Below are 70,003 nucleotides of genomic sequence, written 5' to 3'. Positions count from 1 at the left end.
ATCCTTTGAAATGGTGGACAATAAGGCCAAAGTCCACACCTCAAACTAATTTTCTCCTGGCATCGGTTCACCCATGCTAGTCGCTAATGTCTCCCGGGGGGGGGGGGCTCTTGTATTGATTGAAGGATAAGAGCAGCAAATTGCAAATTTCATTCATTGAAGTTTAAAAAAAAACGTACAACAATCAAATATGAATAAAAAAAAAAGATTTCCTCATAGAACGTTCTCGATTAAATGGTGGTTAGTGTTATTTAGTCACATCCTGTTAAAGCATGACTATTAAAGCTTGCGGTCAATCTTTGGATTCTGTGGGAAAAGTCCACAATTGTACAATCTGTGCCCTCTTTACTAATCCCCTCAGGAAACATAAAAAGAAGAAAGACACGATGATGCACGAGTGACATTTTAAGATGATCCCAGCTGTCTATCCATCCATCCATTTTCTGTACCGCTTAGTCCCCACCGGGGTCGCGGGCGTGCTGGAGCCTATCCCAGCCGTCATCGGGCAGTAGGCGGGGGACACCCTGAACCGGTTGCCAGCCAATCGCAGGGCACACAGAGACAAACAACCATTTGCACTCGCACTCACACCTAGGGACAATTTGGAGTGTCCAATCAGCCTACCAAGCATGTTTTTGGGATGTGGGAGGAAACCGGAGTGCCCGGAGAAAACCCACGCGGGCCCGGGGAGAACATGCAAACTCCACACAGGGAGGGCTGGAGGTGGAATCGAACCCGCACCCTCCTAACTGTGAGGCGGACGTGCTACCCAAGTGCGCCACCGAGCCGCCCCCCCAGCTGTCTATTTAATTCTTTATTGTAGAACTTCTCCCTTAAGTTTGTCCATTACAAGCAGCTTACTTGCATTGATGTTCCTCTTATTATAGGGAAAATCCTTCATTATATTTAAAAAAGAAAAAATCTTAGCTAGAACTTCTGGCTTGGAATGAGGTCTGGAAAAAATAAAAAAGTAGTGGTCAGTGCTGACCACATTGGCTTCAGCAGCTGTTGGCCTGTGCTACACTGTGGCTTTAAGCAAACACGGTCGTGCACGTGCACATATACAGTACGTTTGTATGGCGGGTCAGGGCGGGCCTGCTTCTACAAATCTGTGGTTTTGGAGGGTTCATAGACCCGCTGTGGCTTGACCTACAGCCGCCCCCTCCCCACTCCGTTTGGGTCACAGCTCAAAGCAGCGTTTTGTCTACCGCTCCGATACTAGTCGGTTTTGTAAGTCCGACACTTGTTCTGGACTCACTTTGTCACCCTGTTCATTTCTCCTTTCCACATTTTCCTCTCGTCTACCTCCGGTGTCTCATTTTCGTGCTCTATTGTTGGAAGCGAGTGAGTTTACAGCGGCGCCGGTCAGCCCCAAAGACACAAGAAGGGGTCGACGCAGTCGCAGCCGTGCGTGACAGATACAATAACCCCTACAGCGGAAGCACCCATGTGCTAAATTGCTGCCACAAATGTTCTTCCATCAGGTCACCGCATGACCATGAGAGCCATTCAGCTATTTCAAACGATGACGGACTTTCTTTTCCCGTTACATCATTGTTGTCGACCGGTGTCCGTCAAACTTTAAGGTAAACGTTGATGAATGGTGCGGTATTGCATCCTCACGGAATAGCAGAGTATAAAAAAAAAATGAAACTACCGTAATTTTCGGACTATAAGTCGCGTTTTTTTTTCATAGTTTGGGTGGGGGGGGCGACTTATACTCAGGAGCGACTTGTATACATATATATGTTTGTTTTCACTTTTTTGGGCATTTTATGGCTGGTGCGATTTATACTCCGGTGCGATTTATAGTCCGAAAATTACGGTAATACCGCATTGCGTGGATTGAAACAGTCACTGTTTCCAGTAAACATTGATTCACATGGAGTGACAACACACATCTAGTCGATTATTAATAAATAATTATGTGGGAACTTGAATGATGGCCACTGTTTAATGACTAGTAGAGACATAAATTCAACTGCCAGCATAAAGTACCTCCGGAGTATTTTCCAAAACTCTATTTGGAGATGAATGAGAAAGACAAGCCAGTGGGTATTGTGCCATTTATCTGGAAAAACATTTTATTACGCAGGGTTAAAAAGTTTCAGTGGAGACAATTGCATGCAGAGAAACTGCAAAGCGGTACCAAAAAAAAAAAAAAAATCTCCTCGCCGAGATGTTGAATAAAAGTGCATGAATTTCCACAGACTAATAAACGTCGCTACGACTGAGCGGAGGAAGATGTAAACACATCTGCTAACTGTTGTGGGTGGCCGCTCGGATTCCCGCAGCCAAAACAGAGCAGCTGTACAATAGAAGACCTTTGGAGTCGAGGTTTCCCTTTTTCCGCGCCAATACTGACTTTGCATATCCATCCATGCAATAACAGACTGATAAGGAGTGACGCTGTGACACTTACGGCCTTGATAAGGTCGCGTTAGCAGACAATCATTAACAGAAGAGTTACCACGTCAATTGGACTGATCACATGACCCACTTCTGTGTTTTATGACCCTGTGACGACAAAAGAACAAATTCTGATTCAGTCTCACACAAACTACCGTATTTTCCGCCCTATAAGGCGCACCTAAAAACCTAAGTTTTTCCCAAAAACCAACAGTGCGCCTTATAGTCCAGTGCGCCTTATATGTGGACCAAATTCCTAAATTCAAACTGGCCCAAAGCATTGTGTCATGAAATCAATCATAAGTGGCCCGCTGAAGACTATGAATCATGACTCAAAAAGACTACGGATCATTCTTTTATGATTATAAAGTAATTTGTTCCGTCTGAAGTTGAAATAGAAAAGATAAAATGGAGAATGATTTGATTTGGATTAAAAATCTGACATGATGCATTAATGGTGCGCCTTATAGTCCGGTGCGCCTTATATAAGGATAAAGTTTTAAAATGGGCCATTCATTGAAGGTGCGCCTTATAGTCCGGTGCGCCTTATAGGCCGGAAAATACGGTAATTAAATTGCCACAATTCCAGAATCCGCCTTTTTTTTTTACGGTTCCACTTCAGACAGCTCCACGAGATAAAACGGAAAATATGAGCCTGCTTCCATTCTCCAGGGAAAATGTTCGACAAGAATTTGAAGTATGTCTGTGGGAGTTTTTGCCCCGTCCGTCCAGCGATTGTGAGGTCAGAGGTCAGTGGTGTTGGATGAAAGTGCCAACAATATTAGTTCTCGTTCATCCCAAAGACGTCAGTCATGCGTGGTCATGCTTTGATAGCCGGAACGGCCCCAAAGCAAAATAGTGTACTGTGATGGGCAGAACCAATCATTTCTGTTTGGTGGAATTACTCGACTGTAAAAGCCAGAAGTGTATATATCAAAGTGTCAACATTAGTCACGAACAAATGAGCAAAGGTGAGCAGGCTTTCTAAACCGTTTAATTGAAACAAAGTTCCTGTGAAGCGACAGCGGTTTGTTAAAGCAGTCTCGGATTCTGCAGCTATTCATTATATTTCTTAACAGCTCAGAGTTGTGTGTGATCTAATTCACACCTCACCCATAATTCTGTCTGTGAATGTGATATGAGAAAAGATGTATGGCACTGCCGCTGCTTCCATTGCATGGAATATATTAAAATGCTTGTCCAAAAAAAAAAATTGATATCACAGTTCTGGGGACTCTCAAATTAATTTTGTTAATATCCACAAGGAAAAGAGAATCAAACCATCTAAATAAGGATGTATTTCCATAGCTGGAGCAATTCCCATTTATTTAAAAGTAATTATTTCAATTGGACGAGACACAGACAAAATATGAAGCAGCTTGAGTGATGCGACGACAAAGTCAACGGCGACAGACTTCTCAGATCTCCTTGCCTCAGCTTTTTTTTTTTTTAAAGAAATGTTGCCTTTTCCAAAAGCCGCCTTGACGTCCTTTAAAAAAGCTTATCAGCATCCAGAAAGCGCCGCCGCCGGCTTTGAGGCTCATTTGGTCTCGCTCCATAGTCGGCATTAAAAGAAATGTATTGAATAATGAATCTCCTCTGCTCCGCACATGAGTAAATTCACTCAGCCGTCAACCCAAAACAGACCCTTAAGGTAGCCGAGCTGGGGCTGGAAGAGATTCAAATGAGATGTTCTCATGTCACACACTCAAGGAAATCTGACGTCTTCATGTTGATGAGCAAAAAAATATTAGGCTGCCCATTTCGTCCACTGCTCTAGGGTTGCATCGCTAATGTGTGTTGCCACGCTGCCTACTACGAGTACACGCAAATAACAAATAAGAACTCAGCATGCCGACGATACATTATTCATATTCCGTAGCGTCTGAAGGTTCCACATGAGTGGTCACGGTTGGATCTATCTAGGACCACTTTTTGGACTAAACAACATACTGCTGAGTCGACAGTAAGGATGATTTGAGTCCTGTGTTGATAATAAGAGAGACCCTGAGTAAAAGGATGCTTGCCCCAAGGCTTAAAGAGGAGACCATTGAATGAGAACAAAAGTACTGACTCAGTCCTACTTTATCAAAAGGACACACACTGGCCTCGCACCACGCGTGCATGCAAACACACACACACACGCACAGACTGCAGAGTAAACTTAACACATACTTGTCTGGATTTTTGTCTGTGCTCTTGCCGGCGACAATGTAAATAATTAGCTAATATTTCAGCCCGTGCAATCCTGAAGAGTTTGCACCGTAGCCTAAATACATAAATCCTCCTTAAGTGCGTTCATAGATGGCGAGCTAGGTAGCTGCGAGAAAATACTCGCCGGAGACTCTCCGAAACCGCAGACGAGCTTCCTTTTACACTCACATGCACGCACACGCACATTGGAATAATCTCTGGAGAATTTGACCTTTTACCTCAATAGTAAGGGAACACATGTAGCGAATTACCACTGACTAAAAAGGCACCCCCTCCAAAAAAGAAATTCCCATGACATGCAGGAAGTGATTTATTAATTTCAATTTTTTTATTCATTTATTTTTTATTTACCGTAATTTTCGGACTATAAGTCGCACCGGAGTATAAGTCGCACCAGCCATAAAATGCCTAAAAAAGTGAAAAAAAACCCATATATATGTATATAAGTTGCTCCTGAGTATAAGTCGCCCCCCCCCCACCCAAACTATGAAAAACAAATGCGACTTATATATTTTTTCTTCATCGGACTGGAAGGTCAATCGCGTACATTCTTTCGGATATTCAGAGTCTGGGCAGCAAAATGAATGTTCAGGCAAGCAGGTGGTAACGCAGAGAGGATGAACGCACCTCTGGAGACCCAGCGGGCAGAATATCAAGTAGAAAGTGTTTTGACAAATACAATTAGTGGGAACAGGAACAACGTTGTGGCGAGTGGTCACAAAATGATGTACCGTATTAATGTGAGAGCTGAACAAAGGCTGTTTGTACGTGGCTTTTGCTATCAATCGGAAGTCGTGTGAAATTCAAAAAATGATTCCTAAAATCGTTAGCAGCAATTAGCATGGCGCCTTTAAACGGATTACCTGGAGGCTTTTTTAATTTGTTTTGCTTGGATGACAGGGAAGTGTTAAGACACACATCGGGGAATTCACACACACGCGAGTCATTTTGGAACGAGGAAACCGACAGAAACGAGTAAGTGGCCACGTATAAAGTGGACGAACCAGATGGGGAAAGAAATGCCACCAAATATCAAACCGCAGTGGAAATGACTCATACGTTCAAAAATGTTTCCATCTGTGATGTCATCAAGTCTCGCAGACTCTCTGGAAAAAAAAAAAAAAGCTTTCCATGAGAATCTTTTTTTTTTTACTTCTATGCAATATTAAGCTTGTTTATGTGTGGGGGCTTTTAGACTGTGGGAGCGTGATGATGAGGAAACAGAATGAACTCGGGAAGAGTACGAGTGTTAATTTATAATATCCAGCGTCACCACCAGAGGCTACACTTTGTCCCCAAGTCTGAAATGAGCATGGAATCCTTCTGCAAGGCATTCAACTCATGAATAAGTAACATGAAAGTCAAACAAGCTGCCGAGGCAACTGGGAAAACCGCGATAAACCAAAACGACGACTTCCTTCCTCTTGTAGGGCCATCACGCCGTACCCGGGGCTCTCCCTCTCCCCATCCGAACCCATCCTTGTTTATTTTGACTTATCCATTCATCCGTGAAGTGTGATGGAATCTGCCAAACGGGGAGCCCGGTTCGGTGTCGGTCATTGTGATTTGCGCTGGGCCCCAAAGACAAAAGGGGAAATGGACGCTTCAGAAGTGGAGAGGGCTCAAACGTGAGGGAATGACAGTGAGCCCAAATGGCCAGGGCCGCCATGTCAACAAGGCACGAGTGTTTCCTCAGGAAGAGCGTAAACTTGAGCACAAAAGGAGCCCATTGCAACGTTTACGCCCGGAGAGTGGAAGTCAAACTGAGTCATAAAGCACCAAAAACCAGACAGGGGTGAGGGGGGGGGGGGGGGGGGGAAGAGCCCTGCCAGGCAGCCAGATCTGTTCCAACAAAACACTCTTTCTCTACTTCAAGCCTTGGCCCCTTAAACAGCGCATTCTTCAGTGACATAATGCTTTTTTTAAAGCATTCAACTCAACTTCAACTCAAAACCTGCCCCCCCCCCCCCCCTTGCGTCGAAGTTACCTTGACTCAGATTACCCTCTGCCCAATTACTATTTGAATATGAATAGCGGCAAACACTTTTCACTCTTGAGGTGCTGAGGAAGGAAGGCGGAAGGTCGAGAGTGACGTCAAGGATCCATTGATGTCTGTCGGTAAATATATACCAAAAGGCCTCCCGACGCCATAAAAGCGGCTACTTTGCGAGGTCGCAAAAAAAAAAAAAAAACACCCCCGCCTCTCATTTCCCCACTTTTGCTGACAATTGCGTTTTTTTTTGGAGGTAACTGACATTGCGTTCTGATCAGGATTGGTTCAAGGTCATGTTCAAAGAAAAAAATTGGCGACCTGACGAAACGCCGATGAACCCGCTGGTCGCAAATATTCGCCCCCTCAGTTGGATAGCGGCCTAAAGGAGATTTTAGAAGTCGTGCCTGCGGCGAGCCACATTGGATATAGGCCATCTTTTCTGCACACTGCCCCTCTTTGATGAGATAACTCTGGTCAGGTGCTCCACAGTGGCACTCACTCAGGATAGCCCGACAAACCCCTGGGAGCAGCGGTGACCCCTGACTTTCTCTCACGAACTCATCTCACCTCGCACGCAATGAGCCCGAGAGTTCAGCCCGAAAAGAGACACAATGTAGGTACACATACCACTGGGGAAACTAAATATGTATAAATATAAAATCTATTGACCGCCCCCAAATCCCAACTCCGCCAGTGAAGGTAGGGGGGGCAGTATAAAGTCTCAAGTTTCACAGACTAGTTGGAGCAGAGTTCACATCCACCCGAAAATTGGTTCCCATTCTTAAATCCCGCCCTCCCCCACCCCCCGCCCCCCGACATGGCCGCAGCCACCTTTGAGCCCAGAGGCGGCTTGGCTGCACTGGTAATCCCCCAATGAATGTGGGTCACCGAGTGGGGCTTTGCCTTCCTCGCTTAGCAAGGGGACAGACAGCGGGGTCATGACCCCAGCCATCCAGGGTGCGCTCACGCACACACACATATGCAAGACAAAGACCCAAACACAGGGATGTGCACACACACCGATAGAAAACACCCCACAGAAAACCAAAACAACACAAGCCACTCATACAGGGACTGAAAATGTAAACAAAAGATTTGAACACAAACACGGTCGCTGTCCGGTGGTCTATTTATGACGTAATTCCACAGAGGGCAAATAAATATCGGTTGCCGTTGCATGTTGATTCTATTTGATGATGTCATTTGACGTTTAATTACTACATATGATCCCCGAGGGCAATGATTCTAGTGGCAAAACGAGTTTTGACAAATTGGCAGACTTACTTGGAACTAGAGTGTATCAAACTGCCCGACCTAGAAATTCCACTTTGACCCTACTGAACGTCTAAATGTGTTGCTGCACCGTTTGTCTTCCAATAACAGTTGATTAAAGAGTAAAATGTGCATTCCGCTGAGTGTTAGCATTAAACTAACGGACGCTATTACACACTCCCAAATATCAAAGAGTCCTAATTAGGTTGCCTGCGACACGCTCAAACTAATTATACGGTGCATCATTAACATTCTTGGTCGCAAGGTGATGTGTTATCTAACGGAGACCAGGCAATCATGAAATATTCATGATTTATTAATCTGACAACAGGGGGGGAAAAAATAAACATAGCAGAGCGACGCCCTTTCGTGCCATGCAGAAAGCAAGCAACACGATTGGACATTCATGTGGCTGCAATATTCTCACTAAAAAAAAAAAAAACCCGTTGCTTCCTTGGCTTTCCTCTCACCCCGTCGCCAAAATGTCAAACCTCGCCTCGTCATTCGGAAACGGCAAGCACGCGAACGTGGCCCAATCAAACCCGCTCCTCCATTGTTGTGACAAAGATGGGGAAAGGGAGAAAGAAACGCCGCGAGAGACTGATGGAGAGTACGGCGGTGAAACGAGCGGCACCAAAAGCACTTTGGAAAGGAATTCCCCCGAGCCGGAACATTTTTGCTGATGAAACCGCTGTAATAAAACAAGCAGTGTTCAGTTTGTGTTCCTGTCGTTGCCACCTAATGGGAACAAATTCAATGCGCTATTTTCCGGGGCCAAGCTTTTCTCATTGCCATGTGCTGCCAACGTATCAGTCGTATCTCACTTGCTTCCGCAGCCTTTTAAATTTCCTCTTGACATTTCCAAACGTCTCCTTTTCATCCACTTTCCGTGTTCCCCCCCCCGTGCGACCTTGGCGGTTTTAAAAGCGGATATGAGCGGACGGGAGATTTCTGATCGTTTCGATTGTGATGAAAATGGTTTTTGCTTTCACCAAATACTACTTTCCACTTTTCAAACCTTGTCCTTCCTGACATTCGAAACACCCACCAGCATGTTTCCAAGTGTATTATCACACTTTTCACTTAAATGTAGCCCGGCTTTCTTTAGATAGCAATTGGGGGCGATAAGGCCTTTGCCGGTCCCATTTACAGTCATTAAAATGGCACCGTTGCTACATCCGTAGCCATTTAATTAGTGCGACTAACAAATCTTTCACTTTTAGGGCACTTTACCCAGAGCATTCCCAAAACAGCTGTGTACAAAGGACTGGTAATTAATGTCGGCCCGAGAAGTAAGCACACATGCCTTTGTATGAAGAATAATGAACACGTGTAGACACGTAATTACGGTCCAACCCTCGAGACATTTGAAAAGGGAAGGTTTGAAGTGAATCACCGTTACTCCAGCCGGACGATTTTAATACGGCAGATGCGAGTGGCATCAGACATGACGCGTCATCCGATTTTTCAAATCGCCGGCTTTCCCGCAGACCCGGAATGTTTCCACGGTGAGCCGCCCGTCGTTAATGGACTCTTTCCTCGCCGTCTGTGCTCCTTCACGAGCCGCCTGTTTAACCGGTCGCTGGTGAGAATCGGATCGCCGACTCGATCATCAAGCTTATTTTATGAACCCCGTGTTTACCTGATGAAGCGCCCGATTGCATCCCTCCGTCTTTGTGTCGGCGATGGGGATCACGCCGCAGTCGAATATATAGGCAGAAATATATATAGTCGGAACTCTGTCATCAACAACTACCGGCTGTTTGGACACGTGCGTGCATTCCCGAGTGTGCAAAGCGCGGCATCGTCTCGGTGAGGCATTGGCCTCCTCACCCGCATCCTGTTGGATGCGCTAAATCCAATTTAACTAAGAGGGCTGTGTCAGGGTTTCTCCAACGAGTGGGCTGACAACCAAATGAGTTTACATGACATCAAAACGGAACAATTCAATCGAAACAGGGAATAGGCAGGATTGGTAAAAGTATCGGGCTGTCACTGTTAAATATGTACATATTTTTATTCTACCGATGAATCAGATGAAATTGTTTGCATTAAAAAATATTTGTTAAAAATACCCCTGATTACTGTTTAGCAAACAATTATTTGTGTTGATTTGGTATTATCTAGTGATAAAAAAAACAAAAACAAATAAGTAACAGCTGAGCAAGATCACAACAAGAAGGGTGGACGGTCAGTGTTTGCCAAAGTAAAAGCAGATGTTTGCAAATGTCTTTTTTGGATTCAACGCAAAAGATGAATCAGTGCGGGACTTGAGAGAAATCGGAAGATTTGGACGGTTAAAAACGGGCTGTAAACGATGACTTCAAACACGAGGCGATCGGTTTGATAATTGATTAGTCGGCTAATTTGGATACTAAATTGAACATCCATTTGTCAGTGACATAAAGCTCAAGGATATGCGAGGGAAAATATTACATCTGGAGTGACAATTACTCGCTCGTGTGGTTTGGAGCTCTTCTTTATGCATGGCAAGTCAGGCTGCGAAGAGGTTTCAGAGGTCAGAGTTCAGATCTATACCGCATTCCTTCAAGCGACACGCATCCATGTACCTCAATGTAACGCAACCATATGGAAAGAGCAATAAAAAACTTTTATCTGAGAATTTGATCAAAATCTTCACTCAGATATGGGGCGGCCACCGGGGCGGCCACCCCGTAGCACCGCCCCTGGCACACTAACTTTTATTGGGTGACACTTCTTCCCAAACGATTATAATGATGATTTCGGTGTCCTGTAGACTTTCCAAACTTCCCTGCTTGTCTGGAGCATGACTCAACTCTTTCTCACATGTCTGGACATGATTTTTTTTTTCTTCCTGCTGACTTGCCATACAAAAAAAAAAAAACCCAGAGATTATACATTAGCACCATCAAAACGGTCCCACCACTTTTCATGTTTACACAACACGTGCGATATCGTTATGATGCGCCGCAAAGGAGTTTCCTCGGAACCACGCCGGGGGTATTGCGCAACACTGCAATAACCGCTTTGGCTCTTGCGGCGATTCAGAAGCTTCGACTTAGTTTCAGAGTGTGTGTGTACAGGTGGAGGTGCACGACCACAAGGCACAACAAGTGCTGTTATCGCATGCCTGAGTTTATCCAGGCTTTAAAGGGCGGAGGATCCCCAGGTTGATAAATGAAGATCAAACTGAGGTCTCGCAGGGAAGGGGGGAGCTTGACAGCGCAGCTCCTCCTGCAATGTACACCTCCCTGTTACTATCTCAGCCTTCTGCATCCAAAACTCAACAGCTGCAGGGAATCGCCCGGACCTCCAAAATTAGGGGTGCTCCACTGACCCCGGGGCCCCGACTGGAAAAGATGACGTTATCTCGGTAAAAGGGAAAGAATTACAACTGATTTATTTGCTCTAAATACCGTCATGAGCCAACCCGACCTGTTAACACGCACCGCAGACAAGTTCAACCACAGAGGGATGCTGATTCGGAGCTTCGGGTAGAAAGGGGGCGTGAGGGGCTAATTAAGTTCTTTTACGGCGTTTCATATTTGAGGGGAAATGAGGTGTTATTACCTATAGCAGGTGAGAATTATAACGCCCCCCCCTCCTCTCATTACAATGTGATTTTTTTTCAATGAATGTCAGATTTATTGATTGAGACGCTAATGTCTAGCGACACTTGGCAGGAAAATTTAATCAGTCGGCTTTATGTGTCCTTAAACATTTATTCGATGCTGATTTAGAAGGCGGCATTACTTTTTAATATTTGTTTCTGTTAATATTTTAATTTTTTGGTTTTTAAGTTTGATGTGCATTAGAAATTTTACCATGCATGCATTGTCAATTAAAGCTACTTTGAAAAAATATATACAAAATATTTCATTTTATTTATTAATTGATTTGATTTATTGTGGTAGCATTTCTACTAGCACAAAAATAATCAAGAAATTTTCACTTGTGTCTCTGATTAAATATGTAATTTTTTGACTATATGGCACACAAATGAGTCTCTACCTGTCATACTCTGCGTTGTCCTTGTCACATCGTGCGTCCTTGTGCTTCTGCCAGTCTTTGCCGTGCTTGCAGGTGGTGAGCAGCACCACATCCTCTGCATTGTGGATGTGATATAAGGCATTCCTGGTGTCCGAACCGATACCGGTCAGGTAGCGCTTCCCCTTGAAGACAAGCATGTACTTTCGAAAAGGTGGGATAGTGTTATATTTGAGGAAGCCCCGTTCCCCGCCAGTCCTCGGGTGCTCCTTGGGGTAAAGAGGGATGGAAACGTCAAATCTGTGTCTGAAGTTCTCCGAGTTGATACTGGCCTTGGCCAGCATGGCCTGGCCGATGTCGAAGCCCAGGTCTTCCGTATAGTCCGGCCACGTCCCGGAATATAAGTTAAATATAAGATGGTTCCTGCCATCGTTCCACAAAGGCAAGCTCTGGATCTTGGTCTTTAGATTGTGGACGTAATGTGGAGACAGCTGATCCCTGTCAAGGGTGTCCAAGCTCAGCACAAACAAACACGCCTGACCTGGGTCTGAGGTGTAAAACCTGGAGCCCTCGATGGTGGTCAGAATGCTCTGGTAACTCTCCGAGATCTTCTCCCCTTTCTGCTGCGGGTAAACGTAAACTTTGAATCCATTCTTTTTGCACGGAGAAAAGTCAAAGCATGACTCCATTCGGCAGCGTTTGCCTTTGGAAACACTGCTGTTCACGTCCCGGCCATGCCTCACAAGCGCGTGCACGTTGTACTCCTCGGTGTCAGTCTGATCCCATGGATCAAGGTTGGAGAATGGGTGTAAACGGTCCGAGAAGTGAGGCCATGGGTGATCGGGTCGGTACCCATGACGTCTGCTATCATTCCGGTGCCTGCTCGGCGTCTGAAGCGGAACAGTTCCGAGGTAGAGAAGCGCCAGGCAAGCACCGACCGAAAGCAGGATCAGGTAGCGTTTTTTGGCCTGCATGTGTCCAGGGAACAGATGCGACTTGCTTGGGAATAAAAACAGCAAAGTAGCCCCAAGTTAGGCTCTCAGCAATCCCGCTTACACGGCTCCATCGTCCGGCTGCCTCCTCCAAGGATCCCCAACCCCTCTTCTGCGTAATCGGTTCCCAAATCCAGAGATTGATCCAGCGCATGTGGGCGATTTTAAAAGTGGGTTGCCTTTCTCTCGCGTGTGAGGACTTCCAGCATGTCGAAGGCTCTTGGGTGCACCGAAAAAGACGAGTGCCGCCCGAACCCCGTGGGTCGCGAGCTCTTGCACGGCGCTTCGCCCCACTCTCATTCAGAGCTTTTCAGATGCAAAAGTCCCCGTCTGGGAAGTGGCTCCCTCCGGGCAAACAGCAGCAGGGGGTCCCCCCCGGGTTCCCTCCGTGCAAAGCTTGTCCGTTTAACTCGATTTAAGCAGGAGAAGGTGGAAGCATAGTCGGCGTTGCAGCTTGCGCTCCGTCCCGAACGGCTCAGCGTGATTCGAAGCGGTCTTCTCCTTCCTCTCCGATCACTCCATGCTTCTCCGGGAATGCAGCCGAGAGAAGAGGAGACGCGTCTGGAGAAGAGCAGTTCAGCATAACCTGACGAATCCTGGCATTGCTCTTCTTATCTCCAACAAGCTCCACACGTCGGCCGAGATGCGCTGATAGAATATCGAGCGCATCGGCTCTAAGTTCTCCGCTCGATCACCTCGCTCTGCACGGATGCACGGAAAGGTTCCAAGACGAAGAGAACCGATGGAAATCCTCAGTCCAAGTGACCAATTTCCGACTGCTCAGTTGTTACGTTTGTTAGTCGCTAACATTCCAATCGCGACACGACTGCAACTGTCGTGACGTCGCCTCCACGCGCATCCCGCCCGCTGATTGGTTCAGCGTAAAGCGGAAAAGGCGGGACTTGGAGTCATGCACCCATTCATAACCGGAGTGCTCCGTATGTGCAAATCATCTAATTGGAAAAGCTTGGAGGTTATTTGGAGAGGTGCCAGGGGGCATCCATGCATGACACCCTCCAAGTTGCAACTCCGGCGTTAGGTCTGCACTTTTGACCAGATTTCACGTTTGTTTCTTTTTTCTCTCTTGCTACTTCCTCATTTACAGTACAGTGAATACTACTGTACTGCAATACTACTAGTTTCTCATTCAAGCCGTTTTGGGTGTCTGTTTATTATTATTTGGGTTATAAATTGCAGTGGTGCAGAACTGCACTGAACCATAATGTGAGACATTTTTGGTTATTCATTTAGCCACACAAGAGAGTCCAATTATTATTCACGCCTTACCGCTGCAAAGGATAACCGCAATTAACAAATGTATTTATTTTGTGTCATTATTACCTCGCTGACTGTGTCAGGCGGAATTAAGTATCTTGTTAAAGGCAATTTTTACATTGCCTGCGTTGCCCTAATACAAGCGGCGTTGTGTTATTTTCCCGCGGAGCACTTAAAAGTATTTCCAAGAAATGGATTTCAATTTTCCATCCCTTCCACGAACACTCAAAGCCCAGTCCTAAAATGTCAAGGCAGAGGCGACCCTTACGACAAATAAATTAATAGCAAGAGTGCTTCTGGCTGAGTGTCATCATGCTTCATAAAGCCACATAATCCTCCACGCAGCTATTTGGTGGCACAATGCTCAGACAGGGTGAAGAGGCCATCCCCGTTTTTTTTATCGGCCAATTAGCTCAGAAGAGGGGCACTAATTAGCGAGGTTGGCTGGGAGGCGAGCCAGGATCCCGTGACTGGCCGGTGCTCATCATTGGAATATGTTGGTGACCAAAAGGTCTGGGTGCTATCCTAAAGGGAGACTTTTTAGTTCTTGGCTGCCTTTTTTGCTCCACTCATCCAAACGGAAGTCCACAAAGAATTTCAGTTGGATTGAAAAGGCACTTTGATTTAAAAAGTGTTGAAATATTGTGCAAGTTTAACAAGAAAAGTGAAATACATCCGTTAAATAGAATTCATGGAAATTCAGTTATCTGCCTTGGCACCTGAGGGCGAAGAATATTTCAGGCAAGGGAGGGTACATGCCCTCGCGGTCCCCCTTCTAGCGCCACCACTGACTGTACCACCTAATAAGAGCGGAACTAAATAACTCTTTTCAGGGAATATCAATAAAGTGTTTAATTAATGTGTCTATTACGGGAATTCAACATGAAATTCATCCCTTACGTGAACAAAGGGCAATATCGAAAAGGCACCACAACCTTCTTGGAGCAATTTATGTCTCAATGGGATTATTCATTAGCTATGTGGTAGAGTGAAAACTGGGAGTCATGCCAGTAAGCTATTTAAGCCTTCATCCTATTCGCATCCCAGGAAAAAAACAAAAAAAACCTTTGCGATCCCATGTTGCTCTCATATCGCTAGTTGGAGATTTGAGGTTGAGTCCACACGACCATCTGTGATATCTTATGAAGTGGATCTCCTTAAATAGCTCAAAAAGTAGCCTATGCTGATGACTGGTGTAAAAATAAAATTAGATATTTGCATTTGATACTTAGGAGATATCACCTTGAGATCATCTAGACTGGTAATCAGTCATTTGACGGTATTAAGCTAATCAATACTGCTTCCTATCTCAACCGCTTACATTTAACATTCTGCAACGATCAATAATGATACTCAGTAATGAGGATTGAAGGCTCCAGTAAATCTATTAATAAATGACAAGTACACAGCTATAAATAAACTAAACTGTAGCTTAGCAACCATTTATGGATAGTTCAGCTCATCTGTTAGGGGTATTTATTTTTTTTGGTAAATCAATAAATGTCTGTTATTGCTACTGCTATTTAGAGTATTTAGACTTATTTACTATTTTAAAAAATTTTACAAATGATATCGTCAAATATGGTTCTAGTAGCATCTAGAAATATTGCAGAAATTCACTATGGTCTAAAATCGACGCGGCATATTTAGCATGTTTTCATCACGGTGTTCTCCCGAAACACTTTTTCTTGACGATTCTGAAAATCGTTTAGGCCTTGTTCAAAAGCACCCCCATACTGAATCCCATTGAGCTATAGTGACCTTTTCCCGCACCTGCTTTTCAATGCCCCGAGCCTTCCGAGTACATTATTCAGTCATTCCCGAAATAGAAAAAGGTCGACAGCGTAATGCTTGCAAAGATCCCTTGAAAAATATCGGCGAACGGATTAGGAAGATTTCTGTACTTATTACTTGCGTCGGAAACCATTTGAATAAAACGATAAGACCGACTGCTATCTGTATCTGATAACGGGATATATTTAGCGTGAGGAAAATGTAACAGCACGAAAACGACAATACGCCGTTTTGAAAAGAGCATCCGCAATGTGACGTGAAGAAGAGGTGTTGAAAACTTTGCATATTCAAGTCGCGGTAAACACATTCCCGAGACTGGAAACTAATCTGATGGTTCAACGGGTTTCAGGCAAGGGGAAGACAAAACAGTCTTTGACAGTGCTCAGTCTGCTCTGATTGGTTTCCGATAAACTACCCGATGGGTGATGTCACAAAAACAGACCGTGAGAGATTGTTGGCGTGCAGGCTAACTACTAGTCGGCCATCTTGAAAGCCATATTTATATTGTCCAAGTTTTAAGCCTCCGTATGTCATCACCTTGCAAAACTGACAATGTCTAATAGCACCGTGACAAATGGTTGAGAAGTTTTGCAACAAAAAAAAAAAAAAGTGACAAATGTAGCTGTGACAAGTGAATGGCAGTCAACCTGGACCTTCCGTTCTCAGACTGCCAGTCTGGCGGATTGCTTCAGGTTACGGAATACTAAATGGTTCAATCTCGGCTATCCATACAAAGTGCTGCTCAACTCTGCCAGTTGATCTCCCCATTCTTTATTTATTTGAACTGACCTTTTAGCTCCTGAGCTGAAATGGCTACAGGCAAATGGAGCTGGCTTTAAATGTTTGGAGGAGTGGGAGAGAAGGAGGGAGGGAGGCCGTGGTTGGTTGCCTTGAATGAAACGCTGCGATTTTAACCCCGGAATCCTTCCGGGATGTGCCAGCTGGCAGCCGGCAGCAAATGAAGCGTTTTAGGTAAGGCGTCGTGATCGTTTTTTGTCCTCATTAAAACAGAAAGCCTCTGACCACCTCATTAGTATGCAAGTGCAATTTATTGGAAGTAGATTTCGATGTAGGAGATTCGGCTGATACGTAGGAGGCCACCCAAGCCAAGCGGAGACTAATGTATCTTGTCGTTTTGCCTTCGCAAGGGTTCTTGAAATGCAATATTGCATATGTAAGGGGAATTACGGTGGTGTGCAATCATTTAGTTTGATTTATGATAAAAAATTTTTTTCAAATTGCTGATACTGGAATATTCCATTCCATCATGATGATGGTTGCTGTCAAACCGGTCACCTATCAGATGCATCTTAGGGCGTTTTAGAAAGAGTCACAAAAATGTGGTTAAACCTGAGGAGGGGAATTTTCGACAAAATGTTTCCATTATGAATTACGGGACGAAATGACGCTTCATTGTGTCTTGTCATGTACGCGACCGCACGAAACGTCGCTCTATTGTGTCTTGACATACACACCCATAAACCGCTACTGGTCAATTTCCAGTTTGCACGAACCGAGAGGTTCTGCTGAGTTTGCTTTTGATTTTTTTTTTTTTTTTAACTTTGTTATTCTAATCTATTTTATGTTCCAATAAACACACCATCCGGCAGACTTTCTGCTGAATGCGCCAATCACTTTCAATTGTCATCCTCACTTGAGAGCTGCGCCAGGGTCATTTAATCTACCGAGCTGATCAAATCAGCAGCATTCAAAAGGAGCTCATGCTGCTATCATGAATTCCAAAAGTGCTGATGATGTCGTGAGACTAGAGTGGGCTCAGATTTTGCATCCATTCACAAATCCCTTCGTTCCCACTCGGACTATTCCGCACGGTAATCCACTTCATTTACAATTACGTATGCGAGCCTGCTCTCGTACGGATTGACGGCTATGGAGGAACATGGATGGCGGCACCTATAGCCTATATATTATCTTTCTAGCATAAATGAACAAGGCCAAATTTAGCAACACCAGCGTCAACACATGCATATATTTCTACATAAAGTACCAAGACCCACGGCAATCGTCTGAATTTGCATTCGGTATGATGAACACAATATGCAGGGGTGGAAATCATCTGTGCACAGGGAATTTGAATGTCTTACCTCCCCTGCAGTGTCCAATCTCGGGCGATTTGAACTCTAACCCATTGTCCACTCTTGCGACCTGTTCCCAACACCCCCCCCCCACATTGCATTCATAGAAAGCTGCCGGCTATTTGGAATTGCAGGGGAGCGTTATTGGCAGCGATGGGAGGTCGCCAAATATGAGCGACTCATTTTTCTTCTCTCTGAAAGTAAGAATGTTAGCGTGTGGTTCTATTGAAGGGACCGCGGGCGTAATTTTCCAAGACTTGACCATGTAGACTGAAATATATATGTAACGAGAAAAAAAAGTCAATGAAAACCAAACCTGATGAGAAATACAGATTTCACAACCCCGAAAAACAGAGAAATGTCTACAAAAAAAAAATGGAGAGAACTATATATCAGCAAAATAAATCGTTTGTGAGCAGTAAAAATATAAATGTATTAAGACAAAAATATATAAATAAGTCAATATAGATAATATTTACAATTTCTATATACCGTATTTTCCGCCCTATAAGGCGCACCTAAAAACCTAAAATTTTCTCAAAAACCAACAGTGCGCCTTATAGTCCGGTGCGCCTTATATATGGACCAAATTCCTAAATTCAAACTGTCCCGAAGTATTGTGTCATGAAATCAATCATAAGTGGCCCGCTGAAGACTATGAATCATTATTTTATGATTATAAAGTAATTTGTTTCGTCTGAAGTTGAAATAAAAAAGATAAAATGGAGAATGATTTGATTTGGATTAAAAATCTGACATCAAAGTCAAGTCAAAGTCAAAGTCAGCTTTATTGTCAATCTCTCCACGTCACAACACACAAAGAGACCGAAATTACGTTTTTCTCTATCCCTAACGGTGACGAGACACATAACACGATAGACATACAAGTACGCGACACAATATAAAAACAAGAAGGCAAAAAATTCAAACAATCAATAGTAAGAGTGATGAATAAATAATAAATAAACAGATAACACAATAAATAAGAGGAGCAAAACGGAGCCAGCAAGCATAGCGCAAAAGTAAAAAACATCATAAACAAAAAGGCACAAACAATAAATAATAAGAGTAATAATAAATAATAAATAAACAGATAACACAACAAATAAGTGATGCATTAATGGTGCGCCTTATAGTCCGGTGCGCCTTATATAAGGATAAAGTTTTAAAATGGGCCATTCATTGAAGGTGCGCCTTATAGTCCGGTGCGCCTTATAGGCCGGAAAATACGGTAATTTATAATAATCATTTATAATATTATAATAAATACAATAAATAAATCATAAAAACTTTCTGCACTATTGAACAAAAAACAATCTGAGATAAGCAGCAATTAACATTTCTGGCCATGTCGTGCGAAGATGCCGAGATCACGGGCGTCACTCAATCAGTCCACACCCAAGGTGTGAACATTTTTCCAGCTCGCCCTTTAGAGGAGTACACCTTGACATTTTTCCACAAAGAGAATACTCAATCAACTACCGAGTCACGTCACGGCTCAATGACAAACTGAATATTTTTAGTTCGCTTCTCCATTCAGCCCATTGAAAAAATGCATGGAAGACATTGGGCGTATTGTTTCGAGTACATAACTGAATGACTAATAGCTATTGAACAGACAACAAAAAACAACACGTTTGTTTTTGTTTTGATCAAATTGTGAATTTTATCTTCAATTCCATCCCCGCAATGGAAAAGAACGGATCGATGGTTTGACAGCTGAGAAGGATGCGGGCAAAGGGTTAGACTGACATGTGGGGACATGTTTTGAGTTCTGCCTTAACTTGACAGTGCGAGGTTAATTATGGATGGCCCTCTTAGTGTTGGCGAGGACTCAACGCTAAGTCGAAGAGACGACCGAGGCCTCGCCTGCCCCTTGGCTATGCTTCTCTTATGTTTTATTACTGCGGGTGGCGCAGTTCCACACTTAGGATTTGAAACAACTTCACTGAAGTTAACAACAGTCTCCGTTAATATTGAAAGCTACTTTCCTGAAAGTTATCCCCCGGAAATGTCTGGAGGTTCTCGGTCTTACTTTGTATTGTTTTGTTCCCGCAACGGTTGTCGGGGAACTTAGACACTTGGTGGTTTTACAGATTGACGTTTCGTTGACTTTAATTGTACGTCGGAAAACACGTCGCGTGCTTACGTGATCATACAGTAAAGGGCCTTTGGAATTTTCCCACAATGACCCGGTGGGAACGAACGTGTTTTACAAACACCCGGTTTCGAGTCAATTGCGGAGATTAAGGGTTGCAGAAAAGTACGTTGTTATTGTTGCAATTACAACAAGTCAGACGTTGGCATTTTAAAGTGAGTTACTTCCTCATCTGACTCATCTGCACTTCTGATTTATGAGAAATTAGTTTCGTCGTGCAGGTTCGGATGTGAGCGAATAGTCAAAGTCAAAGTCAAAGTTAGCTTTATTGTCAATCTCTCCACGTCACAACACACAAAGAGACCGAAATTACGTTTTTCTCTATCCCACGGTGACGAGACACATAACACGATAGACATACAAGTACGCGACACAATATAAAAACAAGAAGGCAAAAATTCAAACAATCAATAGTAAGAGTGATGAATAAATAATAAATAAACAGATAACACAATAAATAAGAGGAGCAAAACGGAGCCAGCAAGCATAGCGCAAAAGTAAAAAACATCATAAACAAAAAGGCACAAACAATAAATAATAAGAGTAATAATAAATAATAAATAAACAGATAACACAACAAATAAGAGCCAGTGTGCATACAGACAGTACAGATTTTTTTCGCTTTGTCACGAAGAATCCAACCATCTGGTCTCATTCATCATTTTGTCGCTCCGTCTCACCCCGACACTCCTTCATGTTCACCCTAATTTGTGAAGAGGAAAGGATTATTGTACATTAAAATGTAAGTGTAGAGGGAGAAAAAGTAAAAAGGGTAACTGCAGAGTTGGAAATCAAGTTTGATTTCATGTATCTGATGATATATAATACAATCAAGTGACAGAAAATTCACAACACTTTGACAAAGGCCAAGATTGTTGCCACAAAATCTTTTACAATTTATTTCTATTCTATCAGAAATAGTGGTAACATATTTGTGCGACTCTTGTTTGTCATCATTTGGGAGTGTCAAGCTGTTTTTAAAAGAGACAAAAGGATCTACATTCATAAATAGTGCGTGTGAACCCGGACAAACAAGGCGGTGAAACGGTACAAGCCTTGTTAATTACTGCATGTTTGAGAATTAGCTTTTAAAATCTCACACCCGCAATGACGCAGACGCCCATTTCTTACTTTACAAAGAGCTTAAATGTTAATGTTGTGACATCACACGATGAGGTATAGTGACATTACTTCAATCGCACGCTTCAGGAAAGGCAAAAGAAGCTTGTGCTGCTCAGCGAGTAAAAAAAAAAAAAGTATACATTTTGGAATGGTAACGAATTGCCAGTTAGGATAGCCTTAAACTCACCTTTGACCTTAAAAAACACTACAATGGAAAATGTCAGTAACATGCATGAAATGCAAATTTGCCAACAACAAGTAGAAGCTAGTAATTAAAATAATTTCCTGTAAAGTAATTGGTAAAGGTCACATCAATTATCACTTTATGTTTCCATCTCAGCTTTTGTAAAGAGATCAAAGACAGGGACAAAACAAAATGACTTGTCATCCAGGGTGTGGTTGACTTCTACATATTTACTGGGAGGTTAGGTTGCCGTGTCAGCACACAAGCAAATAAGGCGCCATTGTTTTCTTTAGGGAACACTTACACAATTCAATTTAGAAAAAAACAATAAAAAGACAACGACTGCTTTTAGAGAAACAATGTTGCAAAATACAGAATTAGTCATAATTCCAAAACATAATGATAGGGAGTTATGATGCTTAAGCAACTTGGGTGTATTTTTGTCATAGAACTTTATTTTTAATTACGCCGAATGAAGCTTTACAATATCTAGAGCAGCCCAGCTATCTATTCTTGGATATTGATTATTCCATAATAAATTAATCATTTAACTATGGATACTTCGGTGAGTGAAGCTAACAAGCGAGCGAGTAGCTTTTTTTTTTTTCTAACGATCATGAAATCTTGAAATATTGCCAAAGAATATCTGTTGCAGATTGCATTCAGATACGACAAAAAAAGATAACTTGATGTATGCAGGCCTTTCCATTTTACTTCTCATAACTTCTTTGATTCTTCCCAGCATCGAGCTAATAATATTCCTTTTAAATCACAATTGAAGTTACTGCGGATGAAAAAAGGAAATGAAAGGCTCTCAAGTTACTTTTAAAGGGTATGGACTGAAAATCTTTTTGCTCATGAATGCACATGAGAATAAAGAAAATATAGAATCAACACAAAAGAGTAAAGAGGGGAAAAAAGAAACGGCTTACGTTTAAAAGACAAAACTGTAGGCGGATAAATCGCAACCCCGAGGCAGGATGGAAGATTCCCGAAAAGGAAATTACTTTCAAATTCTGCTTTCTTGGATTGAAGAAAAAATCACCCAAAATATTCTGTATCAAAAAACTCATGGATTGGATCTAAATGCTATGATTATATTCTTTTGTTATGTTCCATTGATGCCACTTTAAAAAGGATCCAGAAGATTTTATTTCGAGGAGATATAGACAATAGATGACTAAACGATTCCACTTATTTGAAATTCCAAGAACATTTTGATGTCATGTTCAAAATGCCACCCACAGAGGCTTTTAAAAATGACGCCTAAGTATTGACTTGACAAAGAAATCCGTCTTTTCAGCCTTAAGACAGGCAACATCAGACAGACTATAATGATCTACAGCTTTGATGCTAAAAAGCAAAGCATGACAACATCTTGGATGCCTCATTTTGGACAGTGACACAAGCCCTTGTGTTTCATTATTCATCTTAAAAAGTTTTAATGAGCATGTACTCGCAATTACTTGCTTTTTTTTTTTTTTGTTCCACACGAGGACCAAGTAGAACATTTTGGGTCCATTCCATCATCCTGCTTTTGCTCACAGTAAGTTAAAGTAGATGTCTGCATACTTAAAGTTTGGCAACAGAATGGGGGACTCCAGCACAGCGTAACCTAGATACAGTAAATAGAGCAGTCACTTAAACCTGCATTAAAAAAATGACTTTATTTATACATATATATTAAATAAATACATATATAAATAAATAAATAAATAAATGAACATATATATATATATATATATATATATATATATATATATATATATATATATATATATATATATATATATATATATATATATACACTACCGTTCAAATGTTTGGGGTCACAAAATTGTTTGGGTGACCCCAAACCTTTGAACAGTAGTGCATATATTTATTTAGATAATTATTTATAGATTGTATATATATCTTCTGTGTAAAATATCTTATAATATATATGTATACGTATATTCATAGATTATATATAATCTTATACAAATAAAAAATAGAATTTATAATATATAATTCATGATATTTTATTATAATAATATTTACAGTACCGTTCAAAAGTTTGGGGTCACCCAAACAATTTTGTGACCCCAAACTTTTGAACGGTAGTGTATATATATAAAGTATAAATATATGGTATAAAGTATATAAAGTATATATATATATATATTTTTTTTTTGTTCATTTTCACAAAGAGCAGTACATACTGTTCATACAATGCCAGAGAGTTATTCACAGTGAAGGCGTGGGTGGTTGTGTAAAAAATGAATGCGCTCTTTCTACACTATGTATGAATGCCATTGTGTGCGAGCGCGCATGATCAAGAGAGCAAGGCCTGAAATGTGGACGTAACCTCGTGGCCCAGCTGTTCTATCACTCCATATTCAGTCGAGTTTAATATTCATGCTAAGCTGTCAAAACATATCAAGGCGATAACACGCATTGATGTTATAATAGTACATTTTCCCACCTTAGATATGGTGGCGGTAATGTTCTTGAGCTTGGATGCGTCCATCTCCTCCTATCTCCCACTTGTGCTGGAAATAGGTTGATGACTTGTTTCCGAGGTTCTGTTTATCTTGTTTAGCACAGCTGTAATATTTCAACCCATAACTACTGAGACTCCTCATCCGAAACATCATTTATAAACATGTTTTTCGACGTTGCATTTGAAGGAATATGACGTGCACCAGCATCTATCGATTCCAAAATAAGCCCGACGCTATACTGCTTGACATTAAAATAGCTTATTTGCTTTTTGATATGACAGTGATAATCTGTCAAAAAAATGAAATACCCCAGTTGCAAAGATAATTCGAGTAGGCCGCTCAGTAGAACCACAGGCTCTGTCTATATTCACCTCCCATTTTTGAGAATCCTTGTCCTTATTAGGGTCACGGTTGAAGTGGAGCCTATCCCATCTGACTTGGGTTGAGCGGCCGCTTGCAAGTACCCGACCAGGTACATGCTGTTCTTGTTTTATGCTCATTATTTACCAAGAGCACAAGAACAAAAGCGTGTTCTTAGCTCATGCACATTTGATTAATTCCAGGAGGGTGAAGGATATTTTGGATCTTTGATAAAAGCCAAGGCGGCTTTAATTTACGGAGCGTATTTCATGTACAACGTGCCGAACAGATTTATTAGTACATGTCCACTTGTACAGATTTCAAAGATATTTGCAAAAAAAAAAAGCTTTAGCATATGGAAAACTGTGATGACTATATCAATCAAACAAGAAAAATATGTCTGCACATGGTTATTGCCAAGAATATGAAAGCACTCCAGAATTGATGACAGGAAGGGAACAATACATATAGACAAGGCCTCCGGTTGATCCGGGAATTTCTTTTGTTATGTTTCTTATTGAAACAAACCAGGAAGAGGAATGTGCAATAATAACACCGCATCTCAATTTATTATTGAAAGCACCTGTGGCTAAAGCTAAACTCTGGTAGGGTTGCTACTTTCTGGATCTGGATGTATTTTAAACATACCTGGGTGACTTGATAGAAAAATGATAATTAAAAAAAATACAAATAAAATAATGGGTGAGTCAGATTAGAAAGTTATTCGACTCCCCAAAAATCTGATTTGGAAAAAAAATGAAACTACATCGCAAAACTCCGGTATTTTAATGGGTGTGTCGACTTTTGCTATCTACCGAAATCACTCACTGTTGTCACTGTTAAATCACTGTTAGTTTTTCATAACGATTATAATCCAATTTTTCAAACGATTGTTGCCTCAAGGATGGAAAAAAAAAATCACGGTCACTGTGACCTCATCTTTTTTCGACCGCTTGACAATTTGCAAACATTGACATGGATACCGAGAAGAAACGATTACATGCTAGTGCGCAAGGCTCAAGGTCACAATGACCGGTTGCAGTGAAAAAGATGGAAATTGTACTTTTCACAGTGTATTACGTCTTCAAAATGAAAAAATCTGTGGTGGTGTGGACATGTTTGGGAAAATGCTGCTGTGCACTTGAGTTGCGGGTCTCGCTTGGTATTATGTCCCAGCTGTCACAGCGGAGAACGTGTGCCAAACTTTGACACCACAGAGCACAGAGGATGCCAGATGGAACCAGCAGCTCCAAGATGATAGAAATTCACAAAGACACTCGCACACATGACCCACAAAGTCTTTCATTGACACGCACTTGGCAGGTTTGCTAGACTGGAGCTGAACACCAAGTGTCAACAACATCACGCTGACCCAACATACGGGAATCTGTTGCATCCCTCTGAGAAGACGGCCACCAAACGAGGCCTTCTAAAGTCCTCAAGCATTGCTATCAGAAAAAAAAACAAAAAACTCTGTGTGATACATTCATGAATTTCTGAGGATTTTGATTCCATTTTTTTTTCTCACAGATCCTTATCCTAACAAAAGAATGGACCTTAAAGAGAACTTCGTTTCCTGGTATGGGTTCACGAGTTCTGCCTGACTGTTGCGAAGATTAATGTCATCTGACATTGTTGCCTGGAACTGATGTGGTTTTGTTGTGGCATGAGAATGGATAAAATTCCGGTTTCTCAACTGATAAAGACAATCTCTCATCTCTGGGGCCTCTGTGCTCAGGCGCAAACGCCCAAGTATGCATACGTGATCTAAAGACAGATACAAAAGTGACACACATAGTCAGAAAACACCCACGCAGAAGCACTTGCAAAAAGCAAATCAAATCTACCAATAGCAATGATAATAAGGAATATATTATAATGATTATTTGTATATTATATTCATATAATAAAAATTGATATATTAATATTCTGAAAACACACAGGTGGAAGTACCGTAATTTTCGGACTATAAGTCGCACCGGAGTATAAGTCGCACCGGCCATAAAATGCCCAAAAAAGTGAAAAGAAAACCTATATATGTATATAAGTCGCTCTTGAGTATAAGTCGCCCCCCCACCCAAACCATGAAAAAAACGCGACTTATAGTCCGAAAATTACGGTATTTACAAAAATAAATCTACTTCCTGTGACTTGATCAACAAAACACTCATAATAATAATCATTGAAAAATGCCTGAAGACTCCAGGTCAATGATTTCCCTTGCTTCTTTGATGTTTCAAGGTTCAACACATGTTTTCCAGTCTTGAGATTGATGTTAATCATTTGCCAGTATGTTGGAAATACCCGAAACTCAAACGTTGCCCATGCAGTGAACGAAGCGTTTCCAAATGAATATCGACTCATCCTTGGGTGGAAAGTGAGGAGGCCATCAAAAAACATGGACTTTAAACTCTTGAGAAACGACAAGTGCCGTGTTTGACTGCCCTTCGTCTGTGAGCAACGTAAAACAAGATTAATCAATTTCCCCCAAAGGCTGCGGGTTACATCACTTCTCCTGCTCTGTCGTTTCTTTTTTTTCTTTCTTCCCCAACATGGGATCAATCCAGATTAAAGTCGTAAACGCAGTCACTCAGAGCTGACACATCAAGGCCCAGCAGAGTGAAATGTTTCTGCTATTTTGGCTCTTTCAGAACTGGCTGCATGCAGAGAAACTCCTCATTAGAAGGCAAGTGTGACAGAACCCCCTCACATCACCCCCCCTACTCCACAAGAACCCAACCAAACAGAGGGGAGGCAGGGAGAGGAGGAGCACAGAGGCAGATGGTGGCAAAAAAAAAATCTCAGGAGCTAGCACAGGCAGAAGGAATGCTGGAGGTGGAGTGAAAGGAGAGATGGAGAGAGAGGAAAACACACCAGTGGACGTCATTAGCCTCGGACCAAAGTCTTTTTAACGAGCACGCTCGCAGCACCTCGCCATTGTCCGGGTTGCCTGCTGGCTTTGAGCCTCCAGTTTCTGCTATATCATGCTTGAACATAGCTAGCGGCTGAGATTTATTTTCCATCCTATGGAGGACCTCCAGTTTCTTTGAATTGTCGCAAGGAAAATATTATTGCTTTGAACCGCCGCTATAATTAATTAACACATCAACATTACGGTTACTAATACGCAGCGGTCTCGCTTGCTTGCGGTCAATGTCGAGCTTGTCTAATTGAACCGGCACCGTTGGAGACGTGGCCATCATTACCCAGCAGCGTGGTGCAAACCCATTTGGAGGTCAGAGTCCACTAATTGGCAGGCCTTTAGGAAAACCTCAAAATGACATATTTGCAGGGTGTGAAACCACTTATGAATTCAAACTAGTCAAAACGTCTTTTTTATACTTGATGCGTGAGGGCAAGCACTCCAGAGACATGACGACGTAATCGTCATGACGATTCGGTATTTTTCCACATCTCCAGTGACTCGTATTGTATTGCAACTATAGCAACCTGCAGCGGTTCAAGAGGTCGCCATAAAAGAAAGTCAGAGAGATGGATGAGCATTATCCTCTGCAGTGCTGACACTGGTTGTGGCAAAGCTGGCAAGATTAAACCCCAAAGAAAAGTATCTGCTGAAGATGAGCAGTTGGCAGAAAGAAGAGGGGAGACCGACTGGGGAGTTCACAGGCGGGTAGATGTCAGCTTCATCTAGACAGAATCAACACGCAGTCGAGAAGCCCCCCCCCCGATAAGACGGCTTAAGTTCCTCGGTTGGAGAAGACGATCTCCTGATGCCCACTTTCAAGTTATGTGGAGATAACTGTATGTACATATATATATATATATATAAAAAAATAAAAAAAGTCGGAGTGCACTGACGCCTCCAGACGCAGATGCCGACACATGTCGAGATAACGATACACGCAGAGACACTGACACGCAAAGCCCACCGAGATATGAGCGGATGCTTGCCAAAATAAGTAACATCCACCGCCTCGGAGAGGAGGAGGAGAAAAAAAAAAAAGACAGGGAGTCTTCCTAACAGACATATTGAAGGGATCACTGAGATGTGGGATGAAAGGGAGAGAACTCAGATGAAAGACAAATAGTGGGACAAAAAAATGCAACGAGATCACTAACCGAAGGATAAAAGTATGCGAAAATGGCAAAGGCTCAGAGTCGCTATAAACAAGAGGAGGATGCGTCAACATTGTTTTTGGGTGAGAGTAGGAACACAAAGGACCACACCAGATCATCTTTGTTCCGCTTCATACATGTTTAATTCATACAGAAAGTCCTGGTAGCTAGCGGATGATGGAAGTGTTGGATGTGTGACGTGCGGATGAGAGAAGGACTGGCTACTTTAATTGGTTCACCTTCCGCAGCAGGGAAGATACACTGTGATTTTTTATTTTTTTTTTCCAATTAAAATCAGGAAAAAAAATATCTGAAAGTTATTATGCGGTAAAATGGCAATGGGCAATCAGAGCCAAACACAATTAAAAGTACAGTACAATCATGAAAAAAACAAAAAATACAAATGAACACATATTTCATTTTTTTTTTTTTTAAATAATTATTTTTTTTTAATTTAATTTGATCCTTCTTTTGGCCCTTTTATTATACAGCATGTGCAGAGTTGCCGTATTTAAAAATAATTAAAAATAATTAAATAATTATTAAATAATTCAAATTAATTCCAATTGACCAGAACTGTATAAAACTCTAAACCAATCTTTCCCCGGCTATCTTTTTTTTCTCCCCTATCCGGAATTCTAAATTCAAGACGGAGCAGTCAATCATTCCATAACACTGATTTGTTCAAATGCACCTGTCTGAGCGATCATATTGATCTACATTCCTGTCAGAGATAATTTTGATCTTATAAATTTTCTTTTATTATATAGACAGTGATAGTATGCTCAGGCATCTTCAACATAGTTCATACAACATGATTTCAGTTGGACCGGTTGAGCGTGGCGGATGGACCGGCGACGTCATGCCATGCATGGATCAATCGAGATAAAACATGTTTTCGGGTGAAAGGCAAAAAATAGGATCGTGTTGCTGACATCGAATTGAGTTCAGCTTTGGTTTTTTTTTTTGAAACAGGTACAACCATTGAGGTTCAATTTGGCCTCAAAAATCCCCAATACCATTTTCTTTTAATAAAAAAAAAAAAGACAACTCTGTCAAATCATGAAATAGAAAAAAAAAGACGTCCGACTCAGCCCATTTGCATGAAATTCTAAAAAGTGACAAATGCTTTGTAATCCATCCACAAACACGTCCGTACACATACCTTGAGGATTTTGTAATCCTAGCGGAGGCCCGATCAATATTGTTCAATCATCTAGCAGGTCTTCGCCGTGTTAGTTTGCAGCTGCTATATCCCGACAATGAATGACCGCACGCACACGGACCGACCTGTCCACAAACGGAATATTTCAATTGCTCTCACGGCCCTCCACTTTTAACATCCCATTGACACTTTTGATCCGGGAGGAAGAAATGTTGACACAGGCGGCGGCTTGGTTAGCTGTCATTGCTATTATTATGATTAGAATATAAACATCAATATTTGTGATTGCTATTTAGAACTTGTTACATTGCTTGCTACGGATAATGAATGTACAGTCACGCGCACGCAAGACACACAGACGGACAGACGTGTGCTTTTTCGGGTTAGTAAACAAGAGAGGCTATAATTTAACAGTGAGCGGCCGTCGTTCACGTCCACATTACGGATAATTCCTCGATGGAAACACGACAACAGAGACATTTCGATGACAGACGCAGCTGTCAGGGCTTGTTTTTCCCATCCGTTGCTATTTTCAATATAGCGCACCTAAAAATAGTTTTTGGGAGAAGCTGACAAAACAATAAATAAAAGCAGAGCCATACAGAGATGTGTCAAGAGGAAAAAGGAAGATGTCTTTCTCGCTCTTCGTTAAGATTGCCAGTCAGAGCATCCCTCGGTTCAGCTTCTGTCGTAACTTAGTCGCTGAAAGTTGTTGAGCTGGGGGATTTTGGGGACACCTCGGGGGTTTTCCTTCTCATGCTCCAGCGTGATCGGACTTGTTTTGTGCTTTGATTATTTTTTTTGTTTTGATTAATTCGTTCCAATCTTTTCTGTACACATTGTTCTGATTTTTCTTTTATTTCTATATTATAAATACTGCAAGATGGACATCGCCAAACGACTACAGCATCGACGGTCCGCACATGGATGAGCTTGTCCCTGTTGCGCTTATTAGGCTATAATTAGAGGAAGAATGGAGGATTTATGAACAGTAATTGCCTTGCCACATCCCCAAAGCGCTAAGTTGGATTAGGACCAGCCTTCCCATGAGGGAACATAAACCTTCAAGTGCTACTGTGAAGTTTGAGTGACATTTCCAAGTAGTGGCTTTAAGGTGTTACTGTAAAATAGCCTTTTGGGATGAATTACAGCCACACACAATCCGTAAAGTAGCGTATTGCCGAAAATGAAAATATATTTCTGATGGAAACTATTGGTCAGACTCCAGAATGCCGCCATTGTTTGGTTTCCGAGGAAAGATCGGGTTGGAACTTGCGGGGAGGATTTTCAGGAGTGGCTGGGAAGAATGTATGAGTCCCTAATCTTCTCATGGATAAATTGACACAGAGCGCTGTGCAAAGTCCAAGAAGAGGTCCGAGGATCACACAGGTCGTCTGCTTTTAGGCTTGCCAAGTCGTTTGCGTCCCTCTGAGTGCACCGTTGGCTTATGGTGAAAGTGGGGCGCATTCCAGGGATCCTGCAGAAGGAAAAAAATAAAATAAGTAAAAAGGGGAGGGGGTGACAACTATCACAGGAAGAGCAACGGAGAAACTGAGACGATAGAGAAAATTTGGAATTTGAGATCAAACAGGCAAAAAAAAAAGAAGGGGCTTGAGATAACAAGCATGGGCACAGTGAGGCATAAAAATGGATCACGAGGATGGAATTAGAACACTAAAAGAGAGAGCGGAGAGATAAGAGAAACGGCATGAAAGAGAGAAAGAGGCCGTGCACATAATTATAAAAGAAAGCACGAAATAAATCAACGCGGCGAGCATCTTTGTGCTTCCAGGCGTCCGCCGCAATGAGACACAGCGGCGTCCGTAAAAACACACACATGCTTCTTGTCGAGTCTTTCAAATGTAAAAATGGGAGAATAAGTGGGAGAAATGAAGCGGGCCGAGATAGATGACATTATTTCAAACTCAGTCAGCGCGTGCGATGACAACAAACAGATGCGTGCTAGTCATTCTCTTAACAACACAAAAGTATCTGCTGCAAAATGGATATAAATAAACTATTCTTGCTGATTTGACTGCATTTATTATACTGCTCAAATCAAAATCTGCCAAAGGACTGATGGATATTTATTAGAATGGAGGATTTCTTCTCCTCAGTATTTTTCACTGCACTCGGACTCGCATTTGCCCTTCCCGCACAATTTGACAGACCACCGTTTATGCTGTCGGCATGTCTACTTCAATAATAGCATCCTCTTTTGTTGCAATGGCACACAATCCCATCTGTGATATGGCAACAACACTTGGACAAACTACACTGTAAGAAAAACAAAACAAAAAAACATGCGGATTCAATCTCGGAGCTTGTTTGTGAAAATATTATTTTCCCCGGAAGCTACACTACACCACTGCTTAATAAAAAAAACATTTTTTTTTTATGAACTAAAAAGAAATACAATTATTCTATTATACATTTTTTAATGAATAATACAGCAGTCTAAATGAACAAGCTAAAATTAGATCCAATGCATAAATTATAGTTTCATTTGCAGTTGTGAGCGGAGGAAAAGGTTTAAATGTTAGCAGTCGGTACTAGCATTGGAAAAGTGCCCCAAGCCTTTTTTGTCTACAGCTTCATTTCGAGGAAGGTTTGCTTTGTCAGCTATAGAGTGAAGAGGCCACACATTTACACGCTTCTCCAAACAGTAAGTCGTGTGATGTGAATCTTAATTTTGTCATTTCTTTGCATTTTCATTCACACACACAACCCCCAAGTCCTCCCGCCGACAAATCACGCAATATTTGAAAGATTATTGCTGTTGTAAAACGAATAAAAGCTGACATTTTCACAACCATTGTTATACAGCAATGTAGGAAAAAAAAAGGGCACATCATTTAGCTTTTATGATACTAACGTGTAAATTTCCCTGTTGCTGTATAACCCAATTATTTGACACAATAACCATAATATGTTAAATAAATGAGACTAACAAATACTTTCCTGACATGCTTCACTTTAAGGTGATCCCCCAAACATGCACACAACATATTTAAAGCTTTTAGCCCAGTCCCATTTCTTAACACTATTATGTAATCCAGCTCTCTGTCCTTCGGGGTTTAACAGAACCAAAATTGGAACATTAAAAAGAATGGCATTATTGAGCATGGTATATTTCTGAATATTTCAATTTGCATCATTGAACTGAAACTCTGATTACAAAAATAAAAGTAAAACCCATTAAAAATATTTTCTTATTTGTGTTTGGGTGGACCAAAATGACCTCCTGTTATGTGCCAATACAATGTTTCCCCTTCAGGATTTCTTGAAAGGTCTGTTATTGTCGGTATAGTCCCCAAAGAGTGCTCGGGATAAGCAAAATAGTCGGAAACCCAAAACAGAAGGTTTTAACATATGAAAGGCAAAGGGAGGAATGGAAATAAAATAAATAAAGAAATAAAAGATGAAATTGTGGGATGAGGAGAGAGAGACGGAGAGACTTAACCAGGCACATGGCTGCATTCCCCAAGTGGCTTCTGTTCTGTCTTGTTGGCTCTTTGCAGCTCCAGCTCTCTGGATTACCGCATTTACACTTGCGCTTAAAAATAGCTCCCGTGATCATTTATTTAGCTTAAGTGTGCCAGCCGCTATTGTGTACGGCTACATATACGTACAAAATCAAAATCTCTTTTACTATCTGTTCCGAATTTGTGATATACTTGCATTCTCTCTCCTCCTAACTCGAAAATTCGCTCATATTCCTTAGAAGTGTGCGTACAATTAATTGCATTCGTATCAACAGCAAATATATTACTTTGGTTAAAGGGTGCCATTAGTAGAGGTCCATCCCTATTTATTGGAATTTATTTTAATTTGTGAAAAATATTTACATAACCTATTTTGAGTCCCCGACATGAATTCCCACCACGCTGCCGTGTGATTGGACGATTGGATTGTGCTCAAGGTCAGGTGACCAGATGTATTTAATAAATGGAGGTGAATAGCGTTACAGCAACACTTGTGTTTCAAGGGCAAGCTTTTAAGCCAAGTAAGGGAAATAAAACAATCTGGCGATATTCATTTTGCCCTTTGGATACATCCGTCGAGTGTCTTTTAAGCATACTTGAAGGAGACGATTTGGAACGAGACATGATCGTACTTCAACGTAAGCTCTGAGAGGCCTTCAGAGAGACAAAAAAAAAGGCTCGGCTACCGATTTGAAGAAGGAGAAGAGAATCAGTAGCTGAGGTTAAAAGGGGGTCATCGCTCTGTGTAGGATACGGGGAATCAAATGTGATGACTCCACAGTCTGTCGGGCTGCAGGGATAAAGAAGATAGGAAGAGATCCATACAAGGAAGTGACTGGAAAATTCCCAGTCTACTTTTCGGTTGGACTTTTGTCTCACTCGCTGCTGGCCCCCGGCGACCTCACATGGCGCCAAGCCTCGGAAAGCCCATCTACTATTATTTCCTATTGCTGCAGCCATAATGGGATCGTATTGTCTCCGCTCACATTTCTGCTCGCCTTTCGATGGTGAAAAGGCGGCACTGCGTGTTATTTCTTCCTCCTCGTTTTCACACTTTCAAATTATTCAATACGCGGAGAGACGCCCATGCAGTGGTAATTGATTTATGAGCCATACCTAAATTATCTATGATCGGGAGAAGGTAGTCTTTGCGGTAGAGCACGGCTCTTTCAAATAGCTTTGAGGATTAGCGCAGACGATAGGAACAAATTAATAATGATTAAATTCGAGCTGGAAGCAGAACAAATTAGCCTTTAAAAAAAACAAAAATGGTTCTGCCAAGTCGCTTTAAAATATTTTGTGTGTTTTGGAATGATGATGATAAAAAAGAAGTTTTTGCTCTATTAAGAACTTTTGGAAGCACTAATTTGTCGTTGAGTGTCTTTAGAATTCAGGGAGTTTAAATCCAATGTGCTTGTCTGGTAATTAAATAAGAGATAAAGCCGACAATTAGCGGCGCCGGTGCGTATCAAGCTGGTCGTACTTGTTAAAGAGTTTGTTAAAGTGTGACATTGAGTATTTTTATGAGTGGGCAAATGCATCTGTGCAAACATTTGTCAAGACACATTTCAGTGTTGCTTCTTAAGGCGTTATGAGATTTCCTGCAAAAATATTTGCATTTCAAACAAATTTATAAATCAAATGACGATCTATCTAATATATTTTTAATAATTTTACTTTTCTGTTCCATTCAAAAGTGCTGATTCACTTCCTCCCAAAGTCACCACTCGTGATTGATTGTGTATTCCGTACATGCCCCCGCCAACTCGGTGGCGTCAAACGTATATTAACCAGCTGCGGGTCGGCATACGTGACCGGGTTCCTCCTTTCCCACGAGGATCAAACCTGCCGTTGTTACATGGCACCGCCCTTGAGCTCGACACTTTCACCTCGGCACTGTTAAGTATGCGTTGCACCGTGTGTTCAATGTACGTCAGGTCAGGTCCCGGTGAGTACAGAAGAGGGCCCCTGGACGGGTGGAGGAGCCAGGCCATGAATATTAATCGGATTTGGGGAGGGACTCCAGGGTTGGCTGTGAAGTATTACCTTGGGGGATTTCGACGATACACATTCATTAAGCATCAATGCTCGTAAGGCCGAGACAGGGCGCCATGTTCCTGCATACCCTCTGGCATGGACACAGTTTTTTTTTTTTCGTGTCGAGATTACACAACCACTGGGCTGCAACAGCAAACTGCACAGCGTACCTTCACGCTGCTGTGGTAAATATTCTCACTGGCATCTACCTGTAGTTTTATAATAGGGCTGGGTCAACAGACATCGGGAAATCAGGGGGAGGCTAATGGAATCAATTTGTTGATCTGCTTCACTGCGGGAAAATCACGACTGTTGTTTTAAAGCGGCGGCGTCAGGGACTGCTTAAATAAATATGAATAAATATCATGCCTTTCTGAGATTGTGTAATAGACGGAAAGGCGGTATACCTCACTTTTTATTTTCCTTTTTTTGCGTTACAAAAATCTTCCTGTAACTATAATGGCCGAGTGTATTTTAAGTTCATCTCAATTTGCTCGATTATTGTCGTACACTTTATCACTTTTCTTAAAAACGTCAAATGTAATGACTAGAACAGGGTTTGTCAACCAGTGGTCCGCGGCCCTTTAGCGGTCCCTGTCGGTATTGGGAGTGGTCCGCAAAATTAGAAATGGAAACTAATGGTGACATTTTCAAAAATAAAATTGATTTTTTAATTTAAACTTCATTTATTTTCCATCCAAATTATGTCAAATGTAGCTGAGATACCTAGATAAATAGCTTATATACACTACCGTTCAAAAGTTTGGGGTCACAAAATTGTTTGGGTGACCCCAAACTTTTGAACGGTAGTGTATATATTTATTTAGATAATCATTTATAGATTATATATATAATCTTCTGTGTAAAAAATCTTATAATATATATCTATACTTATATTCATAGATTATATATAATCTTATACAAATATAAGATATAATTTATAATATTTAATCCATAATATTTTATTATAATAATATTTACACTACCGTTCAAAAGTTTGGGGTCACCCAAACAATTTTGTGACCCCAAACTTTTGAACGGTAGTGTAGGTCTATCCTTAAATAATATTCCGCCAAAGCAGTGGTCCCCGGGTTGCTTGTTGGTAAAGTCAGAGTTAATTAACAACTCGCCTTTGTCGTGCCGCAGTTTCCATACATCAAGTTCAACATTTCACGTTTCTTATGCAAACAGGACCAAAGCATTTGCAATGCAACGCAATGCTAAATCAAGATGAGTGTCTTAGCCAAGTGAAAGTGAAAACTGGGAACATTTGCACAAATGATGAATAATTGTCCAAGAGCCTGCAAGCTAGCCCCACAAATAAACCTGTCACCTGTTTTCACCGCCTACTCGACACTGAGTAATTGCACTGAAGCGGACGTTATGTTATGTTACTGGATGGCAGAGTTACTTACCTCCTATATTTATGTCCGCAAACTTTTTCATAGGAATTTCAGGATGGCTTTACATCTGGGGATGTTTTTTTTTTTTCGGCGTAAACAAGTAAGCAAACCTGAACAGCAGATCGTTTTAGGACCATCGAATAAAAGCTCATTGCGAGTATGGATGATACAAGGTGGAAGTAGGAGAAGCTCTGGGGAGACAACAACATCAGGACAGATGGAAGGTGAAGAGAAAGGAAGGGACGGACGGGCGCGAAACAAAGTAGTGGAATACAAAGCCTTTAAAACGAACAATGGACAAACATTTGGAAAAACAGCTTGGCTTGAGTAACCAGATGGCTTGAGTAACAATGAAAATGGATAGAACAACATAAATCAAGAAACATCCTGAAAGAATAAATTCCCGGTATGGTTGCCGTTTGAAATAAACCCTGAATTGTTTACAAACGATCTTTGATTGATGCTTAGCAGTAGAAATATAGAACACATTTTGTTAGACAAATATTTATATATGAAATATATCACATTTATATTAAATATATTCAATATTCAAATATTTATATTTTGACAAATAAAATACGCAGCAAAGCGCCTCGACGCCTTTTTAGTGAAATCACTTGTCTAGTCGAGTGAGCGCACGGCACTCCAACAAGATCTACTTGACCTTTTCTGTTCGTAAAAACAATCGTGTACTAAATTCAGCACCATTAAACCAAAGCGTTTCATTGTTCATTACCGGCGGAGGAGAAAATGAATTTGTCTTCATGGATCACTAGTTGCAAAGCAAGCAGGTTGTACACAAACCAATTGGGCCACTTAGTGTGACAACCCAACAAGCGCCAATCAAAAAGCAAAAGGCCATCGTTGTCACACTGCACAACATGGCCGTCGCCGCTGACTCGTGTTTGCCAGAGGGAGACAGTTGACGGACAAATAAGAATTACAGCTCTGGTCTCTTTATCTTACCGTTTGACTTACTACTACACTCGTGTGATTGATGGCTGAATGCAGGCCTTGCTGTGTAGGAGATGAAGAGACACGAGCTGCAATGTCGAACAAAAGGCAAACGCAAAAGCAGAACCAAGACAAGAAGAATCGGAAAGATAGTGAATAGACATTGTTAGTCGTCGGAAGGGATGAGCTACCGTTTGTTCCCGAGAAACGTTGCCGATGCAATTTCGAAACGTTGTCATTTTCAATCCTGTTGCGTACTGCTGAATTTGAATAATTACGGCTCACAACTTTGAGGTTGACCCAGTTCCCCGGCAGCTTTACTCGCCACCCTTAAAAGCCAAAATCACTATTTGGATACCGGGCTGATTTGTTTTTTCATGAGTCACGTTAAACAAAATATGTCTGAACACTTCTTCGCTTCCCATTTTTTGCCAGAAAGGTAATTTTCTGTTTGAGTCTTATGTCGCAATCACAAGTCCTTGGAGCCAACTCTTAATTACAGAAGCAGCCACTTCAGGAAATTTGAAAGCAACTAAGGTGTTTACATCATCAAAAAGCAGCTGTGCTCGGAGGAGAAGAGTGCTGACTCCACGCAATTTCAAATTTGAACATTTGCCGTATGAAAGTTTTGTGAATTCTATTTGGAAAGTCACATTTCAGTGGATCTGACCTTAGCCAGTGACATTTGCGTGGCTCATCCACAGGAGCTTGATTTTATGTTCACTTTTTAATAAATCCATAGCGATGTAATCAAAATACCGTGCTCATAACACACTTGGGAGACACACTTGCAGACCGAGTTGACTAAGTTGCCTAGCAACGGCAATGTGTGCGTGGCGCATCGAATATAAAAGAAAACATAAAAATCCCCTCCAACTCCAAAAAAAAAGAAAGATTTGGAATTGGCTGCAAGTCACTTTTTTCTTTGCACACACGTGCAGACGTGTCGGCCGTTGTTTTCACCAGTTTTCCAATTTTCCATCAGGCCGAGCACTATCAGTAGTGTTGTATGCTGTGGACCCGTTCGATCAGTCTCAGGGAATAGAGTGTGCCTGCAGCTCCGTGCATGGCCAGCGCTTCTTCTCCCAGGGGCCACTTCCCCTTAATTGAAACTCAACTGAAACACAAGCCTGCAAAGTACAGAGGCTCCTGCGACACTGTTATCTGGGACCTCACGAGTGACGGGCAGCAGCCTCTGCCTTGGGGAAAAAAGAAAAAAAAAAAAAGACCATCCCTCGGGCCTGGGCACACAATGGCACAATTCCACGTAGCCACACAAAAATGGAACCGAGTCATGATCTGGACCGTGACTGAAAGTAGATGGCGGCTCAATGGAATAATAATGATAGAAATTAAAGTCAGGAGGATGTATTGCCACAGGACAATGCAAAAATAATCGGATGATAAGATGGCTGGAGGTAAACGGAAAGTCAAGTATGGACAAATGAAATGAATGAGATTGCTGGCTTAAAGTGGGTTAAGGCTGCAGGCTATGCGCTAATCACTGTTTAAGTCTGTTAACCGTGGAGGCATAGCAAAGCGATTCCTTACACAAAATGGATAATGAAATAAAATTGAGCCGCTGCCAATAAATGATTGTGATAGACCTTCCGCTTCAAAATGTGCATGTATTGCCAACAACAAAGGAGTGTAATATTAGACACACTAGAATAAGGATGATAGGGGATGGAGAAAGCTTAGCAATTTAGTTTGATACACTGTATTATGCTGATACCTCCAATAAAGCTGGCGACTGATTAAAAAACATCTATTAGGCAATGATTAAAAAAAAAAAAATGTAAGCAAGGGGCACCTGTACCTCAAGGCATTGTTGTTTGAATGGGCAAATTATGTTTTTTTTTCGCTGGTACAAAAAATAAATACCGTAATTTTCGGACTATAAGTCGCACCAGCCATAAAATTCCCAAAAAAGTGAAAAAAACCCCAGATATATAAGTCGCCCTGAGTATAAGTCAGTCCCCCCCCCCCCCAACCCGCCCAAACTATGAAAGAAAAATGCGACTTATAGTCCGAAAATTACGGTATATATATATTTTTTTGGACACGGCAAGGTCACATGGCAATTCTGCTGACGAGTTCCTTTCTAACCTTCCTCCCGCTTCCCACCATTAACAAGCAACAGCAGGGCACACGCTTAGCATGCAGCAACACCTGCCTTGCCCACAGTCCTGTTCTTTTTTTTTTTCCTTCCCCCAGCAGCTTCATCGTCAGCATCTCCAAGTGAGCTCGCCGTAATGTTGAAGCCAGACTTAGAGTGAGGCTCTTTGTATTCTGTTAATCCCCCCCCGCCTCCAAGTACAGTTGCAAAGGGTAATGGAGGTTAACAAGAGCTTCACTTACACACACGCTGACTGAGCTCCTGTGAGGCCAGAGGAAAAAGCACTGCGTGCTATGTAGAAGCCTCTCCATGGGCCTGTTCAATTCAATTCGGGACGCTTGTACCTTCTTGATGGATTTATGATGGCACAAGATGCCAAAACAGTCCCTTGTGTATTTTTAAATAATTCATTCCATATGTACAATATACGACATCCTTATATTAGTTTCCATTTATTTATTATTAATTTATTGAGTATGCAGCGGTCACAAAAATAACTCGTGAAGTTTTACTCTGATGAGGAACTAAGGTCTCATTCAATGTTGATGAGGATGTTGCGCTTGATCTACAAAGATTCCAATTGTTTTTTTTTTACAAAGATTCCCTGGCTGGAACAGATTGTGCGCATTGTTGGCAACAGATGTCTACCTATTTGCATATACTAGTTGCAGAACTTTGATTTGTCAGATCAAATTCTGCTTAGTAGAAATTCATATAAAGTTGTGGCAAGTGGATGGCATTGGAATAAAAAAAAAACATTTTACACATCTCGGTAATTTACACCTATGAATCAACCTATTAAGAGATCAAATGAAGGGAAATACACCTTTAAAAAAAAATGGCTGACTAAATTACCTCGGATATGTCTTGATCTGAGACTCTAAGCCTGGATCTTTTCAATAAATCAGAGTTAATACAATGTTGGTGCTTTTTCATCAAATGTTGGCTCAGGCTGGGCATAGCACATCTCTAGAAATAGCAGGAGAACTCCGCTCAATATCTTTGTCACATCCAATTGTAATTGTGCGGGGCAACGGTGGCATCTCTGTTTGGATATTGCTGGCTTAGATTTCCCAAGAGTTTGGAAAAGCGTATAAAAAACTCTCAAAGATTCTGTTGTTCTCAGTGTCACACCTTTTGGGCCGTGGCAAGACGACAAATCTCATCTGTCACTTTAATGGATGGATTTATTGGAAAGCAAGAAAATACCTGACATCTCTATGGAGACCGATTTGAAGTGGAAACATTACAAACTGTTTTGATTTCTGGCATTCCACCAATGATTACATGAGCAAAAAAAAAAAAATCCTCCTTCTGGATTGTCATGGTTACGCACAACAGGACCTATCAGATGGGATATTTAAAAACAAAAACAATTCCTCTCAGCATTGTGCCGGCCAAATATTTCCATTTACTGCACCAAAGAATCATTTTTGCAACACTTCTCTTCCTCCTCGCAAATATTTCCTTCTGCTCCTCTGCATCACTTTCTCCTTCCTCCTCACTTTATCGGACATAAATTTCAACACAAGAGGGACCATCATTAGCCGCTAGTCTTTAGCAGATCGACTCGGCAGTGCAAAGGCGGTGAATGGTAATATCCGATCCCACTCCAGTCATTAGGCGAGCATTAAAACTGACACGGCAGATTTTCATTCTGAAGAACAATAAACCTTTGTCTGAATCTCACCTTTTAATAACCTAGCAAATTAGGACTGAGAGAATCATAATCAGCTCCTCGCTCCAACTGCTTAATTACAACGCCATAGGATGACGCTGACGACACACAAGAAAGGAAATGAAGTGGAGATGGGCTTCAGCCGCTCTGTTTGAAGTCAGCCGGAATAACGGCATTAATATAAAACACAGAGAATCGCAAGGCCGCTGTCTGTCACACGGGATATTTACGCGTTTCCACAAATTAAATCCTCCTTGCCAATGCAATTTCCGATATTGGTTATCTTTGCTTTTAGCACTATTGATGATCAAAATGACAGGTTTCACTCAAATTGTAAATTGTATCTGATTTATGCCCTATTTATGAGTTTCATTGGCACAACTTGTTAGTCTAAAAAAAAATCATCCAATATAACAGTGCTCCATATAATTTAATTGCAAAGCAGGGGAAAAAAAAAAAAGTAAAGTGACAACTAAGCATAAATAAAGAGATAAAAGATCCCACGGGATCAGGTTAAACGGCAATCTGCTCAACGCTTGTCAAAGTCAAAGGCACTCCAAAGGTGAACTTCATCCGACTCCTTGCGATAATTGGCCAATAAAACGAAACACTAACAAATGTGTTTGCTGGCCCCGAGGGGGTAATGAGATACATGAAAGATTCCCAATATTTTCTGACTGATGATATGATGGCTGCGTAATGAAGACTAATACGTGGCTTATAAATAGCTGGTGGGTGGATTTGGTGTCATACCACCTGCGTAGTAAATGACTGCCATAGCGCAACAGTTGCATCATTAATTCATCAAATATTCTGGACCTATTTTCTTTTGTACTGACATCACTCGACCACATCACAAGCTGTAGCCAAATAAGATGACAGGAGACTAAAGTGGGGGAGAAAAAACAAAAAAAGAGAAAGCCATGTATATATATTTTTCAGTTTTTCCTTATATCAATAAAACTATTGTCATTCAATTAGGCCTCCACTGTCTCTTCATTAACATGGATGTCCGACAACCAGTTTGGCATTCTTCCCTGATCTTCACTGTTAATGTCATGACAGATTTATGAAGAGCGATTCGGCAAGTGAAACCGCAGTAAAGCAATTTCCCCCCGTGAGTGATGGCACACGTTCTACTGCCACAGCGCCACGCACTTTCATTAATTCCTCCTGCCATTTCGCATTGGCACTCTTCCCTCCATGGGAAAGAAGCACTAGCACTTAGGTGCATTAGTTTGAAACTTCATCATTTTCTCTTTTCCGATTCACACAAGTGCGACTGAGTAAAAGAGTATATAAAGGATTTTGCCTTGTGGTAGGAAATACGAGGCGTCTCTCATTAGGCGCATCGGTGGTTGCCGGCGTAGTTACAAGGCCAGGCCATCCTCAGGTCGGACTGGAGGATAATCAAAAGATAGGATGACACATGGTGTGTCCCTGAAGGATCGCTGCCCGGCATCAGACTCACAACATGGACTACATACTGATATGGACACAGAAAGACAGCAGAGCAAAATGAACCTGACACCAAATGGATTCCTGGCCCACACACAAAGCCTATTTAAGTTGAGAAAAATAATTTGCAGAACAATAAAGATAACGTTCCAAATCTGCAGCCAAACAACAAGAATATTTTCAGCTATTACAAACACGACACCATCAATCCCCAGCGTCTATTCATCTCAGTTAGTCGAAAAATGCCGTAAAATATTCGAAAGTACATACCCGCTTGCTTTACGGTCTTAAGCACTGTGAGGGATAGTTTCAAGCCAAAGGCATTAAAAGTTCCCCATCAATCATGTCTGCCCTTAAAGTGAAAGATGTTAAAATAATAATGGATGATCAGGTGCGCTGCTGTGCTATTGCTAACTACGCTGCCATAAATCATCAATAGAGCAGCCTGATCCCAAACAGGCATAAAATACATCATATCCTTTTTATGTACCCTATCATTGCACAAGATGCCTTTCCAAAAAAAAAAAAAAAAAAACCCTGCCTAACCTTGGCTTCTTTTTGCTGAGCACTCAATGTCCTCACACCCCTTTTGTGTTGCATGGTACAAAATGCTCTGAGGGGACTGTAAAAAGAATGCATTTTCTTTTGAAGCCCAATATTCATGCTCCAGATCATGTGCACTTCCATTTAGCAAACACATTTCTTACCTAATATTCGACTGATCTGTGCAAATAATACTAAAGTGATCAATTTTCCTTCATAATTAGCCAAACCGACTGAATGAGAAAATCTAATTGTAATTCATTGACGTAATAATCAAACATGTCTATTTTTTTAATTATTTTTGGAAATTGTCAGCTAGACTACATGATAACATCTAAAGATATCCATGAAAATATTCCGTGAAATTAACATGAAACAAGCTGAAAGTCAATAGCTCATTAGCAGTTTCCATCTTTGAGCACGATTAATTCATGTACGGCCTTGAATAATAACGAAGCCAATTACAGCACTGGAGCAAAGGCATGTGATTTTGCACCAGAAGCAACAGCACAGATTACCAAAAAAAAAAAAAGACCCATGAACCATTCTGCCTCCCTGTGAGCACCATTTATCGCTTTTAATAAGAAAACAGACTTAACTGACGGGTTCAAGTGTTTTTTTCGTTCTTATTATGGACCATCTCAACTTCTGGCTATTCAAACGACCCAATATTCTCACATTCTTTTTCCAACCGGTATATCGAGCCCTCACAAGCCCGGCCATCGCCATGACAACCAATTTTCCCTCGACGACTTCCCATTCCATGTAAAGAGCGTTGCAAAAGCTGCTTTATGGAATGATGGCTTGTACAGTAAGTGCGCTTAGGGCCTATTGATCCAGTTTCCTAAGATGGTGAGGAAGTGCTTGGAAACTCCCTGCTGTCTGGCCTCCTGGATGTCCGCCTGTGGTTAGAGACTGCAGCAGACTGAGTGGAACCAGTCCATGGTGCCAGGCAAACTATAGATGGACCACTTAATGCAATCTCATTTGGCCATAACTGAATGAACGCGGCGTGGTTATTTCTTCTGTAGCCACTCTGAATGATTGCAAATTAAGTTGGTCTAGTATCCTTGAGAGAGTCAGTCATATTCAGAGATAGATACAGGTAAAATTATTTTACACATGGTGTGTATAAGAAAAGTGGTGTGTGGGTGGAGAAGAGTTTTTTTTTTCTTTTTTAAATTACTTTTCTTTTCTTTTCATAAATATTTTTTTTATGTTTAGCCAATGAGCTAAATTCTTATTTGCTTTCATGTTTCTTATTGTGTATCCCCATCATGTCCTGTTATTAACAAAAAAAGCAGGACATGTGAATGGGTGCTATTATCCAATTTTTCTTTCATTTCCTAGTAAAAAACATTGTTAAAAATTTGAGTCATCTCTCCGTGTATCTCCTGAAAAGGATTGAAGGCCCAAGTGACTCATTATTTTAAAGTTATGGTGCACTATGGCATCTAAGCAGGGGCACAGTTGATGGTTTTATGAAAAGATATAGACCACATTTATATCTAAGGGACAGGTAAAAAAAAAAAAACACTGATGAAATGATGAAAAAGAATTAATTTGACCTTCCCTTGCGGCAAGAATAAGCAAGGGGAGGAGACATTGGAGAGCGCAGTGAGGACGGACGGACGGATGAAGTCAAGGGAAGCGTAAGGCTGAAGGGCTTTCATAGAGGCGGGCGCTGGTCCTGAAGGGAGAGCTGGGCTAATGAGAGCTCTCGCTTCGCCGCGCCGGCCGGGCGGGCGTCTGATACAAGGGAAAGTCCAAAAGAAGAACAGAAGTCACACTGAAGCGCCTCCAGTTTTTTTATTTGATTTTTTTACTCACTGTATAATCCACTTTAGGGCAAGCATATTGCAAAAAAGATCCATTTTGCCTCAATGATGTCCTTATTCTAAGTCTGTCCTCTAGAGTTTCGTTTCATTTTCAGTTTTTATCGTTCATCTCTAAACGGAATAAATGTAAATGTCAGCAATGACAAAAAAATAACACTATCATTGATTCCCGGACAAAAAAAAACAAAAACACGACAGCTTTTTTTTCTCTCCACTATTCCAGAGTAAAAAACTTGATCTCCTGTTGCGTACGCACGACGTCAATCAATAAAAGGAACACAGAATAACAAATTGGAATAGTCACTTCTTTTTTTAACATTGTTTGGTTTCGATAATAATATTTGCGATGACACTCCATCGTGTTTACTAGCTATAACAGCCGCTGCTTGTCATGAATGAGTTGCTACGTGTGTGGTGAAATTTGTTTGGAGCATGAAATAGGCAAATGTGATTTTTTAAAATTTTTTATTTATTAATACTTAAAAGAATCTGCCCCGAATTTGTCTTTGTCACTGTTAATGAGTCTTTGTTTGAGCAAATGAAGCATAAACATTCTGGCCATGTCTACATGCCCAGATTAGCGTGGCCTATTCTGAAAAGCGCTTTGGTGGTGAAGCGCCGTCAGCTGTGTAATTCAAGTAGCTTTTTTGAGAGCCATGATTTCACAAGCCAGTTAATAGCTTATTTATTAGCACCAGGGTTGAAAACGCCATTACGGTCCCGAGCATGAAATTGAATCCAGAAAAAGTTTTAAATTGGATTTTTTTTTTTTTCACTTGGAAAGAAACGCAACACCAATTTTTCAATTTTTTGCATTTATGTTAATTAAGAGCGATTCCGTGCAGCTATTAAAGCACATTTTTTTTTGTTTTTTAAACGCCACCATAATTCATCATATTTTCGAACATGTCTAAAGTTTGATGTAAATCTATAAGCGGCTTCCATTTCCTCATGACATCTCATCTCAGGTGAAGGAATATGATTGTTTGTTTCAATACTAGATGCAAGGTTAATATAAAGTTGTATAGCTTGTGGGTCTATCTAAGAAAATCAAACAACAACAGAATCAGCAGATGTTTTCTTAGGAGACACGACTTTATTGCTTTTTCTGTTACCTATCGATCCTTGCTATTACAATTTCTTCGCTTTTAGGTTTTTATAATACTGGCACTATTTCTTTTCATTTCCTGAGTGTATCTTGTTGAAAACATTCCTACCCACCCAAATATCAATAATACTAGTTTTTCATTTTCCCCGTTTACGCCAAAAAAAAAAAACTGCTGTTGTTCCTTTGGCCTTCAGATAATTGTGACCTCGCAGATCTCTGTTGTCTTCCAATCGCACTGACACGGGGGACACGAGGAAATCTAATTATTCCCCTCGCGTGGCCCAGTAACCCTTAAAGGTCAATCAGTGTCCGTCTAGCCGGACCTGTCTGGGTACACTGCAGTAATTACAACACCTCATTTCTCTCTCTTTTTCTTTTTGTGCCGCAATGTCATGGTCGATAATGGATGTGTCTCACCTCCTTATCATTGCTACAGAAATATTGGGCTATTTTTTTTGCGCTTTTGTTATTTTCACACTGACATCTAACATACCCTTTTGCATTGGATATATTTACACACCGCTTAATCTTCCACAATTACGTTTCCATAGATACCTTTTGGAAAATAATATAATGTTTAACGTGTGGGGCCAAATTGCCTCGACAGAGATGAAGGACTCGTTGGCAGTTATCGAAAATACCAGATTTTAGTTGCAGCTGCTGGGTTATCTTAACTGATCTTCACATTTAACGATCATCATAAATAATAAAGTGCGGAAACTATGAAGGGAGCTATCAATAGTCATCAAAACTTGTTTGTTTTGTACAATATGGCTAATTTTCGATGCACTGTTGGTCTTGCGTTTATAAAACAACAGTAACATTAATTATTCGTATTTTTTTTTTCAAAATCCAATATGGGTTCCTTTTCTCGCCACCAACCCGTTCTGTCTGACAGACTTTTCATCCCACCTACCTTCCAGTTTTCCCTCCGCTCGATCCTCTCACCCATCTGTCGTCTCACCTCTCTTTTTTTTTTTTTTTTTTTTTTTACATGATGCCTCATCGCCAGCCGCTCCATTGCTATCTATCTCATTTCCCTTCTCTGTAGTTCCAATCCCAAGTGGTTACAAGTCTTTTTGCCTCGAGCAACAGCTCAAGGTGCGGATGCCCTGAGCATTGCTTTCTCTCCAACCTGCTTCAGAGTTCTTGTAAAAAAAAACAAAAAAAAAACAGCCCAAGGGGTGTTTGAAAACCCCAGAAGGATTTCATGAGCTCCCATTACACTTGGGGATCAGCTTTACATACTCCAGTAGCTCTTCAACTCCAAAGAGTGCATATTGTAATTTGACCTGAGGCTAGAAGGTCATTGACCTTGTTCCATATATTCGTATTCACAACGTCCATGTTGTTATTTCACACACTCCACATTTTAGTGAGTAAAATTCCTAGAATTTATTTCCAACCCCGGAGGCTAAGTTTTGTTTTTCAGTGTGCTCAAGGTGATGGTGAAGTCAGCAGGTAATGGAGAGCAGCTCACAAAATTAGAAAGGAAGCGGCCACGGAAATCAAAGAAAGGTTTTCTGCTAAAAGCAATTTGGAAAGTCGGTGGCTTTGTTAACATTTGAATTCAGAAATAATAACAAAGATTGCATTCAAACTTGAGTGTGTAGTCTTTGCAAACATTTGAAAACTATTTGAAGTATTTGAATTCCAAAACAAAAGTTGACCTTGTGTTAGAAGTTGAAGGGTCCTAACTTCCTCCCGGACGCGGAGTTGCAGGACCTGCTGCAGGATATTTTGCCTTTCCGCTTCCTGGATGATGCCCATTCTCTCCAGCTTTCGATCTGTCAATCTCATCAGAGCCCGCCCTAATAAAGAAAGAATAAAGTTATGTTTCAATAACGTCATTTTAAAAAAAAAAACATGTTTTTCAATAGCAGCAGATTAGTGTGAAATGTAATTCCATATATGTTGGCTCATTTGGAGCTCATTATGAGAAGCAGAGCTCGATTATGTAATGAGATTTAAAGAAGCTGAGCATGGTGTAGTTACAGTTACAGAAAAACTGCTTTTGCCCAATTTAATACGACCGCAAGGAGCCTTTTTTTAAAAAAAAATTTATTCAGTACAACCAAACAGGGAGTAAGAAAAGTTAATGAACGCCAACTGGTGATGAAAATAACAATAAAGCAGAAAGGGGAAGAGGACTGAGTGAGTCAAGGCAGTGTTGGAAGCACAATCAAGCGTCATACTGGGAAAATAGACATTGTGTCTGGGAGGAATCCACAAAAATCCATTCAAGCGCCGCAACTTTTTCAATACGAAATCACGCGTGTTTATAATGATGTGTTGGGACCATACGATCAATAGCGACACAAGGTCCATCAAGATCCCTTATTAAGCTGCCGTTGAAATCATTGATTTAACAATGGAAACACAAAGCCACCGCTCTTTTGTTTAACCAATTGCGGTTCAGGTTGAATTCAAAAACAACGTTTTCATATACGAGTGAGTGGCGAACAAGCAAACGTGCGCTTGCATAATAAGTGAATGGAAATAAGATGGCTTTATCACCCCAATTTTCTTCTCTATACTGCTCCTCCATTATCATTTTTCTATTCAGACGACTTTTTCATACTTATCAGGCACCTCTGGAATGAGGTAAACAGTTCTTCACATTTTTAAAGATAGTCATGCTTTTGCGGGGGATAAAAACAGCCGCACATTTGATTATTTACATTCTATTGTAAAATTCACAACCCCCCCCAAAGCTAAAAATGTACGCTAGGGAAAAAAAAAAAAAAAAACATGTTCACACAAGTGCCAGATTAATGAGTGGTGTGTAGGCAGCAGTGTTGCAAGAAGGCAGATTAATCTTGAGCCCTGCCCCAGCAAAAGCTACTTTGATGAATGGGAGTGTAAAGTGCATGAACATTCATACAAACACACATACAATGAATTTTGTGGGATTCTGAATAAAATGCAAATTGAGGTCTTACACACACACACACGTGCTGCAGTGACCAAATTGCACAAAAGGCTACGTAGCCTCTTATTGATGGATGGATGGATGGATGGATGGATGGAACTAATTAATTCCATTGTCATTTTTTTTTCTAATGACAAATATCGTGCCACCTTTTGCAGTGATTTTCGCATAGTCCAGAAGACGTGCCTTTAAGTCATTTACGGCACCAAGCTATTCCTTTACAAAAAGAGTCCGGTTCTTGTAATTACAACAGATTAGAGACTAATATGTAATTATGCCCTAATATGCTTTAATGCATTTTTAATGACATCTGGGTGTCTCTGTTAGGGATGGGAGGTAAAGATCGAGGGAGGCGATGGTGGGAGGCATTGATTCTTTGGGTACAGGAGCGTGGCTGCATACTAAAGTCAAAACTGCATAATCACAAATAGCAAATGAAAAGCATTTGAATCAGCCAACAAATCTTAATTACTGCATGTACACAAGCACATATATCGCAACAATCGTTATATGTTTGTATACCTACGCTCTTTGTTGTTGTATCTATATAATTAAATCTATTTTCCTCCATTTGTTTCCCCACTGTACACGATAATAGCATGTAGACCTGCACAAAAATACATATTATGTGAAAGATTGAATTATGGCCTGTTTTTATTTATTTTTTTATTTTAATTGTGTTAATTAGTCCTTGTAGTGGAAACAAACTCAATTACTTGAAGATTTTAGAGCCTAACATTATCTCCAAATTGCAATTAGGAATATCCTTTATGTGTATGTGTATTTGTTTTGTTCCTGTAACATGATTATACCTGAACAAGAAACCAATGTTAATATAGTAATGTTATGAAGCTGAGCTCCATTTGCCCAATTCTCTTGAGAAATTAGATGAAAATTAGACACAATGTGACTTTGGTCCGGGGAAAAACATGCACGATTTATTATTTTTATGATATTGCATATTTGTTTGTAAGCTAGCTATACTGGCCACCTATTTTATAACATTAAAAAAAAGTAAATAAAATATCCCAAGCGCCTATTGGAAGTTTCAAAACATATAATGGTGAAAATGCATTAAGGGCAAAAACGAGACACATCATCATTCTACCACTCTTGGTGACCTCAGAGTGATTTTCCACTCTTAGACCATCGCTGAATCGAAGGGGCCCTTGAAGGCAACAAACAAACATATTAGCATGATCAGTCGCGCTCCGAGAGGTGGAGTGCATGGCAATTAAAGTTAGTCTGTTGCCATGAGGACCCGAGAGTTGCTCACAGCGGGGTGACCTTGAGGATCCTTGTTAGGAAGATGATTGACGTGGCAAATGTTGTCTGTGCTGACGCTTTGACTGTAGAAATGAGGCTGCAGGTGGCTGCCACGGACAAAACGAATCAAATCTGGCTTTGGCTGGATGATGGTTTTACGGGGATAAAAATAAAGATTGAGAAATATTTGCGTGCAAGCATTGTTTGGGTAGCAGCTCTTTAACCTGAGGCTTGGTCATGTGATCACACAGTAAATATCTATTTCTAAACAATCCGAATCGTCATGCATTACCTGTGATATCGTGTTGTTTGAAGGAGTCACTATAGATCTGATGTTGATTGGGACAGTGTTTCTTCAGCCATTTGCAAACGTCCTGTTGGGTCCACAGGGCCACCGGTTTGGATAGTTTCACATAACCGGGCTGTGAGAAATAAATCATGGTGTCATTTCAGAATACTTTTGATATACAGGAAGTTGTGTTTTTGTTTTGGAACGTTAGAGCCTTCGAATGTGATTTGTACGTACAAAAAAATATTTAAAAAAAAGACTCAACAGTTTGAGGAATCATCCAAATGCAAATGTAATCATTATAAATATGTATTTTCTATTTCCCAAAATATTTTTCGCTCTGCGGCAGCAACACATTTTATTGGCAGCTCTTCACTAATCATCCAGCTAAGACTGGGAAGAAAAATAAACACCTTTGATTCAGTGCCTTGATTTTATGCAATTGTTTCCGCAGACAGAACATTGAAAATGTTTGCTTATTTCATCTCTCCCCCGGTGACTTGGACATGCGAGAGCAGAGTGAAACAAAACAAACACTGCATTGTGGCAGCTTGGTGAGACTGCAGAATGTAAAGTACAACATTGAGCAGGCAGCAAACGTTGACGTTTTCTACCCAGTCTTTTGATTCTAATTGAGCGGCTACTACGATCACAAACAAGCAAGGGGTGATTAAAATTTCACAAGCGCTACCTTTCACTTTAGCTTGCCCTCCGGCTTTACCGTGGTACAGCATAGCAATGATATTCTTTCCTTCTCGTCTTCGCCGAGAGCATCGACCTACAGGTACTGGATGCGTTTTCCTCCCAGGCTTCTCTCGGCCATATTCCGTCCCCGTCAGCTCTATCTCACTTGCCATTCCACATTTTGCCTCTCATATATGAATATGGAAAACCTCTCCTCGATGTCACTCCTTCCAAATGATTATACTAGAATGATTATAATTGGGGGAATGGGCTGCTAGGTTTCATCAAATTAATAGCCTGGAATGCTCACAGACACCCACATTTCCAAATGAGGCTAAGGTTAATTAATTAATTGGTCCATTTCTAATGTCGCTCATAAAAAAAAAAAAAATGATGGGCAGTTGAGGCCTTGCTTTTAGATTGATGCTTTTTAAAAATCGACTTGAACCCTGGATGCTCTTCCTAATATTCCATTTGGCATCTTAGTCTATCAGACCCAATAAGAGGAGTTACGGTCCAGCAGTCTGTATTCCGAGCAGGAAGTCAAAGTGACAGATGGCCAAAGCGAGCGAGAAGGCAGGTTAGGCCCAGTCCGCATTGCACTTAATGCGATTGCTTGGCAACTTGCGTTGCTGCTGATTCTGCAGGGAGGTGAGGGTGGATTAAGGTGAGCGGGGTGGGGGGGAATGGAGGACAAAACCACATTAACTCTTAAACACAGCTCAACCCAATGCTAATTAACCCCGACGAGGAGCCCGAGGCAACAAAAGGGAAAGTGAGACTAAATTCAGAAAGACTGTGTGAGAAAAAGTTTGACTGACAAAACAAGTGGAAAGACGCACTGTGTGTATGCGTAGCTGACGGACAAGGGGATAAAAAGGAAAAAAAATAAAATAAAAATAAATAACACCGGGACCTCACAAACGGATTTGACACAGGAGACTCATTTTCCCGTGAACCCATTTGTGAGTCAATGGCCGTCTGTGTTTTACATTCTACTCCGATTCAGCCCAAAGCAGCGCTCCTGGGGCTGCGGGAAATAGCTAAGCTGGTGCCGAGCAGTCAGCAAGCAGATCCAAAGGATGAGGAGAAAACAGAAGGCGAGACACAAAGAGCTGTTTGCAAAAACTCTCAGCCAATTAGAACTTGGAGTGACAGATCAAGGGGATGAAAAGAGCAAGTTATTTTCCAGAATTCAATACATCTGGAGACAAGCATGTGCATAAAGCGTGATAAATTGGTGACCAATCCACTCACATGTTGTGCAATATAAGGATGAGAAACTTGAAAGACTGTCAGCAACAAAACATTCCCTGCTGTGTCGCCCTCGGCTTTAATTGATAACTAAAAGCTCGGCACGGCTCACCGATATTCTTCATGTTACCTTAGCAACGCTGCAAGGACACGCTAAAAAATGAAAGACAAGATATTGCGGTGCTTTGGGGAGAGGGGGGAATACGCAAGCCTGACATGAACCAGTGGCCAAATAAACAGCCACACACTAACTAACTGCAAACTATAACATACACAATGAAGCGTGTAATTGCTCCAACACTGATATGCATTTAAAGATCCAATATGGACGGAGTCAGCTAAATTAATTACGAGGCAATCGCCTCTCTTTGTGGCCTGCATGTAATTCAGAATGAATGTGGCTGAATGTTTCAACCCGATGGTGGCACTCAACGGAGTCGATTGGAATGAACGCAGAACACATTTCAATGTCATTTAATAAATGATGAACACAAAAAGTAATCCTGGGGATTTTTTTTCTTTCTAAAATGTAATGGCTTCAAAAAGGTTTTTATTGAATACTATTTACATTCACTTATCCCCTCAAACACAATAATATGAAATCAAAAGTTGAATGAAAATTTCACTGAACTGGTCAGTCCAAACTGAGCAATTCATATTTGGCATTTTCTTCATAAAAGCAACAGAGTAGGCTAATTTTACGAATATATTAGAATATATTATATTGCGCAATCGGGCATCATTTTAGCTGCTTGCTGAATATGTGTACAAATATGTCTTTTATTAATAGTGTCATTAAATTGCAAGGTTGCCTCTCCTGAAATATTCAAATAGTATACAGTTTTAGAGTGCCCTCTTGTGTCATACACGGGGCAGTGCAGGTAAGGATTGCACGGAAATAAACTGTTGACTGAGCAAGTGCCTAGTTGAGATCTCGTCATCGGTTGTGATCTCCTCCTCGTAGCTAATTAACATCCTTGCCGAGCTTGCTTCCACCTTTCATTCTTTCCCTTCCTGTCTCACTCAATTAAGCTGAGCTAGAAATGAAAATCCCCCCAGTTTATTAATTTATGATATGAAAAGACTGGTGTTGATATGTGCAAGAACAACACACAATGATAAAGAACTTAATGAGATGTCTTATGATGAAGATTTGCAAAGTGTGCCAGGTGAGGCCTACCACAGAAACATGAATGTTCATGTTGAACAGAGAGCTACAGAAGTAAAAAAAAGAAGATTCATGAAGCAAATTCGAAGCTTCATTTTCCTACCGGTACTATTTGGTAAATTACGTTACCATGACGACAGACAATTAGACCAAGAGACTTAAAGGTGGAATGATTTTGGACGGCGTCTCACCCGTGTGAGCTCAGACTCGGATACTGAGCGATGTGGTGGGAACCGGCGCTGAAAGATGGAAGGGCTTATGTCGTGGTAGCTCGGGCTGTCGTCATCCAGCAGCACCGTTGGACCGTCGACCGATTCCTCCTCCTCATCCAGCTGCGATTCAACGTCTTCTGGGTAGATCTGGTGGTCGATGCCATTCTGGCTCAAGTTGCAGTGAACAGCTGTGCGGGTCAGAAAGCACACGCGCACACAAATTAGTGCAAAAAAAAAACAGGATTACATGTGACTCTAAATTTAACCGCTAGATGTCGACAAAGCACATCAAGTGGTGACTGCAAAGTTCAGCAGAGGATAGTTTTGGATGATGATATGGAAGAATCCAATATATGCAGATTGCAGAAAGATATGCAAATTGCAAAAAAAGATTGTCATCGTCTAATTCGACACCTAAAGTTTCCTTCCGTGTTGTCGGAAAGTTTCCATTGTGTCTCTCACGCAAAATGACTGTAAAGTGACTGGCAGGAAACAAATTTGGAATGTGTGGGGGATGACTATATGATTTGTTGTCACGTAAAGAATCACTCAAGGAAGTGCGTGCACATGAAGCCTCGACGACTGATAGCTATCGGTTTCCCGTCACACGTTGTGTCACACCCGATCACCGTAATCACGATTACCCGGCATTGTGGAAACTCTCAGTGCAAATGGAAATGGGTCATGTTTACCAATCATCTTTTTTGCTAGGTTTTAGTTCATGATACAATTTTAGTCAAATGTCTTGGGTGAAGATGAGATTCATTTTGGATCCTTTTTTTAAGCTCCAAACGCATTCCTTCGGCGGACCTGAGGTGCAAGGAAGATTAGAGACAAGTGGGCCAGGTTCTGAATGCAATTGAAATGCGTGGCACGAAACATTGCACCCTCTTCACCGCTTCCCCTGGTCTCGCCTCACTCTTTCAGGAGATGGCGATTGATATACAATCACACAGAGGAGAAATTGCAGTCTTCCTTTAAAAGGATCAGAGAAGCAAAGAGTGGGGTCAGGCTAAAGACATTTACAAGCGGATGACAAGATGATGACAGGAATTAAGACCATCAACAAAGACAAGATGAGGATAGAGGACTATTGAATTGCCCCCAATCCTATAATGAGACGAGTGCAGGGGAGGGGCAATAATCTTTCTTTTTTTTTTGAATCAGCAACCGTTACTATAAATAGCATTTCCGATCGTCACTCTCTCCACCCTGGCATGCGATGTGTGAATGTCGGAGGGGAAGGCGGGTGTCAGCATCCTTTTCTTTATATTCTCTCAATAATAATAATAATAATAATAATGTCAGACGGCATACTACTTTTTAAATTGAATAATGAAATTAAACAGTGAATGTTACTAGCTATATTTGCAACTTAAAAATGATGTCAAAGTAAAAAAAAATCCTTATAAAATTGTGAAAAATATTTGTTACCAGATATTATTATTATTATTATTTTAAAATATATATATTTTTAGTTGAATGTTGTAAATATGTTTTTTTTTTTTTGTCTATCGGTTAAAGCAACAGGGGTCAACCACTGATTGAATTATTCTAGCAACCGCAGTCGCTGCATTCGTTTAGAATGGCGTCAAATATTGACGCGCTGCTGCAAACGTGTGCATGCATATGTGAATAACACTCATGCGTATCAACAAACCCCAACACTATTCCCTGAGAAACTGAGCAAGCGTAACAAATATGCACAATGGTGTCAAGCAAGTCCACCCACTTCACTCCCAGGAAAAAAAAAAAAAAAACGAGACACAAACATGAATGTGAGTAATGAAATCAGTGTCTGCTCAGCACACTAAAGTGCTAATTTGAATATTTTTGAAAGGCAGGAGGAGCTGAAGCGAATCCACTTTTTTTTGTTTATCAGAACTAGAGACAAAGTAAGTCAGTGAGGTGCAGCCAGTCTAAAAAAAAAAAAAAAAAAAACAGTCAAATGACCCACTTTTTTTTTTTTTTGCACCGAGCCGGGTGGGCTAAATATAAACTGCATTTAACTCTGACTCACTTTAGAGCATGCATAAATGCTCTCGGCTTCAAAGTCAGGCAGCAGAAATGCTCCATAAATAGATCGTCTTAATTTAGAACTGTGGAATTGTTCATTTCAATACTTGATAAGAAGAACAAACTCGCTCAAAGGGCCAAAATAATCATTGTTTGAATATTAGAGAAGATTTTTGGGCTTTCTGTTTACAATCTCGTTTCCTTCACCTGACATTGACTCCGCCATCCGTGCCCATGGGCATATCACGTAATTAACACTTCAGCAGCTTCAAAACGGCAGAGGAGATCATTTCCAGTTCATTTTGGGCCGTGAGGTTGCTCCACTCCACATCACTGACGATGTGAAATATTCCCAAAAGGCCGTGCGTCATTTGTCGCTGAGATGATGGGTGTTAAAAAAAAAAAAAGTATTCCACTTATCTCTGCTCTCCAGAGTTTAATTTCCATGGGCTTGAAAACTTCAAACGGGCTGGTGGATTTTAAAGTGTCCTTTTACAACATAAGAAGTCACATTTTGATGATAGATGGTAGAAAGACGAGAGACAATTTCTCCAATGTGACAAACGCAGTCACCTTTCAAGAAGTGAATAAGGTCAAAAACGGAATTTTGGGCGGTTCGGTTCACTCGCTTGCATTTCTACGCAGTCGGAATATTAACTTTCCCAGTCTTGTGAAATTATCAGACAGACAATGAGGAGGAAGTACATTTACGATGAACAAGAAACAACACGAGAGGAAAATACCCCAATATTATCCGGCCTTATTTCTTGTGCATGGTTTAAGAAAAAGCAAAAAGCACCAAGGGCATATAAAATGACTTGTAAAAAAGATTTTCTGGTTATTTCTTCTACCTTTAATTGAATTGTTTCGATGTAATTTTGCCTGAATATTTTTCTAATTCTTATTTTTGTCAACAAGACTAAAGAGATGCTCCTTCCTGTTGTTACGACCAAACAGATGTAATCCTTTAACCACATTTTTGGATTGCACTAATTCTATTGCTCTATTAAATCTGGGAATGGATTTGGAATGGACTTTTCTGAATGGATGCACAAGGCAAGGACATTAAGGAAGCTTGATGCGCAAATGAGCACATTTAGCCACAGGCGTAAACAACTGCTCGGGCCAGACTCGGTCGGGGTGCACTTCGAGGCTTTGCATTCTTAGCGTCATCCATTTTGTTGATTTTAGCCAAATTCGACATCTGTATTTTTACATTGGATTTATTCTGGCCTTTAAATACTCAGGCATCAACTATGATGGGCTTCATCATTCATTAAGAAACTTGCGAGTCTAATTCTGAGCTCTTTTGTCTGCAAAGTTTTGAAGTGGCATTTACTTCCAAAAGAACTTCGAAAAGCTCTTTATTTTTTCAAAATTGTCTTCTCATGTGTTATAAATGATGAAAGAGTTGACCTATTTTCCATGTCTGAGGGTCTGGAAGAGAAGCGTCACGCTGCAGAGGTGTGTTATTTTTCCTCCAGTATGATTCAATGAGAATTGAAAGTGTTTTGGCTATGAATGCCACAGGGATAGCTTTAGAAATCTTAATTAGATAGATTCGAGCGTTTCTAAAAATAACAATCATATTTTTAGCCTGCGTGGCGAATTTATAAATTCAAGCTTTTGCTGGGATGACACAAGCAAGTTAGTTTTACAGCAGGTTGCTAAGGCAACAACAAAAATACTAGTTTCCAATTGCCCCAACCTCAGTCTAATTTTTAACCCAGCAGTTTTAAAGAGTGAATGTTCTATTGCACTCACAACTTGGCATGTTTTTTTTTTTCCCCAGTACTGTCAAGCCATTCCCCTTCTTGCCTCAATCGTCACTTATTGCTTCTTCCTCATTACTGTAAATGGAGGGCGTCGTGTTCTAGGATGTGCTTTGATGGGTGCTTCTGACATAATGATATTGATTTAACCAAGGTTAAATGACAAATCTTTGCGGTGTGACATCAGGAATTTGGATTATAATAGGGCTCATCATAACCCGCCAAAGCCGGATCGTAGAAAGTTTTTAATATAGATACCAAATATGACGGGGGGAAAAATAGTTTATATAAAAAATAGTGACGTTCAATGTAGTTTCAAAATTCCTAGTCACATGGGAAAGCACGTGTTTTAAAAGACATCTACCAAATCATATTTGACGTCACTTTTGTGTATTCAGAACATATTTCCATCTTCTCAACCTATTCATTAACATTGAAGCATGGCATGTTCTTCCATGCCAACCAAATAAAACAAACCATACACGCCATCATGTCTTTTAGGAGAAACAAGACTGTCAAGTTCTGATTCGAACATTTGTTGTCGGTGTCTGATAGGAAGGTATGCTGGGGCGGCTCATTCCAGTCACACAAGCAAGAGCATACACCCAGAGAGAGAGAGAGAGAGAAAAGAAACTACTACAAGTCAAATGTACAGTTAAAAAGAGCCTACCTCTCATGGGATTCTGGATCCATAAGATACCTCCAATAAGGTGAGGAGACCTGCCGAGCATTGCAAACCACACAAAGTCCAGAAGATTCTCTCAAATCCCCTCAGAGATGCTTCAGTAGCTGTTTACTCTCAATTACAGCCGAGAGGATTCGCATGTTAGACCACCTGCTGCAGGATGAGCTGGACTGACTAGTTTGAGAGAAATGCGGTGGACGGAGAGAGACATCACATGACAAACAAATTGGAAGTGGATGATCCGAAGGAGATGATTGTGCAAAACAAAGCCCACTCTGTTAGTTCTGCAGACCTGTGTCGTGGGGCTGTCACTCTGCAAAAGCATCACGCGCACAATGGGAAACAATGGAAAATGCGCGTGCACGCGAGAAATGCTGTCTGCAAGTGATGTGTGCTGTCATGAGATTACCGGCACAGTGATGCGGAAAAGAAAAAAAAAAAAGGCTTGCAAAGCATTACCCAATCACGAGCTTTCACACTTGACCCGTTCTAAGTCTGGGCACGCACCGAAGCCTTTAACTATTTCCTTTTTTAAATTTATTTGCCCCCCCCCCCACACAAGCAAATATAATGCCACCTTACCTTCGACGGCCATGACGTCACTCCAGAGATGAGGGCATCACTGGCAAAGGAGATGGAGAAAATTGGAAAGTCAACGCTTTCTCTTTCTACCTTGTTCTGCCGTGTTATCATTTCATTGCTGCGGGCAAAGCAGAGTGCGGAGCTGCTGCCGCACCTCAAAGCATTATGGGGAATGTAGTCATACACTGGCTGAATTTTCAATGAGTCACTCATTCCCTATTTAAATAGGGATTTGTATACAATAGAATCCAATTAAATATTCTTTTAAATTGGATGTTGTATAGAAAATTCTGTCTTCTTTTTCTTCTTTTATTCTTCTTCCATTGTTATTTAATTTACCAGGTTGGCGTGCAAGATTATAAATGCCGCATCAATATATTCTGTGTAATGCTGATTCTCTTGACATCTAAAGAAAATGTTGCCAAGTATAAAGACAGCAAAATAAACGACAGCAAAACATGATTTTATTGCAATGAAATGCAAATTCCACAAATCAAATTTACCAATCAGTGACACCTTGAGGAAAAAATAGCATTCATACAACCTTTTTTGTCAATAAAGTGACGCCGTTGCTTGCCCTTTTGTTTCCATATTTATTTTATCTCATATTCTTTCATGCTTAGCCAGTACAGAGACAAGTGCTGCATATATATAAAAAAAAAAATCAAAATAAGAAAGAAATTTATAGGCTAGCTGTTATAATTCTGACAGGGACAAGGTCCAATTAAGTCTCAGAAATCACATTTAAACTGATTAATCCAGTTAAGAGTAAAAAAAAAAAAAAAAAAAAGCCCATAATCTACCTATTAATTTTTCAAGAACCAAGCTGAGAGAAGGTTACATTCAAATGAGGCTACAGATAATATTTAGGTACGCCCCAATGTGTCCCAAAGAATGTAAAAGAGCCTCCACGGTTTTGGCCGCTGATGAGGATCAGCTCAGTGTCCTTGGTGGGGGCATACATGTTGAAGGAATTGCCAACGGGCTGTCCCGCTTGCAGCGTTCGGCCCTTGTTGGTGATGAACACAAGCGAGTAAATGACATTGGTGTACTTTCCAGAAACCTGAATAAAGGTTTCACCCTTGAACAACTCCAGCTCCTTGGGCATTCCTGTTTCAGAGCCAATTAGAGCTGACCAAGTGCTACCATAGCGGAACTGGATACTGATGGAGAAACGAAACACGTTAGTTACATTATCACGTGTAGGCAACTCCAGTCCTACCCGATTGCGTTTATCACATATTTACCCGGTGATATAGCTGTTGTATCGCTCCCATAACCTGATAGCTGTGATGGGCCCATCTCCACCGAGAGTGAATGATGTACCTCCCCCAGGGCCTACCGGCTGGGAAAAGGCGTACGGTTCTGCCTGGACTGGAAGGAAGAAAAAAAAAAAATCTATTGGTCAATCTGTTTATCAGAACCAAATAAAATGTTTACTAAGCTTCAAAGTGGAAAAATTAAAGTTGGAAATGAAAGAATGTTCCGCTTTTAAAAGATACAATCTCGCATAGCAATATGAACAACAACAATCAGGAAGCTCCAGCAAAAAAAAAAAAAGAATCATAGCTTTCTTATCTGATCACAAAATATTCCCCCTTTGTCAAATCTTTTCATAGTTATGTTTTTAAAAATGTGTCCAGTAATGCTAAATGAAATAACTTACCATTATAAAATGCACAAAGAACAAGTATGGCGGCGATTACAATGTTTGGCATTCTGTAAAAAACAAACAAAAAATATATAAATACATTTATATATTTAGTTACTTTGTACATTTGTGAGGTATTTAAGCAGCCTCTTTTGTTACCTGTTTGACTGGTGGGAACACAGCAAATACTACGGCATCTACCTAGTCAGAAAATACAAAATCGAATCAAAATACAGAAAAACATTTATGCAAAACTAATATTATGAATAGATAATAAATCGTCAGAAAACGAATTCTACTCACAGGTTTTCCGTGCAAGGGCTGAAAAAAATCTGCTTCTGTTTGAATTCTGGGAAGAGCTTTTTAAACAAGCCTTGAGCGACGCCTGAGCCGAATGCAGATTAGAGATGAAAATATCCTCCTTGAAGCCGTAACGAGGAAATAATTATGACCACCCACCCGGTTAGCTGCTTTACTGGTCCGCCACTGCTGCCCGGATTCAGAATAGAAATAACTATGTTAATTAGGGGTGTGGATGACTGACTCACTTGTTCTCTTTTTTTTTTTTTTTTTGACAAGTGGTTGAACAGCTGTGAAACAAGTTTTCAGCTATTTCATTTAATTCACCTGCTAGAGTGCAAAGTATGTACTGTACATTTGAAAAGTTGAAAACAATGGAGGGGAAATCAGAAAGGTATTATGTAAAAGGTCAAATCGTTTCTTGACGTTTTGAGAATGAGACAATGGTAGCTCAAACAATAAACAATAATCCGGCGCTGTAAGAATAAAATAACTATTTGGCAATTAACATAAGACTATTTACAAAATGCGTGAACCTAAAATAGCCCACCTAATTTGACACCCTCAAAATTTCCCAACTCGTTAATATTTCAGCTCAACTTTTGGTTCTCTGACAAATAAATGAACTGTGAACCTTACAACTGGAATTCATGGCCTCTTTACGAAATCAAAACGACATCTGAGAATTGATCAACGGCCTTGCAATTCTAGACATCAATCCAAAAAATGCCTCCTGATCTTATAATAGCGCAGAGTGAACTGAACCAGGAAACACATTGATGGATTCCTGAAACAAGCAAATTTTCCATCCCGCCCCTTTTTCTTTACCAAATTGTGCAACAGGTTGCAAAAAAAAAAAAAAACAGGAAACTAGGACTGGTGTATTCAAAAGATGAGAAAAATCTAATTAAAGCTTGCACTACATTTGAAATTTTTACCTCAAAAGTGAATCTCTACAAGTCAGGTTGTATTTTGTCAGCCATTTTTATTTCTTTTTCAAATCATGCACGTATCGTTTATTCATTTAAAAAGCACACAATGATAAATGGCAACTTACTGGCATTCAAGAAAGCACTCAACCAAACGACGCACACAATTAAATGCAACAACGTTCCCTATTTCACTTTGGACAGAGATTTAAGATGTAAAATAACGATGGCGAGAATGCTTTATTGTCTTCACAGATGATAGATTCATTGCAAGTATTTTCCATTCCTTCTATACGGATCGGTAACAATGGCCCAGTGTGCCCCCAAGGAGGTGATGGCCCCTTGGAACCGACCGCTGATGAAGCGTAATTCGGCGTTCTCGTCTGCCGGGTACATGTTGAACGAGTGCCCTACCGGCCTGCCCGCAAAGAGCGAACGACCCAGGTTGGTGGTGAACACCACCGACTGAATGTAGAATGCATATTTTCCCCAGATGGCCACAATGGCCTCGTCGTCAAACAATATTATCTCCTGTTTATGTCCAAACTCGAGGCCCGTCACATCGGTCCAGGTGTAGCCGTAGCGAAGTTGGAAGCTGTTGAAGATAAAATAGTCACTTGAAATGTATAGGAAAAAAATGTGCAATGAAAACAATTAATTATAAATAAAATAACTTTTTTCTATATTTAATTATTATTCCATATGAATTATTTACTCACCCGTAAATGAAATTATTGTTGGCCTCCCATACTCGGACACCTGTAATCCGTCCGGTTCCGGTGATGGCATACGAGAGGCCTTGTCCTGTGCCAATTTGTTGCGAGAACGAGTAGGACTGAGCGTCATGCCAGACTGCCAAAAATATAAATGGACAAACTTTTTAATAAAGAATTAGGTAGATCTAAAAGCACAAAAGCAGCAGTGAATCCATTTACCGTCAGCCAAAGCAGTTCCGGAGAGAAGTGCAATAAAGACCAGAAGAATCATTCTGTGAAAATAAAAGATAGAGATAAAAAATTTTTATTCATTATAAACATAAGATGAACAGGAATTAGCCTTACCTGTTGTTTGTTTGGTAATTTTCTCAGAAATTGGAGGATACCTTAAAACAATCACAATTTTGTTTGTTTGTCTCGGCAGGAATTCATAAACCGATATTTTGATCAAGCTGACAGATAAAACAAGTATTCCCGATCAGGAAGTTCCAGCATTAGTCCATCAGATTAAAATCAGAATGACTATTTTTGGCAGTTTATCTAAAGAGAAAACTTTTCGCACTTCCTTCAAGTTGATGTCGAGACGCAGATGAGTGAGTGGAGGAGGTGCTTGTGACTTCAATGTTATTTATTTTTTTAACTCTTCGTCAGCTATGTTCATGTAGAACCTGCTTTGCTTACACCTATTGGGTGGCGTTGACATGTCTTTTAAATATGACATAACCTAGACGGACATTTTCAGCTTGGTAGTCCCTCGAGCGTTATGCTGTGTCAAACTATTATAAATAATAAACCAACCAACAAAATCAGATCATCAAATTGGTCAATAATCAAATCATTATTTCACTTCTTCAATAAGGACAGAAATTTGATTTTGGTGCAAATTGGTTAACATTTTATTGATATTTATAAAATGTCCAATTCAGATAATAGGTTCATTGCAAGTATTTTCCATTTGTTCCATATGGTTCTGTAACAAGCGCCCAGTGCGTCCCCATGGAGGAGATGGCACCTTGGAACCGGCCGCTGACAAAGCGTAATTCGGCGTTCTCGTTTTCCGGGTACATGTTGAACGAGTGCCCAATTGGCCTGCCCGCGAAGAGCGAACGGCCCAGATTGGTGGTGAACACCACAGACTGAATGTTGTGTGCATATTTTCCCGAGATGGCCACGATGGCCTCGTCGTCAAACAATTCTATCTCCTGCTTTCGGCCCAACTCGCGACCCGCCACGGTCGTCCAGGTGTGGCCGTAGCGAAACTGGAAGCTGTTGAAGATAAAATAGTCACTTGAAATGTATACAAATCAAAAATGTTGCTGTCCAATGAAAACGATGTATTACAAAAATTTGTAATTTACCCGTAAATGAAGCTGTTGCTGGCCTCCCACACTCGGACACCCGTAATCCGTCCCTTACCGGTGATGGCATATGAGAGGCCTTTTCCTGAGCCCACTTGAGGCGAGAACGAGTAGTACTGAGAGTCATACCAGTCTGCCAAGAATACACGCAAAAACAAGAAAGATATAAAACCACTGCCAAACAAGTTAATATCTTAGACGTCCATAAGCGTCAGTGGCACTGAATGAGTTAACATGTCGTGTTAACATGCAGATTTACCATTAGCCAAAGTTGTTCCGGTGAGAAGTGCAATAAAGATCAGAAAAATCATTCTGTGAACACAAAAATAGAGAAAGAATGATGAAATCAGGAATAATATCAAAAGAACAAAGATTAGCCTTACCTGTTATTTGTTTGTTAATTTTCCCAGAAATTGGAGCACGATTGAGTTTGTTTGTCTCAGCAGGAATTCATAAGTCAATATTTTGACCAAGCTTACAGATAAAACAAGTATTCCCGATCAGGAAGTCCCAGCATTAGTCCATCAGATTAAACTCCGAATGACTATTTTTACTTTTTGTACTTCCTTCACGTTGATGTCGAGGCTCAGATAAACGGAGGAGGTGCTTGCGACTCGATTATTTATTTGAACTACTCGTCAGTTATGACCACGAAGAACCTGCTTTGCTTGCACCTATTTTAAATCTGCTTCCTTGAGCGTCGATTTGGCATCCAACCAGCATTAAATTGTTGGGTTAGCTAGTTCACCAAATTATTTAACCAAAAACCCATGAAGTAAAGTTTCGAATTTATCTGCGAGAAAACTCTTTAGACATTGCTTTTTTAAAATCTAAATGTCAAGGCGTTATTAGTTGAAAATAAGACTTACACACAATGATTAAGTTTCAGTCAGAAGATTTTATTGATATTTAATGAATATAGGTCAAATGCAGACAATGAATGAAATTACACGTGTGTTGCATTTGTGTGCGGATTTGTTCCATAAGGTTCTGTAACAAGCCCCCAGTGTGCCCCCATGGAGGTGATGGCACCTTGGAACCGGCCGCTGATGAAGCGCAGTTCGGCCTTCTTGTTTTCCGGGTACATGTTGAATGAGTGCCCGGAAGGTTGGCCCGCAAAGAGCGAACGGCCCAGATTGGTGGTGAACACCACAGATTGAATGTTGTGTGAATATTTTCCCGAGATGGCCACGATGGCCTCGTCGTCAAACAATTCTATCTCCTGCTTTTCGCCCGACTCGCGACCCACCACGTTCGTCCAGGTATGGTCGTAGCGAAACTGGAAGCTGTTGAAGATAAAATACTTGAAATGTATATAAAATTATTAAAAAAAATGTGCAATGAAATCAATGTATCATAAAAAAAAGTTTTTTTTTATTTTTATATTTAATGTTTGCCACTGATTACATTGTTCCATATGAATGAATCACTCACCCATAAATGACACTCCTGGAGGCCTCCCACACTCGGACACCCGTAATCCGTCCTATGCCGGTAATGACATATGAGACGCCCTTTCCTGAGCCAACTTGTGGTGAGAAGGAATAGAACTGAGCATCATGCCAGTCTGCAAAAAAATACGTTCACAAACTTTTGAAGGTCGCTCTAAAAGCAAACAAGTATGAGTGAATTCATTTACCGTCAGCCAAAGCAATTTTGGAGAGAAGACCAATAAAGAGCAGAACAATCATTCTGTGAAAACAAATGGTAGAGATAAATAATCATTATAAATATTAGATCAATAAAAATCAGCCTTACCTGTTGCTCGTTTGGGAATTTTCTGGGAACTAAAATAAAACCATTAAATTTTTAAAACAGGAATGCAGAAAAACTCTTCCGATTACCTCTACAATAAGGAAGTTTCAGTATTAGCCTTCCAGGTTACACTGGTTGATTTTACTTTTATGCCCACCTTTTGCACTGGCCCTTCCTTTAAGTAGATGTGGGCATTAAAATGAGTGGAGGAGGATCTTAAGTATTCCAAAAAAGTTTCAAGTATGTTTTGAATTCTTATACATGTCCAACCTGCCCTGCCTGCATTTTTTTTGTTTGACACTGACTTATCTTTTAACAACTCTATGACATCACCACGTATCATGGAGCGTTTTCACAGGTGAGACCGAAAGCCCCAAACAAACACAAACTAATCTTTAAACACTCAATGTCAAATGACAAAACTGAACAACACAATGCACATCATTCAATATCTATGATATAACCTTTGAGATTTTTTCAAAACAGTTAAAATTCTATCTGCCAGTTATCAACTGTGGAATTAGTCCCCCCTGTGGATATACTTTAGCATCACCCTTGGTGAAGCTAGGCTATCTGCTCATTTAACTTGGAACCCCTAAAACCATGCTAGAAGTATCTGGTAGTCCCTACTTTTGTGATTGGAAATGCAAACCTGCCATTTTTTGGGGGGTGGCTGCCCAACAATCTGACAATAGCGTTGCATCTTTCTTATGCTAGTACCGGATCAAAGCGTTATCACACTAACAGTGTGATGATCACTCCGTCGTCTTGTCCTTGCCACAACATTTCCCCTTCAAAGTGGACCTTCCCGTGTTTTCGAGCTCTCATTAGAATCCCCACCACCTTATCAGAGATACGAACATATCTGTCAAACAGTTCTCCAAACGTAACCCGTGTCTTTCCGTCTCGATCCGGATTAGCCATAGTTCTGATCACGTAACACATATCTGAGATCTCTCCATGGATGTGTTTCTCAGCACGTTTGGCTCTCTCGGCTGTTTTGGTGCCCTCCTTAGGGCGTCCGTATCCGTCTTGACCTTTTTGGAGGCGGAGGGACATGGAGTATTCGTAGTCAAAGTTTTCACTGAAGGGGTTCAGTTTCTGGTTTTCAGTGTGTTCCGAAGCCCAGTTTTGCCAGCGTCTCTTGAGATTCCCAACAGGACTGTATTTCTTGGAGAGAGCATTGATCTTATTGGCATCCACAGCTTCCTTTCCCAACCTGAAAAGGATGTTGAGATTGCACGATTATGTAAAACCACACCAAACTAAACCCATCGTGTTAAATGTTAAACCAGACGTGAAAATGTTAGTCAAGAAAAGAAAAAAAAGATTTGTGGTTGATGGTCCCTCGGGGGGTATCAAATGAACGGTAGTCTCTACTATACATTTGGAGCGTACACAAGATTTCACGAGTGGGCGGCCACTGGTTTCACGCCAATTGGATATACGAAATGCATCACAAAAGACACCAAGGCCAGATCTGTACGATTTCAAAGGTTTGTACCTTCAGCTGCCATATCTTCAATGACCAGTCCCGTATTTTACTTCAAAGTCAAGAACTTGCTGACCGAGTTACTACCGCATCAATAATTTTACTCAGTTTGCAATCTTTTGACTAACACAAGGTCTGGAAAAATCGTTTTACTCACGATGCGATTTGCGGACGTTTGATTTTCACTGTTGACTCTTCGTCACAGACTTTTCTTGAACTACTCGGTGGTGCTTCATCGTCTATGTTTAGTGTTTCCTTTCCTAACTCAGAAAGTCCACTATCCTCCTTAGGATCAAGATTCTGCTCTTGTTTCAAATCATCTTCTTTTGCGGGTTCTTGCTCATTTTCCACCTGAATCTCAGTTGGGACGAGTGGTAAGACCACATCGGAAGACTTTGTGTGGAACGTAGAAGAGCTTTTAGTCTCTAGGAACTTCTCTGCATCTTCACCTGATCCTCCTTTCTCACTTCTCTTTGTCAGTAACTTAACTCCTAGACTTCTATTTTGATGCCCGTCGGTAACATTCATCTTGACCAGCGTCATCTTCATCGAGGAGGTAATCATCGCTACCTCAGAATTGTTTTCAATCTGGGTTCTATCTTCAGGCAAATCTGGTGGGTCAGATAATCCTTTGGAAGCAACCACGTGAGAGAGAACATCCTCCGTCTTCTGACTGGAGATGGATTTCTTATCCGTCCAAGTCTTTTGGGATTCCTCTGCCGAGTCTCCCTGCGTTGGACACCATCCACTCGGTTCTGCAGCCTGCTTCTTCTCATTCTCTGATATCCACTGCTGCCAACTTTTTGCCAGGCCACACACCGTGCTGATGGCTCGAAGCTTCTTGATGTTTTTCTTGCTGGATGCTTTCCATAGAGAGGCTGGATCCTTTGGTTGATTTGACATCATTACGCGCGTTGTGAAAACAAATTTAAAGCATGAATAGTCCCTTAGCTGAGCTGTCAGGTTCTAACAATATTTTCTTCCTTTGTAAACACTCCGCCGAAGCCTACCCGACCAGTTGACGTTTGGGCTCCGAAAGCAGGGTTCCATTCCAGGCACCTTTGCCCGACACTCCTCACCCCAACTCAGAGTCATGTTTCATCACAGTGTCTCAAATACTAGAACGCTCCACTGCATATATTTCCCATTACTCTGTTTTGTACTTGTAACATTTTAAGTGATTGGCTATTTTGATCAGGACGTTCCGAGAAGCAAGATTGAAGTACATAGAGGAACCCATAGGTAGAATTGAGAGATAGCAAAGTACCATGAGGCAACTCTTGCCCCGAAAAAGAAAGTGCATAGCGAGATGACGCATGTAATGGTTTCAATTTGCAATGCCGCTTAGAGCACAGTTGATTCAAGTGTGCAGGGAAGAAACTTCTTTTTGGGCACTTTTAGTGTACAGAGCAGTGTGTGGTCATTTTCAGAAAGTTACACTTTTTGCGTACAGGAGTTTGGATCTTATAAATAGATACTGGGACGGACGAATGCACAGTTGCAGCTGTTGGCAGTTTGTCAGAGAAGACGAGAGTGACTCATCATGCAATAAACAAGCAAAAGTCAGATTCGGAAATATTTGATAGGTTTCGTGACCTATTTGGAATAGGCACTGTTGTTTTGACTCCACTTTAATTAAAGTGCGGAACTGGTCAAAGAGAGCAGACAATAAAGGAGACGGCTGACATTCAATGAGTTGAAAATCCAGTATTGGGCAATACATTCTGCATTTATGAGTGTGCTTAATAATTTGAATTAAACTTGTTGTTATTGCAAAATAATATTTGAAATCCTAATGAGTAACAGTAAATATTATAATATCATTTCTTGGCACCAATCAATGGTATCAATTTGAAGCTATTTTTTCCTTGTGTTTTCTTTTAAACAACTCACTTCAGAAAGTAGTCAAAAAAGTAAAATAAAGCAAGTTCAATTATTTCATCCTATTTCAAAACATTAGCAGAACATTGTGAGGATAACTCCTCACCAGAAGATGTCACTGTGGTGCCATTATGGAATGAGATCACAGCAAGGCCGGTGTCCTGCATGTTTTCTATATCTCCCTGTTGCTTTAAAAAATAAAATAAATAAATGTATGGCTTGTACCGCCACCCCACCTGACACAAAAAAATTCCGGCCCAAACAGTGCGATCTGACAACTCAACATGGCCCCGTTACTTCCTCCAAAGCTGACCTCAGCAAGCAAACCTCTATATTATCCATTTATAAAGAAGTGATGTGTTATTGTTTGACCCTCAAAAAGAAGGATTAGGTTATTAGGAAAAATTAAATCAAATCCAAAATACGGATCAGAGAGGACCAACCAAGAGGCTGCGGGCGGGGAGGGGTCACGGTCACCAGTCCAACGAGAGGACAGGGTGCATTACTGAAACCAGATGGACTCGTTGAGGGAAAGTTAAAAGTTCCTGCTTTAGATTTATATGACAGCCTCCATGACTGTGTTTTACACTATGAAGAGGGGTGGAAGCCGAAGAGGAAGGAATATGATAAAACAAAAGCATTTTAGAGTGGCAAGTGTTTACAGTGGTTGACGCTATGAATAGTGCTGTTTAATGTTGGACATTTTTCCCCCGTGTCACTGATAACCGCTTAATGCTTTCGAGAGGCCGCCAGGGCGCTTTTGTCAGCGCTGACGGTGGACTCGTGTTATACGTGGAGTGTATCTTCAATTGTTTTGACGATCGCGAATGAGAAAATACAATCGAGGAGATTCTTATAATGAGTTTGCATCATGT

At 40.9% G+C, this 70,003-nt stretch overlaps 7 protein-coding genes and 1 long non-coding RNA gene across 11 annotated transcripts in view; 1 reads left to right on the top strand and 7 right to left on the bottom strand.

The window, feature by feature from the left end:
• Positions 1-13,693, bottom strand: part of ext1b (exostosin glycosyltransferase 1b) — a 56,853-nt gene extending 43,160 nt beyond the window's left edge. The window contains exon 1 of the mRNA XM_061266928.1: positions 11,882-13,693. Coding sequence (XP_061122912.1) covers positions 11,882-12,831 — 950 coding nt within the window. The 5' untranslated portion in view covers positions 12,832-13,693. The remainder of the gene's footprint in view (positions 1-11,881) is intronic.
• A 14,823-nt stretch (positions 13,694-28,516) lies between these two features.
• samd12 (sterile alpha motif domain containing 12) lies at positions 28,517-59,204 on the bottom strand. 2 transcript variants are annotated; one of them, XM_061267442.1, is made up of 6 exons: positions 59,047-59,181; positions 58,450-58,638; positions 53,971-54,179; positions 50,677-50,806; positions 47,857-47,997; positions 28,517-31,040 (listed from the first exon to the last, which is right to left on the bottom strand). In XM_061267442.1, the coding sequence occupies exons 2-6, from the start codon at positions 58,508-58,510 to the stop codon at positions 31,009-31,011; spliced, it is 573 nt and encodes a 190-aa protein (XP_061123426.1). In that variant the 5' UTR covers positions 58,511-58,638; positions 59,047-59,181; the 3' UTR covers positions 28,517-31,008. The 2 variants fall into 2 exon arrangements, with proteins under 2 accessions (XP_061123426.1, XP_061123427.1); XM_061267443.1 differs by lacking the exon at positions 58,450-58,638 and having other exon boundaries at positions 59,047-59,204.
• On the top strand, positions 58,293-59,882 carry LOC133144608 (uncharacterized). The gene is made up of 2 exons (XR_009710739.1): positions 58,293-58,489; positions 58,589-59,882. It is a non-coding gene; the product is annotated as an uncharacterized LOC133144608 (long non-coding RNA).
• Positions 59,489-61,189, bottom strand: LOC133144607 (zymogen granule membrane protein 16-like). Of its 2 annotated transcripts, none has more exons than XM_061267445.1 (5): positions 61,001-61,189; positions 60,857-60,894; positions 60,713-60,765; positions 60,294-60,420; positions 59,489-60,209 (listed from the first exon to the last, which is right to left on the bottom strand). In XM_061267445.1, the coding sequence occupies exons 3-5, from the start codon at positions 60,762-60,764 to the stop codon at positions 59,900-59,902; spliced, it is 489 nt and encodes a 162-aa protein (XP_061123429.1). In that variant the 5' UTR covers position 60,765; positions 60,857-60,894; positions 61,001-61,189; the 3' UTR covers positions 59,489-59,899. The 2 variants fall into 2 exon arrangements, with proteins under 2 accessions (XP_061123429.1, XP_061123428.1); XM_061267444.1 differs by having other exon boundaries at positions 60,857-60,898; positions 61,001-61,188.
• Positions 61,190-61,962: 773 nt separating this feature from the next.
• LOC133144576 (zymogen granule membrane protein 16-like) lies at positions 61,963-63,369 on the bottom strand. The gene is made up of 4 exons (XM_061267388.1): positions 62,988-63,369; positions 62,862-62,914; positions 62,646-62,778; positions 61,963-62,521 (listed from the first exon to the last, which is right to left on the bottom strand). The coding sequence occupies exons 2-4, from the start codon at positions 62,911-62,913 to the stop codon at positions 62,191-62,193; spliced, it is 516 nt and encodes a 171-aa protein (XP_061123372.1). The 5' UTR covers position 62,914; positions 62,988-63,369; the 3' UTR covers positions 61,963-62,190.
• A 140-nt stretch (positions 63,370-63,509) lies between these two features.
• Positions 63,510-64,638, bottom strand: LOC133144575 (zymogen granule membrane protein 16-like). The gene is made up of 4 exons (XM_061267387.1): positions 64,384-64,638; positions 64,260-64,312; positions 64,001-64,133; positions 63,510-63,908 (listed from the first exon to the last, which is right to left on the bottom strand). Exons 2-4 carry the CDS (start codon positions 64,309-64,311, stop codon positions 63,578-63,580), a joined length of 516 nt encoding a protein of 171 aa, XP_061123371.1. The 5' UTR covers position 64,312; positions 64,384-64,638; the 3' UTR covers positions 63,510-63,577.
• A 240-nt stretch (positions 64,639-64,878) lies between these two features.
• Positions 64,879-65,919, bottom strand: LOC133144574 (zymogen granule membrane protein 16-like). 2 transcript variants are annotated; one of them, XM_061267385.1, is made up of 4 exons: positions 65,759-65,919; positions 65,640-65,692; positions 65,435-65,528; positions 64,879-65,286 (listed from the first exon to the last, which is right to left on the bottom strand). In XM_061267385.1, the coding sequence occupies exons 2-4, from the start codon at positions 65,689-65,691 to the stop codon at positions 64,947-64,949; spliced, it is 486 nt and encodes a 161-aa protein (XP_061123369.1). In that variant the 5' UTR covers position 65,692; positions 65,759-65,919; the 3' UTR covers positions 64,879-64,946. The 2 variants fall into 2 exon arrangements, with proteins under 2 accessions (XP_061123369.1, XP_061123368.1); XM_061267384.1 differs by having other exon boundaries at positions 65,435-65,567; positions 65,759-65,917.
• On the bottom strand, positions 65,869-68,575 carry abrab (actin binding Rho activating protein b). The gene is made up of 2 exons (XM_061267383.1): positions 67,405-68,575; positions 65,869-66,974 (listed from the first exon to the last, which is right to left on the bottom strand). Exons 1-2 carry the CDS (start codon positions 68,151-68,153, stop codon positions 66,491-66,493), a joined length of 1,233 nt encoding a protein of 410 aa, XP_061123367.1. The 5' UTR covers positions 68,154-68,575; the 3' UTR covers positions 65,869-66,490.
• Between the last annotated feature and the right edge of the window lie 1,428 nt (positions 68,576-70,003).

This window comes from Syngnathus typhle, linkage group LG20, assembly GCF_033458585.1.
Source record: "Syngnathus typhle isolate RoL2023-S1 ecotype Sweden linkage group LG20, RoL_Styp_1.0, whole genome shotgun sequence".
Classification (NCBI taxonomy): Eukaryota; Metazoa; Chordata; class Actinopteri; order Syngnathiformes; family Syngnathidae; genus Syngnathus; species Syngnathus typhle.
The sequence above is the reverse complement of the archived record's forward strand: the minus strand, read 5'-3'. Positions and strand labels throughout refer to the sequence as shown.

Coding starts and splice junctions, on each gene's coding strand:
- abrab (XM_061267383.1), bottom strand. CDS start 68,153: ATGATGTCAAATCAACCAAAGGATCCAGCCTCTCTATGGAAAGCATCC. Junction 66,975..67,404: donor AAACGTCCGCAAATCGCATC/GTGAGTAAAACG, acceptor CATCCTTTTCAG/GTTGGGAAAGGAAGCTGTGG.
- LOC133144607 (XM_061267445.1), bottom strand. CDS start 60,764: ATGCCAAACATTGTAATCGCCGCCATACTTGTTCTTTGTGCATTTTAT. Junction 60,421..60,712: donor TCTTTGTGCATTTTATAATG/GTAAGTTATTTC, acceptor TCTTCCTTCCAG/TCCAGGCAGAACCGTACGCC. Junction 60,210..60,293: donor TACAACAGCTATATCACCGG/GTAAATATGTGA, acceptor TTTCTCCATCAG/TATCCAGTTCCGCTATGGTA.
- samd12 (XM_061267442.1), bottom strand. CDS start 58,510: ATGCTCGGCAGGTCTCCTCACCTTATTGGAGGTATCTTATGGATCCAG. Junction 54,180..58,449: donor GATCCAGAATCCCATGAGAG/GTAGGCTCTTTT, acceptor TGACCCGCACAG/CTGTTCACTGCAACTTGAGC. Junction 31,041..47,856: donor CCTTCAACTTCTAACACAAG/GTCAACTTTTGT, acceptor TTCCTTCTGCAG/GATCCCTGGAATGCGCCCCA.
- LOC133144574 (XM_061267384.1), bottom strand. CDS start 65,691: ATGATTGTTCTGCTCTTTATTGGTCTTCTCTCCAAAATTGCTTTGGCT. Junction 65,568..65,639: donor CAAAATTGCTTTGGCTGACG/GTAAATGAATTC, acceptor ATTTTTTTGCAG/ACTGGCATGATGCTCAGTTC. Junction 65,287..65,434: donor TCCAGGAGTGTCATTTATGG/GTGAGTGATTCA, acceptor TATCTTCAACAG/CTTCCAGTTTCGCTACGACC.
- LOC133144576 (XM_061267388.1), bottom strand. CDS start 62,913: ATGATTCTTCTGGTCTTTATTGCACTTCTCTCCGGAACTGCTTTGGCT. Junction 62,779..62,861: donor CGGAACTGCTTTGGCTGACG/GTAAATGGATTC, acceptor TATTTTTGGCAG/TCTGGCATGACGCTCAGTCC. Junction 62,522..62,645: donor AACAATAATTTCATTTACGG/GTGAGTAAATAA, acceptor TATCTTCAACAG/CTTCCAACTTCGCTACGGCT.
- LOC133144575 (XM_061267387.1), bottom strand. CDS start 64,311: ATGATTTTTCTGATCTTTATTGCACTTCTCACCGGAACAACTTTGGCT. Junction 64,134..64,259: donor CGGAACAACTTTGGCTAATG/GTAAATCTGCAT, acceptor TATTCTTGGCAG/ACTGGTATGACTCTCAGTAC. Junction 63,909..64,000: donor AGCAACAGCTTCATTTACGG/GTAAATTACAAA, acceptor TATCTTCAACAG/CTTCCAGTTTCGCTACGGCC.